This window comes from Miscanthus floridulus, chromosome 11 (assembly GCF_019320115.1).
Source record: "Miscanthus floridulus cultivar M001 chromosome 11, ASM1932011v1, whole genome shotgun sequence".
In the NCBI taxonomy this organism is placed as follows: domain Eukaryota; kingdom Viridiplantae; phylum Streptophyta; class Magnoliopsida; order Poales; family Poaceae; genus Miscanthus; species Miscanthus floridulus.
This window is the reverse complement of record NC_089590.1, coordinates 1,018,181-1,090,269: the sequence shown is the minus strand read 5'-3', so window position 1 is coordinate 1,090,269 and position 72,089 is coordinate 1,018,181. Positions and strand designations below refer to the sequence as shown.

The 72,089-nt window shown below is 42.2% G+C and overlaps 3 protein-coding genes and 1 long non-coding RNA gene across 4 annotated transcripts; 1 reads left to right on the top strand and 3 right to left on the bottom strand.

Annotated features, from left to right (window-relative positions):
• Positions 1–15,605: 15,605 nt before the first annotated feature.
• LOC136494136 (mitochondrial ATP-independent inner membrane protease subunit 2-like) lies at positions 15,606–24,116 on the top strand. The gene is made up of 5 exons (XM_066490290.1): positions 15,606–15,922; positions 16,387–16,562; positions 23,280–23,463; positions 23,675–23,781; positions 23,866–24,116. Exons 1-5 carry the CDS (start codon positions 15,851–15,853, stop codon positions 23,945–23,947), a joined length of 621 nt encoding a protein of 206 aa, XP_066346387.1. The 5' UTR covers positions 15,606–15,850; the 3' UTR covers positions 23,948–24,116.
• Positions 24,117–40,927: 16,811 nt separating this feature from the next.
• Positions 40,928–45,335, bottom strand: LOC136493040 (phosphoglycerate mutase-like protein 1). The gene is made up of 10 exons (XM_066489070.1): positions 45,116–45,335; positions 44,871–44,979; positions 44,678–44,785; positions 43,134–43,213; positions 42,481–42,643; positions 42,192–42,266; positions 41,973–42,061; positions 41,654–41,773; positions 41,470–41,514; positions 40,928–41,362 (listed from the first exon to the last, which is right to left on the bottom strand). Exons 2-10 carry the CDS (start codon positions 44,952–44,954, stop codon positions 41,230–41,232), a joined length of 897 nt encoding a protein of 298 aa, XP_066345167.1. The 5' UTR covers positions 44,955–44,979; positions 45,116–45,335; the 3' UTR covers positions 40,928–41,229.
• A 2,206-nt stretch (positions 45,336–47,541) lies between these two features.
• LOC136494799 (uncharacterized) lies at positions 47,542–48,552 on the bottom strand. Its single transcript, XR_010768701.1, has 3 exons — positions 48,432–48,552; positions 48,100–48,144; positions 47,542–47,974 (listed from the first exon to the last, which is right to left on the bottom strand). It is a non-coding gene; the product is annotated as an uncharacterized lncRNA (long non-coding RNA).
• A 15,364-nt stretch (positions 48,553–63,916) lies between these two features.
• On the bottom strand, positions 63,917–70,337 carry LOC136494125 (phosphoglycerate mutase-like protein 1). The gene is made up of 10 exons (XM_066490274.1): positions 70,156–70,337; positions 69,545–69,606; positions 69,320–69,427; positions 67,920–67,999; positions 66,428–66,590; positions 66,141–66,215; positions 65,940–66,028; positions 64,841–64,960; positions 64,597–64,641; positions 63,917–64,471 (listed from the first exon to the last, which is right to left on the bottom strand). The coding sequence occupies exons 1-10, from the start codon at positions 70,307–70,309 to the stop codon at positions 64,357–64,359; spliced, it is 1,011 nt and encodes a 336-aa protein (XP_066346371.1). The 5' UTR covers positions 70,310–70,337; the 3' UTR covers positions 63,917–64,356.
• Between the last annotated feature and the right edge of the window lie 1,752 nt (positions 70,338–72,089).

The window sequence follows — 72,089 nt, the reverse complement described above, 5'->3', positions numbered from 1 at the left end:
GAAGCACTATTGGAAGATGGATTCAACTTGCTACATCCTGCCGTACTCCACAATATCACAATCAGTTGTTCGCTTGAGGGCAGAATCATAGAGCTACAGCAGACAGATGTAGGAATAAGTCACATCAAGAGAAAAATGCTAGAGCAAGAAACCAAACATTTTAGATTGGACGAAAGAGGTGTATTATGGTTTGAGGACCGACTAGTGGTGCCAAAAGACCGTGAGCTAAGGAATCAAATCTTAGAAGAAGCTCACTCGTCCAAATTGTCTATCCACCCGGGTAGTAGTAAAATGTATCAAGATCTAAGAACCCGTTTTTGGTGGACTAAGATGAAGAAAGAGATCGCAGCCTATGTTGCAAGGTGTGACAACTGCAGTAGAGTGAAAGCCGTCCATATGAAAACCGCTGGATTACTTCAGCCACTGCCTATTCCAGGATGGAAATGGGAAGAGATCAGTATGGACTTTATTACAGGCCTTCCAACAATGCCACAAGGTCATGACTCCATCTGGGTCATTGTTGATCGTCTTACCAAGTCAGCACACTTTATACCCATGAACACGCGGTATATAGTTGGGAAATATGCTAAAATATATGTTGCCCAGATTGTGAGATTGCATGGAGTACCCAGGACCATAATCTCAGATAGAGGACCACAGTTCATAGCTCGTTTCTGGGAACACTTACACCAAGCTTTAGGAACCAAGCTAATCAGGAGTTCAGCTTATCATCCGCAAACTTCAGGGCAGACAGAGAGAGTAAACCAAATCCTAGAAGATTTACTTAGAGCTTGTGTTATATCTTCAAAAGGGTCATGGGAGAAATGGTTACCTTTAGCTGAATTCTCCTATAACAACAGTTATCAAGCGAGTATCAAGATGGCTCCATTTGAAGCCTTGTATGGCAGAAAGTGTAGAACTCCATTGAATTGGGTTGAGCCTGGTGAAAGGAGATATTTTGGTATTGATTTTATCAATGAAGCCGAAGAACAAGTACATATCATCCAACAACACATGAAGGCAGCTCAATCACGACAGAAGAGCTATGCCGATAGAAGAAGAAGACCACTAACTTTTGTAGTAGGTGACTATGTGTACTTGAGAGTATCACCCATGAAAGGTGTGAAGAGATTTGGGATGAAAAAGAAGCTTTCACCAAGATATGTAGGGCCATACAAAATTTTGGAACGAAAAGGAAATGTGGCATATAAGCTACAACTACCACCAAAGATGAGTGCAATCTTTGATGTGTTCCATGTTTCTCAGCTAAAGAAATGTCTTCGAGTACCGGAAGAAGCTATTGCACCCACCAACGTGCAACTTCAATCGGATTTGACTTATGAAGAAAAGCCAATTCGAGTATTAGAAGTGATGGAGAGAGTAACAAGGAGTAAGATCATTAAGTTTTATAAGGTGGTGTGGAACAATCATAGTGAACAAGATGCTACATGGGAAAGAGAAGATTATCTGCAAGAAGTTTATCCCGCCTTTTTCCAAGAATGGTAGGTCTTGCAAATCTCGGGACGAGATTTTTATAAGGGGGAGGGGCTGTAACACCTCGGGTGTAAGCCTTGCATAACTTGACTTGCATAACATGAGCATGAGCATCAAGCATTCATAAATCATCATTTACAATTGAAACATTTGATCGAAACATATGAAACATTGCTTGTTATCTCGTGTTTCTTAGAACATATGCATATGATCTTGTACAAATGAATGCAAGTGGGTAATGTTGGTCACTAAATCACCTTAGCTATACTTAGGTTAACAAAAAGAATCTTGTTCATGAAGGCCACATTTCATGATCCAGCACTTAAGTGATATTTCATGTGTTGACCTGAATGGCTATATGAGTGACTACTACATGAAATGCTTAAATGACCTTGCAAATTGTTTTAACATGCTTAGGATATCATTAGGAACAACTTTGGTATTTAGTGCTAGGGCTAGTTTGGTCATTTAGCCATGGTTTGTATATGTAGCATGTTTTCAAAGTGACATGTTTGACTAAAGTTGAACTAAGTGTTAGGGACCTTGCATGGAGGAGTTCACTAAAGCAATGTTGTAGTGTTTGACATAAGGAACAACTTTGATTTTTGGGCCTTTGACTGATTCAGCTCCTAACATGTATGAATTTGGGTTTCAAAAATCAGAGAAATCACAAATTCTACACTTAGCAAATTTTTGCTAAGTCGTGAGCACCGACAGCCTGACAAGCCAACTTGAGCACGATTTTCCTCCTTAACCGTTGCGAATTAGGTCTTGATCGTTTTATATGAATTACAAATGGTACTTAGAGCTACAACTTTGGTGTAGATTGTATGCACTAATACGTCACGGATTAGAAGATCAAGCTCCACGAAAGTACGTCGTCAGGCTCGGCCATCGCGTTTCTGACTAACTGAATCGCGACGTCAATGGCCGACTCGCTTCAGACATCACGCGCTGCGTGTCCCCGGCGACGGCCGCGCGTCGCCAGCGCTCTGTCCGCGCAGGCCACGCCGCGCCCGAGCGCGGCCTTAACGTCGCCAGCGCCCGCCCGAGCCATCCCGCGCTCCCATTTCGCTCCCGGCGCCTTTTCTTCCTCGCAGCAGCAGCCGCCGAGCTCTCGGAGCCCCGCCGTTGCCATAGCCGCGCGCAGTCCGCGCCTAGCCACTCCAGCACCACCACCATAGCTCCTCCGTCTCCCCAGCGACCCACTGCTCCCTCCCGTGCTCGCTGACCAAGCTTGGTAAGCCATCGCCGCGCGTTTAAGCTCGCCGGAGCTCCGCCGCAAGCCCCGTCACCGTGGCCGGAGCGCCACAGTCCACCTCTCCATGCGTTAGCTAGTGCGTCGAGTGCGTCTTAGGTAGTTTATGCTCGTCTGAGCCTTAGATCGGGCCACCGAGGTCGTCACTGGTGTTTTGCCATGGTCTAGCTCCGCCATTCCGCCATGGCCGCCGCCGATAGCTCTAGGGTCGACAATAGGTCCGGTCCTGCGGTTCAGTAGGTTCGCCGAGTCGTGTAGGTCATACCGTGATGACCTCACCGCCGGCGAAGCTCGCCGTCGATGAGCCGCAGCCGCGCAATGCCCAGCAGCACCGCTGCTCTGCTCCGTGTCACTGACGCGTGGGGTCCCCTGACCAGCGGGTCCCACCTGTCAGCGACAGCAGTAGTGAAGGCTAACTCATTTTGAATCCAGTTTTTGATGTGTTTTGTTATTTTTGTATCTTTAGTTTGGTAGCTCCTAAAATTGTGAAATAAATATGATTGTGTTGCTTAGGAAATGTAGTATTTAAGAAAAATATGTTCTTGGGTTCAGCAGTAGAAATTTTTGGGGATTTAAATTAGGAATTGAAATGTGCTTTTGAATGCATTCAAATTTGTTTATTTTATATCTAGAGTTCCTGTGCTCCGAAAATTATAAAATTTTTGTGGTAGGCTATTCTTGTTATACATGAGCTTAGATAAAAATTTGAGGACCAGTGCATGTGTAGATCTATAGTTATAGATTTTTCTTTTATAAATAGTTAATCCTTGCATGAATTTTTATAAATTAATTCTGAGTCCAAAATTCATGAAATTTGTTGGAGGTGATGCTAGTACCATATGGATGTAAGGAAAAATATGAAATCTGTTGCTTGACACTTTTCAATAGGATTTTCCATTTATGCTATTTCAAGCCTTGCTTCCTTATCATTTTTGTATAGGATGTTCTACTTAGCAAAATGACATGAAATTTTTATAGTAGTCCTTCGAGAGCATTAGTAAGACTCTGTAAATTTTTAAGAATTTATTAAGCACATTTGATATATATTTATTATTTAACCTAGATATCTAAATAAAATAATAAAGGCAATTTAATAAATAGTTTGGGCTTTGCCATTATATTATCTTAACTATATTTGGTATGCTTAAACTGTTGGTAGGTTCTAGGTTGTCAATTTGTGAATGATTACATGAAGTAGAGGTGTTATTACTTTATATTGCATGTTAAGTCATTTCTGGACTGATTCTAGAATATGATGAGTTGCATGTGGAAACTGAGGTAGACTGTAAAAATGGTTAATAACAAAGTTGTAGAGAATTTGATAAGCTTTCCAGAAAGTCTAGGATCACTGCTTTTGGATTGTAGAACTCCAGTTATGAGTGAAACAAGTAACTACTGTATGGCGTAGTCGATGCATTGTAGAAATAGTTAAGTAGTAATCGAGAAGAGATATGCACCTACTCAAACAACGCGATGCACTTGTTAACATTATGCATTCATAATACTCATATCATACTCATGCATCTAGGATCGGAGGAAGAGATCACGTTGCTGGAATTCGAAGAAGCAGAGGAAGGGAACCCGCAGGAGAATCCGCAAGCCCCCGCTCCCGAAGGCGTGGAGCAGAACCCTGAAGAGCTTCCGGAGTGCCCTAACCACCGCCCTACTTCCTTTCTACGAGGCAAGCCCCAGAGCATTATAAGTCTCCTAGTAATTTACAAATGTTTACTTACGTATTTATGATTGATGCATTAGGTTATAAGAGTTGAATGAAACCACTTGATGCATGTACATTCCTTGTCCAGATATTACACCTTTAGCCGGTATAGGTCTAGGATCGAATATATATGCTTAGCCATGCTTAGACCGGTAGAAGTCGGGTGATGTCCTGTCACCTACGAGATATAGGTGGATACCGGAGCACGGTTGGCTATATCTGCTATCGTGGAACAGAACCATGTGGTAAAAGTAAATTGAGACCGGACGGGAGGTCGATAGGGAAGCAACAAGGCATGGAGGTCTTGGGTGTGGACTTATCCCCGTCTATGTCGATTAAGGACCGTACCGTTGTTGGCGCTTCTGACAAGATTGAATGCATGCCTCTCACTTAGCTGGCCAGATAACTCATTCCGACTGCGAAGCCGAGTAATTCAGCTCAGGCCAGGAACCGTTCTGTTGTGCGCTCCTTCCGGGGAACGATCAGACTAAGCCCAAGGGCAGGCTTAGCCTGAGCATCCTGGCATCTGGTGTTCCAGATTGTGCGGTGCGGTACGGACCTGCAAAATGTGTACCTGAGGTGTACCAAAGGTGACCTAAGACTATCGTGGCTGATAGATCTGGGTTTGTGTTAGGAATAAATTCCCAGCTGGTTGAAATCGATTCGAATCGCCGTCTCTCCCGGATAGTGAGAAACTTGGCTAGTCCCAACATCGTAGCAACTATATTATGAAACATGATGGTTCAGATGAATATGGAACTACAATACCTGCTATGGTTACTATTGTATGAGTCTAAATAATATATCACATGTTTGGCATAGGATAGTTGCTAATCTAGAAATAGATAGTTACAATTAACTTGATAAAAGAATCATAACTATACAACGGTTAATTGCCTTTTTCGCAAAATGTTGTCAAGTTACGTCCACTTATATAGCCTTGCATAATCCTTGGAGTCATTTTATTTTTGGTTCATGACGGGTAAGTCTAGCTGAGTACCTTCTCGTACTCAGGGTTTATTTTCCCATTGTTGCAGATGGCACTGTGTACCATGGTTATTGCAAGAGTTGCTTCTATCCCGCTGTGGATGAGGAGTAAGCCTTGGACAGGCTTCTTTAGTAATTCCTATCTTTGCTTTTGTGGACCGTGATCTGGCTTGGCACTGTATCAAACTACGTTGGAAACTTATCTTCAAACTTATTTGCTTCTACTTTAATTATCAAACTCGGTTTGTAATAACTTTCTATTCGTACTCTGATGATGAAAAGTATCTGTGAACTTTATGTAATATGTGGCATGTATGTTGAATCCTGTACGATCTTGGTTGTTGTAAATCGTTTATCGAGACCCATCGCGGTACTCGACGGACTACCGGGTTTATATGGGTTCAAGTACGACAGTGCGACCGCTTGTGGATTGCCATTGTACTTGTACTCTTATAAATTGGTCGGTTCTGCGACACTCTCCCAAACTTCTAATCCGTGCATATGTGCAAGCTTTCAAATTCAAACTCTTAGCACATATGTAGGGAGAGCTAATACAACTATTTTGGGTTGATGAAACTTGTCCATAACCTTTACACATGGTAATATGCTTGGACAAGCAACATGAATCCAAAAAGATTTAATTGAATATCTTTATAAATAGATTGTCATCAATTATCACAAAGGGGGAGATTGAAAGCCCTAGTTTGGTTTTGGATAATTGATGAAACCTAGCACTAACCTTTGTCATGAGTTGTGATATGAGCTAGGTTGGTGCAATCCAAGTGTGGAGCATGGTGATGAAGTCCATGGAGATGGAGATGGATATATGTTGAAGATCAAGCTCAACATGGAAAAGAAGAAAGAGAAAAACAAAAAATAAGATGATCAAGGTGTAACACCCTCGGTGTTACACCCTAAACAAACCACTAAACCATGTTATGAGCATCATGTTTATGTGATAAAGTGTGTATATCAATTTCTTGTAACCTAAAATGACTAATAAAAATGTTAAATAAAAGTGGATTCAATAGCTCATGTATATCAAGTAGGGTTGAAAACTAATTTTTATTAAGCAAAAGTATTATAGAACATGTGTGTGACACCTAAATAAGGTTTAAAGTACAAACTTTGTAGATGACAATGCAAATCTTGCTATAGAAAAAGAGCATTGCTAGCTAGTATTTCTAATGGCCTAAAAATGGAACCTGAACCTGAATCCAGCTCAAGACTTAGAAGATCTTCAAGTTTGAAAATAGGGTGACGACGCTATATTGGTGAATTAATTCCATGAAATTTATCTAGGTAGTGGTGTCATGTTTTAGCTCATGCTAGTAGTCTGATATGCCTGCTTTAGCATAGTGAAGGTAGTTTGGCCTCAACTTCCATAGTCTGGTTGTTATTGATGCTTTAAAATTCATGCACATCACTTGCTCGGTCTGTGTGCACGGTCACCATGCGCCTGTGCTCGCCGTGGTCATCCCAGCTAGACCATGCATGTGGGGCCACATTGCTAGGCTAGGGTTACCTCAGCCGACCGTGGCTTGGCTGCAGCCTGGCCGCCACTGGCCACTGCTGCGCAGAGCCGCCACTGCTGCTCGCCTAGCTGTGCGGTACTGCTGGCTACCCCGCTACTCTTACCGCACTACTGCCCCTGCCCCTTGCTGTGGCACAGCTATTGCCGGTGTCGTCGCCTCGCCATCACATCTGCACCCCCTGCACCTCCGCGCCGTCACTGGCCTGGTTCGATGCCTGCCATAGCTATGCACACATGGCTAGGCTCGCCGTTGTTTTGCCATTTATGGCACTGTGGCTGCACGGGCCATGCTTGATCATGGATGCATGTGGTTGGTCCATAGTGTCTACGTGCATGTCTCCCCTATCGCGTTGGTCGTGCCCCACCAAGATGAGGTCGAGCTGAGCCCCACCTACCTCTATCTCTCTCTGCTTCCATGGCTGGCTGGGCCGTGCCATTAAATCCATCAGGGAGAGATCATCTTGAGCCAATTTGTCACATCACTGGCGTCACCATCAAGTTGCCTAGCCACCTGACCCCACCCCACCTTGGATCGAGCCTAGCCAAGCTTCAATTTTGGCGTTTCCTCGCCACCAGGCTGATAAGGCCGTGTGCGTCAAAAGCCGATGGTAGTTCCCCATTGAACCCCCCGTAGCCAATTTGTCTGCACCACTAGCCTCATCTAGACTCCCTCTCCACCCTGCGCGTGCCAGTAGAACCGCTACCGCCTCCCTGGCGTCGCTGATGTGGTTGTGTCTGCCATGGCTCATTATCAAGCTCGCTGTGCGCATGTGGCCAGCCCATCCCCGGCCTCCTTTGCTACAACCACCACACCGGTCGAGCTCATGGTAAGTCCCTAGTGCTCGCTTGCTAGTTGGTTAGGTACTTAGGTGCCCTGGTTTACCAGAACAGTCGCGCCACCATTGCGGATGGTCGCACGTCGCCACAGCTTGCTCCAGCGAGACCCGCCGCCCCATGTTACCGCTTAGCGTAGGCGTTTAGGCCATAGTTGGAGGTCAGCCCGACCGATGGGCCTGTGTGAGCCTCTGGTGGCCGACGTAGCCACCCAATGCCAATGCTCGTTGTGCCATCGTGCACGGGTTTGTCGTGTGTGTGTGGAGAAATTAGAGGAAGGCCAGGGGGTTAAGTGAAGAGGTTAGAGAGAGAAAGAATTAGTAAACGGATGATGATATAGTTTTGGAAAAGATCAGGGTCCCTTTTGCAAAAGAGCCACGCCCGCACGTGTTTCCTCTTGGGCCGCGTTGATGGGCCGGCCGACGTGCGCGGTCCACACGTTTGTGGACCGCAAGGTCGGTTTCATTTTTTTTCTTTTTCTTAGAAATAGGTAATAGCTTTCTATTTTAATTTCTGAGCTAGATTTGTATAATTAATATAAATTTATATAGGTATCCAAAAATTATGAAGCTAATTTTGTTATGTTCCTAAAATCATTGTCTACCTGATAGTATAGTTAGTTCATACATATCTGTGTGATACTAAATGCTATTAAATCATTTGAAAGTGCTTAGTATTATTAAGGTAATTATTGTAGGAATTTTTGTGGTAAATTGGTGATAGCTTTAATCCTAAATTTTTTATAGTAGCTTCATTGTATTATTATGTACTCACTATAATGTTTGTAGCCTTAGACTGGACTAAACATTAGGATAGTTAAATGTTCTATGTTTAAATATATATTAAATCTTTAATAGAAATAAAGGCATACCATTGAATTGCGAAATTAGGTGCTTGTTAGTTGAACTCAATATCTTGCTTGATGAAGATGATAGTTAGGTTAGTATCTTAGTCATTAGAGCTAGCTTAGTGGCTTAACATGTTTATTCTTATTTTAAGAGTTGTTGTTGCATAAATACTGAATTATTGCATCTTAATCATCGCATGCATATAGGGTGTGTTTGGTTCCATGGATATCCATGGATGGGGCATGGATATCCATGGATACAGGATGTTTGGTTGGATGGATAAGCTTAACCTGGATATCCACAATAGGGAATATTCTAGGTAGATGCTGGATATCATGGCCCTCAAAAATTTGGCGGATGAGGATATCCACATGTTGATTAGCGCATGTTTTGTGTGACAATTAGAGTAGTATAGTGCTAATTAACATATTTTAATTTTAATTAGTGATTATAATGACAAGATTAGTGTCGGTGTATATTTATTATGGTATAATTAGTTGTCATTATTTTTAAATAATAGATATAATTAGTCAAGTATTCTCATCCCATGCAATCTCATCCATCCAACCAAATAGAAAAATAGCTCGTCCTATCCATCCAACCAAACAGACAATATGGATATCCATATCCCAAAATCCATGGATAGCCATATCCCATCCACCCTTGTCCTCGAACCAAACACACCCATAGAGAACGAGTTGGGGGAGATCGTGATCACCGGTGAGCCTGAGTTCAAGGAGATCGTCGAGGAGTACGAGGAGGAGATTCTCGTGTAGGAGGAGGCCCCGGAGCCACCACTGACTGACTCAGCTGACACCACGCCTGCCCAAGGCAAGCTCCGGTGCATAACCCTTATTTTTGATAATCACCGTAAATATATGTGATGTACATTTATGTTATAGGAATTCTATGGAAATCACATGCACATATATATCCATCCTAAGAGTCCTACTAGTGTAGGTTCGAGTAGCTCCTATGCTTAGGTTGTTGGTAGCGTGAGTAACCTGCCGTTACTCACAATAGGTGATTATTATTACTTTTATAATAAAAATAATGAAGAGAAAATAGAGACCTGGTAGGGATATGGCATGGGTTATTGGTGGGTGTAACAAGTTGTGTCCCACGGCCATGGGCTTAGCTTGGTTACACTATTTTCTCTGTTCGTGTGGATGGTAGTCAGGTCACAGACTTATTATCCTAAGCATATACTTGCTTATGGTAGCGGAAAGGATCATTGTGCTCTTGTTGTGGGTTCTGGCTCTTTCCGGATCAACTGATTGGAGGCAAAGAAAGGTGGAGGTCTAAGCACCATGCTAAGACCGGGTCTTAAGTGTGGGGGCTTAGAGTCTAAATTTGGATGGGGACCTAGATCCCTCGACAGGAGTGGAGTGGGTTGGTTTCGTTTGTGTCTGGGGTACAAGCAAGGCGTGTGCTTCGGGGTACCCAGCTAGGATACATTGGTTCACGAATTGCCGTTTCTGTGAGACGGCATGACTTGGCTAGCACCGTAGTAAAAACTAGAAGATAAAAGATGGTGAAATGGTTCTGATTGCTCAACCCTTTCTGGAAATTAGAACATGTGCTTACCTAGAATGGTTAGCTAATTAAGTAACCATGACTGCTAATAAAACTTGACCCTAAGGACATACTTTTAGTAATGCTTTTTCGCAAACAAAAGAAAACAACAGACCATAGTTGGGAAACTATTCCCACTAATTGGGTAAGTCTTGCGAGTACATTATGTACTCAGGGTTTATTTTTCCCTATTACAGGTGTAGCTTGAGGAGTTAGCTCTTGTATGGAGGATTCTTCTGGTGGGCATAGATGGATCCGTGTATCATTTCCGCTAGATGATTATTACATTTTCGCTGTTTAATTATCGCACTCTAAACTTTGGTATTGTAATAAATAATTTTCAAGACTCTAGGTTGTATGAAATGGACTAAGTATTGTAAGCTCGTACTCATTATTGGATTCTGGATGTAAAACATGAATTGTTTCGAGTTCTCCCTTAGGGTGTGCTCGATGAAACTGTCCAGTATAGTCCACTTTTAGGGTGCTTAGTGTCTAGTGGAAGATAAGATCCTCCAAAAGTGTGTTATTCTAGACGGTTCTGCCATACAAGGCAAATGTATATGACATGTTTTTGCTTTGCACTCAAGACACCATAGAGGGTGTGAGTGACTTAGGATCGATAGCCGTACTATAAAGAGGGGAAATCTTTGGCTAAATGGTTTATCGAGTGCCACTAGGTGACATGGCTTTTGCATATGCATTTAGGAACCTAGTGTGCTAACTTTGACCATTGTAAAATGCTTTGAAAATGCGAACACACATGCACACAAGTTCTACACTTTGTGGTTAGCAAGTTGGAAGCAAGGACGAAGTGGTTGTGGACTTAGAAAAAGAAAAGGAGCTGGAAGTCCATGACAAGACGCTGGCCGCAGGGTGACCGGACTCTCCCCAATGTGTCCGGTCATTTATAGGTGGTGGCGCTGCTCTGGCCGAGAGTGAGAAGGATCGATCAGACGCTAGCTTCGGATCGTCCGGTCGCTTGTTGAGAGCAGGCGACGCAGCATGATCAGACACGCAGTGTCTGTGTCAGGTGCGTGCTGACGTATGCTGATGTTAGCCTTGGGTGAGCGTGCATTGGAGTGAGACACTGACTGGATGCTGGGGCGCATCATGTCGACCTTGACCTGACATGTCCGATCATGATTTTCACGCTCTGGGAGCTTACTGGAGCCAATCGGACTCTGACCACGTGGCGTCTTCAGCGAGTCCGGTCGTCACTTAACACACGGGCAACTAAGAGTTGACCGTTGAGATCAGATAGTTGAGGTTTGAATGTAGGGGACACGTGGCTGCATCTGAGCGATCGGACACTAGCGCGGTGCGTTCGGTCAACGCAATCGGCACATTCGGTCAGTGCGTAGAGGCACCCCTTTGAGCATAATGGCTCTATTTCATTTGGGGTGTCTATATATAGTGTTTGACTAGCTTGGGGATGTCTCTCTTGGCCATTTGACATTCTTGATATGCTTGTGAGCTGGGCATACTCCCTCCCACTCATCTCTCTTGCTTGATTGTGAATTCAAAGTGAGATTGAGTGATTCCAAGTGTATTTGCTTGAGTGATTGCATTTAGTGGCACTTAGGGATCATTGTGGCTGTGGATTTCTTGTTTCTCTTGGTGATTGCCACCACCTAGATGGCTTGGAGCAGCGGAGGAGCTTCAACACATGTTGGTGATTGTTTGTGGCCGCCTCCGGTGATTGTGAAGGGTCTTGCACCTTCCCCGATGAAGAGCCACAAGGTAGCTCTAGTAAATTGCCCGTGTCATTTAGTTACCTCACTTGTGGGTAGGTTCTTGCGGTGTCTAATTGTGTGAACAAGGTTGCAACACCTCTTAGCCACCAAACCACTAAGTGTTGGTCTACACAATGGGGACTAGCGTGCCGGCAAGCATGTGAACCTCGAAAGAAAAATTGGTTGTCACTTGCCCTTTGGTATTCTCCTGGCGATTGAATTGGTATTCATCTTGTGATTGGTTCACTCCTCAACACAGCAGTATAATCACCCTACTCACTTATTTACATTCCCACAAACTAGTGGTAGCAAGCTCTTTAGTGTAACTAGAATTGAGAGCTTGCTTTGTAGCTTAATATCATCTAGTGGAGCTCTTTAGTGTAGCAAATGTGAGAACTCTTAGTGAATAGCGACTTAGCTAATTGTGTGCCTAGTGATTATAGTAACTAGAATTTTTGGATAGGTGGTTTACAACCCTTGTAGAGCTAGAGCAAGTTTGCATTTCGCTATTTGTCATACTAATCAAATTACTCTAGTGATCTTGTAGATTTTTAAATAGACTATTCACCCCCCTCTAGCCATATTAGGACCTTTCATAGTGTTGTGTAGCCTAGGGTTTGAGCCCACTTTTGGAATTCTAGAGCTAGGTTTAGGAATTGATAAATCATGATTAAGGGAGATAAATTCAAGAAAAGGGATTAATGAACTTAACTCGATGAGTTAGTGATCTTAGGTCCCATGTTCAAGCTCGTAATCTTGGTCTTCTTGCATCCATGTGAGGGAGATAGATTTGGAGAGAGAAATTGAATTCCTTGCATTAAGCATACACATACGAATTAGAGGGGATTGGAGATAATCATGAGATTTGAAAGGACCTTGATGTTGCCTAGAGGGGGGTTGAATAGGCATTTCTAAAAATTAACAACAAACAAAGCTTCACAGCAGATTAGCAGAGTGCGAAACTTCCACGCTATTTCGTGAAACTTACACACAACATAGAGAAGCTCAAAATAATAATAAGTACACCTAGAGTTCTAGTCAAACCAAACTTGTAGAGGTGTTTGGAGATGTCCAGTAGCAAGTCCACAAAGTACCTACACTCACAAACACATACAATGAAGTAGAACGAGTGGAAAGCAAACATTGTGATTCAAATCACAAGAGGTAAGCTCACAACAACAAGAGGAAGACACAAGATTTACACCGAGGTTCATGGAGCCACCAAGGCATGCCTACGTCCTCATTGTTGAGGGAGCCATACAAAGGCTTGGAGTCTCTTTCAACTCCCAACTATTCTCAAGCGAACCACAAAGATAGAGCTTGAGGGTTTCCACTAGCTTCACAAAGAGCAATACAAACTTCTCGTGGCACACCACAAGCTCGGGAGCTTATTGGGCAACGCCTAGCCATCTAGGAGGATTCCCCTCCAAGAGTAACAAATGGTTCACGAAGTATGATGAATACCAACAAGTGCTCAAGGTTTGGCTTGCTCTTAAATGCTTTGTAACTCTTAATCTCTCACACCAACACTTAGTCACTCACTAAGCACTTCACTCTCACAAAGAGAGGGGATGGGAGAGCTTCACAAGGCTTTGGAATGTCTCTAGTATCACTTCAGAGCCAGCAGCTCAACCTAGGGCCGTGGGATGGGTACATGTACACCCACTCCCAAAACTAGCCATTATGACCCGCAGACTGTGGAACTTCTGCACTATGTGCGTAATCTCTGAGTCATGAAACCTCCGCATAAAAATGCAGAACATCCGCAACCTAAAAAAACAATACAGGTCACCTCACGAAAAATGCCATGACTTCTTACACCAAACTCCATTTCTGATGATCTTGGACTTTTCAGAAGGCTTGTTTCAAGGGCTATCTAACCCAACCAAGAAAAGCCCCAAGATCAATAGGTTCAAGTGTAGTGCAATTTTTTCTCTCATGTTAGCACTCGGGGTTCGATTAGTTTGAGCACTTAAGACTTGTTGAACTATTCATTTTGCGTCCCCCTTGATAGTATGGCATAGCTATACTCGAGATCAAGAAAATATGTCTATTTTAACCACTTGAGTCTTCAATGTCTTCGTATGTCGTATCTTCTCAATATCTCTTCATAAGGGTTGCAACCATCTTTGTCTCAATCCTTTGAGCAAATCAACCTTGAGCTTGTGACTTGAACCATTTCAACACTTGAGAGTTCCATTTATGGCTTCAAGTCACTTCCACTTATGATCCAACAATGATTTGATCCTTCATATAATATGACCCCTCGTAGCTCAATTAGTACCTCGATTCAATGCAAGTACTCTCTTCTTCACCCTAGCCATGGTTCCTCGGTCGCCAAGCCGTTGCTTGCCCTTTCCTTGCTATCTTCACCCTATCGAGCTATCCTCAAGTCATGGAATATTTTGAACAAACATTAAGAATTAATTGAAAATCCATCTCTTTTGATCACATATCTTGATCAACATCAATATAGTCAAGCCAATTCATGATTCCTTGTATCCTCTTTATTTTGTCTTGACACACTTCACTATCAACATACTTGACTTCCTTTAGCAAGCTTTGTATATGAGACCAATCCATATGCAATCACTCATGTTTCATCCTTCTTTTCATCTTGGCTTGCTATTTCTTCATAATGCCATTGTTGTTGATATCCATTCTTCATACTTCTAGCTCGATCAATATGAATGCATAGTGACTTTCTAAATCTTTGTCATCCATACAAGCAACCCATCAGTAAGACCATCTTGTATCTAGCATATACTAGACCATATTGTATCCAATATATACTATCTCCTTTGTTATTTGATCTTTGCTTGTCATTTCTTCACTTGTGCATTATTGACCTATTCTTCCATATTTGATCAAAGCCAATCAACTTATTAATCTCTTCTTGTTCATGCAAGGCAAGCCACCATTGAAACCAATCCAAAATCATCAACTCATGCCTCATTTTCCATTTGTCAAATATGCTTGCTTTTCACATAATGCTATGATACCCCATAACACAGAAGTCATTTCATTAACTCTATTTGCATTGTTGTCTTCTGCTTGAATTAGATTGTTCCCATAATTTTCTTAACACAACGATACACGACTTTGGCCTTCATTTGAATTCAATGTGTGGGTACCATCAGGTTTGCCTTCTTATTGAACATTTGATGCACTTCAAGGATACGATCTTCAAGTGTAAGCAATATACTCGATTCATGTCTAACCCTTAGCAAACTTGTTAGACCTTCGCGCGGGAAAGAGATGAGGCGAGGCCGGATGGGGTTGGTTTTCCTTTTTTATTTTTTTACCAATGCCGAACGCCACGTTAGCGCGGGAAAGAGATGAGGCGAGGCTGGTTGGGGCTATCGCGAGGTGAATCGAAGGGAGCCGGACAGACGGTATCACTTGGTATTTTTTTAGTTGGAGATAGAAGATAGAATAGAGAGAGAGAGATTTTCATTTTCATAGGAGGTCCAAACATAGTCTAAGTAATTTCATAGAGGCCTACTCTCACTCAAAAGTGAAAGAGGCCCAGGCCCAGCCCACGAATTGGTTAGGGGTTAGAGAAGCCCGCCTACTTCCCATCTGCGGATGGGGAAAAATCTCAGGGTCCCCCCCCCCCCCCCCCCCTAGGCCCCTCTGCCTGCGCGACGCGACGCGGCCGCCGCCGCTTCCATAGTTCCATTCCACCACCACCTCCGCCGCCGCCAGCGCCCCCTCTCCATCCTCTGACTGCGGACTGCGGGGAGCACCAGCCGCCGCCACCGAGCAGGAGGAACCCCCTCCCCCAAGCAGAGGGGTGGGGATCAGTGCGTTTGCTCCTGGAGGAGGGCGTGGAAGAGCTGGGCAGCCTACAATCAGGGGTTGGGGAGGATGGTTTCGCTGTCGACTTGGTTCCGCTATGCCGCGCACAAGTTCGAGTACTCCATCTCCCTCTCGTGGAAGGTACTGCACCTATCCATCCCCATCCCCATGTTTCTTCTAAATCCTACTCATCCACCCTCTCTCTGGATCCAAGCATCCTAGTAGCAGCACATCTTGCCCTGTAATTAATTGCCCCTATCTATCTTTGTGTCTGTACACTCGTTGATTCTACTACACTGCTCAATCCATTTGCCCTTGATCAGAACACTGATGTACACTTCAGCTTAGAGTTAACTATTTGAATAGGTTGACAGCAGCCACAACTAAGGAATAGTAGCATAACATGGACTTCATTCCCTTACATTTCTACTTTGATTTCATATCGTCTGCTCAGTGATAGGATGTCGATTGTACCCATTGATCAAGACCGCAAGCACAACATCACATTTTTTTTCTTCGTTTCGCATCGTCATTTTATAACATTTTTTTCTTTCAACTCTTTTCTTATTCATGCATTTCTCTTCTCTGTGTTTCTATCCAAGCAGAAATATAATGTGGGCCAGATCAACAGTACAGAGCTAACTGATGCGATATGGAAAAACTTCTTCCAAGGCAAGCTCACCTACACGCATTGGACCAAAGGGGGAGAAGCCATGGCTCCCATCGTATCTTCAACTGGAGGAACCCTCCTTGTCAGAAAGCTGGCAAATTTAAGCCCCACGTAAGCAATTAACTTCCTTTCTCCTCTGCTCTCTGTTAGCTGCACTCCTCTTTTTTGATGTTGCCAGTCACTAATATGCTATTCTTTAGTCAGCAATGTATTCCTGTGCCCAAGGTTTCTATCGTGGCTGAAAATTAAGTATCCTCACCCTACTTCAAAAGTTGAATAACAGGGAACACTTTAGATGACAATTTATAAAATACTAGTTCATTCGCAAAATTCAATTGAAATCTTGGAAGCACCATTTTTTAATATTTACTCCTATACTTTTTATTTACTTTCCCCTCTCACATTTTTATTTCTTACCTGGTCCTGTATAGCATATAAAATTCACTGAACTTGTCTGCGATACGTTGGAACTAGTAAAATTTGACAGTGTCTGTGCCTCAACTGCTAAGTATCCGAAGCCAAGGTTTTGCATGTGTGGGATGGAGACACGGATGACTTCCCGATTAGGATAGGATTACATCAAGGGCCAGCTTTGAGCCCTTATTTGTTTGCCTTAGTAATGGATGAGGTCACAAGGGACATACAAGGGGACATCCCTTGGTGTATGCTTTTCGCGGACGATGTAGTGCTAGTTGATGAAAGCCGAACAGGAGTGAATCAGAAACTGGAGTTATGGCGGGAGACTTTGGAGTCCAAAGGTTTTAGACTTAGTAGAACTAAAACTGAGTATATGAGATGTGACTTCGGCACTACTATTCGGGAGGAGGAAGATATTAGTTTGGAAGGTCAAGTAGTGCCTAGGAAGGATACCTTTCGATATTTAGGATCAATGTTACAGAGAGACGGGGATATTGATGAAGATGTTAGCCATAGAATCAAAGCAGGGTGGATGAAGTGGCGGCAAGCATCTGGTGTCCTATGTGACAAAAGGGTACCACAGAAGCTAAAATGCAAGTTTTATAGGACGACGATTAGACCTGCTATGTTGTATGGTGCAGAATGTTGGCCTATGAAAAGACGACATGTTCAACAGATAAGTGTCGCGGAAATGCGTATGTTGTGTTGGATTTGCGGTCATATAAGAAGGGATCGAGTTCGGAACGATGATATACGTGATAGATTAGGGGTAGCACCAATTGAAGAGAAGCTTGTCCAACACCGGTTGAGATGGTTTGGACATGTCCAACGGAGACCTCTAGAGGCACCGGTGCGTAGTGGAATCCTAGGCCAGGATAGTAACGTGAAGAGAGGCAGAGGAAGACCGAAGTTGACTTGGGTAGAGACAATAAAAGGAGACTTGAAAGGATGGAATATACCCAAAGACTTAGCCTTAGATAGGAGTGCTTGGAAGACAGCTATTCACGTGCCTGAACCTTGATTGCTTCTGCTGGGTTTCAACTCTAGCCTACCCCAACTTGTTTGGGACTTAAAGGCTTTGTTGTTGTTGTTGTAAAGTTATATTATATATTCTTGTACTGGGATGTTACCCGAGATTTTCAATGGTATTGCTCAGTGCTCACCTTTAGTGTGTACACACAACCAGGGTGACTTGATCTATATGATGTAGAGCTTCAAATACAGTAATTATGACGTGGGTGCTTGCCCGATCTTCTCGTCTTAGGATTGTGGAGATCACTTGATCCATAACCTGGCGAATCGAGGGCACGAACAGGCTACATCTGTCTGGACAACAATCTGTGATAAAAAGAATTCGTCCCAAGTATATGCTCAATCAATGTCTACTGAACCAGGCAAAGTAGACAAGCTGGTGCAATCACAAGGATGCCCAAGAACACAAGAGGTAGAGAGTTACTCCCAAATCCCGATTCTCAAGGGAGGCAACTATGGAAAAGAACAAGAGCGCTCGCCTTCTCTATTTTTCTGAACTTGATTCCTGTTAGGGTTTTAGGATAGTATCCTTCCTATTTGGGCTGGTTGGGTTCACTTAGCCCAGTCTTGTTTTGTGGGCCTGGTACAGCTTACACCAAAATATGCACAATTCTTTCTGCACAATCCAAATGAGGGTCAGTCTTGCACATTTGAATGTAGACTTGACAAAGTTTCCATCCATATACAATACTCATCTTGGAGCCTTGATTAGTACAGAATTCATCCTGAAGTTCATGGACAAAATGTGGGCACCAAACCATTGATTGCAACTTGTTCTGTACGTCTTTTGGCTTGACCTCCCTTTGCTTGTGCTCTATATTCGTACCTGAGAACATGCAATAGCAATGTATTTCCATCTGAGTAAACAATTTGCAGTAAGGGCATTCTTTTTTTTTTACACTCTGTTTTGTAGTTTCCTAGTTCGGGCTTGGGTCACTGTTCCCTCAAATGCTATCTTGTCTTGTTCAGCAAAGAATGCATGAACTAAGGATGTCTTGTTTTGCAAAGAATTAAATAATAGTAAACTAATATTGTCTTACCATGTCAATTTCTTCTTAATCTGTTTCCTACTGCAAAAACTATTATTAAACTAACCCAGGAACCGCTTAGCCAATGTTTAATTATATTGCACAGCATGGTACAGACTAAGCCTAAAACAGAAATAATCAAGTAAGCAGCGAAGTTTGTTAATATCCATCTCATTAACTAAGCTAGCTATATTGCACAGCTTGGTAAAGACTAAAGATGCTCCTAGGTACAATTCTTAATTAGATTCTTGTACCAGACCGCCCTTCAAACGAACCTGATCACAGTTCAACAATATGATTTTGAAATTTAGCCAACGTTTACAACAACAACAACAACAAAGCCTTTAAGTCCCAAACAAGTTGGGGTAGGCTAGAGTTGAAACCCAACAGAAGCAATCAAGGTTCAGGCACGTGAATAGCAGTCTTCCAAGCACTCCTATCTAAGGCTAAGTCTTTGGGTATATTCTATCCTTTCAAGTCTCCTTTTATTGCCTCTACCCAAGTCAACTTCGGTCTTCCTCTGCTTCTCTTCACGTTACTATCCTGACTTAGGATTCCACTACGCACTGGTGCATCTAGAGGTCTCCGTTGCACATGTCCAAACCATCTCAACCGGTGTTGGACAAGCTTTTCTTCAATTGGCGCTACCCCTAATCTCTCACGTATATCATCGTTCCGAACTCGATCCCTTCTTGTATGACCGCAAATCCAACGCAACATACGCATTTCCGCGACACTTAGCTGTTGAATATGTCGTCTTTTCGTAGGCCAACATTCTGCACCATACAACATAGCAGGTCTAATCGCCGTCCTATAAAACTTGTCTTTTAGCTTCTGTGGTACTCTTTTGTCACATAGGACACCAGACGCTTGCCGCCACTTCATCCACCCTGCTTTGATTCTATGGCTAACATCTTCATCAATATCCCCGTCCCTCTGTAGCATTGATTCTAAATATCGAAAGGTATCCTTCCTAGGCACGACTTGACCTTCCAAACTAACATCTTCCTCCTCCCGAGTAGTAGTGCCGAAGTCACATCTCATATACTCAGTTTTATTTCTACTAAGTCTAAAACCTTTGGACTCCAAAGTCTTCCGCCATAACTCCAGTTTCTGATTCACTCCTGTCCGGCTTTCATCAACTAGCACTACATCGTCCGCGAAAAGCATACACCAAGGGATGTCCCCTTGTATGTCCCTTGTGACCTCATCCATCATTAAAACAAACAAATAAGGGCTCAAAGCTGACCCTTGATGTAGTCCTATCCTAATCGGGAAGTCATCCGTGTCTCCATCACTTGTTCGAACTCTAGTCACAACATTGCTGTACATGTCCTTAATGAGCCCGACGTACTTCGTTGGGACTTTATGTTTGTCCAAAGCCCACCACATAACATTCCTTGGTATTTTATCATAAGCCTTCTCCAAGTCAATAAAAACCATGTGTAAGTCCTTCTTCTCCCTATACCGCTCCATAACTTGTCTTATTAAGAAAATGGCTTCCATGGTTGACCTTCCGGGCATGAAACCAAATTGGTTCATAGAGACCCGCGTTATTGCTCTCAAACGATGCTCGATAACTCTCTCCCATAGCTTCATAGTATGGCTCATCAACTTAATTTCCCGGTAATTTGTACAACTTTGAATATCCCTTTTATTCTTGTAGATCGGTACCAATATACTTCTCCTCCACTCATCAGGCATCTTGTTCGATCGAAAAATATGGTTGAACAGCTTGGTTAACCATACTACAGCTACGTCCCCGAGGCATCTCCACACCTCGATTGGGATACCATCCGGTCCCATCGTCTTACATCCTTTCATCCTTTTCAACGCCTCTCTGACCTCAGATTCTTGGATTCTCCGCACAAAGCGCCTATTGGTGTCATCAAAAGAGTCATCCAACTGAAAGGTTGTGTCCATATTCTCACCATTGAACAATTTGTCAAAATACTCTTGCCATCGATGTCGGATCTCATCCTCCTTTACCAAGAGATGCTCCCTTTCATCCTTAATGCACTTAACTTGGTTGAAGTCCCGTGTCTTTCTCTCACGAACCCTAGCCATCCTATAAATGTCCTTCTCTCCTTCCTTCGTACTCAAATGTTGGTAAAGATCCTCGTACGCTCTACCTTTTGCCACACTTACAGCTCGCTTTGCAGTCTTCTTTGCCACCTTGTACTTCTCTATGTTGTCCACACTCCTGTCATGGTACAAGCGTCTATAGCATTCTTTCTTCTCCTTAATAGCCCTTTGGACTTCCTCGTTCCACCACCAAGTATCTTTAGCCTCGCGTCCCCTTCCTTTGGTTACTCCACACACCTCTGAGGCTACCTTCCGAATGTTGGTTGCCATCTTGTCCCACATATTGTTTATGTCGCTTTCTTCCTTCCAAGAGTCCTCTTTGATAACCCTTTCCCTAAATACCTCTGACGTCTCCCCTTTCAGTTTCCACCACTTTGTTCTTTCAATCTTAGCTTGTTTATCCCTACGGGCACGCACCTGAAAACGAAAATCTGCCACCAAAAGCTTATGTTGAGAAACAACACACTCCCCTGGTATCACCTTGCAATCCAAGCATGCTCGTTTGTCCTTTCTTCTTGCGAGGACAAAGTCAATCTGGCTACAGTGTTGTCCGCTACTGAAGGTCATTAGATGAGATTCTCTCTTTCTAAAGAAAGTGTTGGCTATCATCAGGTCAAAAGCTACCGCAAAGTCCAGAACTTCCTCCCCCTCCTGATTCCTACTACCATACCCAAAACCTCCATGAATTGTCTTGAAACCTGTGCTTGTAGTACCTACATGCCCATTAAGATCTCCTCCTATAAAAAGCTTCTCACTACTAGGTATAGCTCTAACCAGGCCATCTAAGTCTTCCCAGAACTGTCTCTTAGCACTCTCGTCGAGGCCTACTTGGGGGGCATACGCACTAATTACGTTCAAGACCATATCACCAACGACAAGCTTGACTAAGATAATCCTATCTCCTTGCCTTCTCACTCCCACCACACCATTCTTGAGGCTCTTATCAATCAAAACTCCTACTCCATTTCTATTCGCGACTGTCCATGTGTACCAAAGCTTGAAACCTGTATTGTCCACCTCCTTCGCCTTCTGACCCTTCCATTTAGTCTCTTGAACGCATAATATATTTACACGCCTCCTAGTCGCGGTATCAACTAATTCTCTTAACTTACCTGTAAGTGATCCTATATTCCAACTACCTAAACGGATCCTAGTTGGTTCGACTAGCTTCCTTACCCTTCGCACCCGTCGACTCTGATGCGAAGACCCTTGCTCATTTTTTACTACACCCGGGCGCCGATGTAGCGCGCCACTAAGGAAACGACGACCCGATCCTTGGTTACTTGACACCATGCCCAGATCACGACACGACGCGTCACGGGGGTGACGACCCGGCCCTTGCCCATTTAACACCATACCCGGGTTCCGATATGGCGCGTCGCTAAGAGGGTTACGCCCCAACGATTTTCTTTCAGGTTTCATCTCCATTTAAGTGGCTAAGTTTTTACATTGGCTCGCCACGCCTAACACAACCCTACTCCTTTACCAGGGCTTGGGACCTGCTATGCTGGGACACCAAAGGCGCCCCATCATAGGCGGAGTTAAATTTAGCCAACGTTTGTGTTGAAAAATAGAAAAATGTCATGTTATTGGAAAAATAACTTTAAAAAGTACTTCTGTAAACAAAAAAAAAGGGTTTTATAAACAGTTACAAGTACTGGATTTTCTGTTATTCACTGCTTGGAGCTGTTGTGGAGTTGAGTAACAATGCAATAGATGGGTGATGGTTTTCTCACTGGTCCAGAAATGGGCTTTGGTGCAAATTTATGTAATGCCCACTTGCCCAGAGTACAATCTAGCTCAGGCCTAACACATACTTGATAAACCATGCATACACAAAAGCTCATTTGCATATTAGATAATCAATTAATGCAGTCAATGCATAATGGAATCCAATGGTACTACATTCCTTTCTTGCAATAGTCTTTAAGAACAGCTGTCAATCACAGTACATCTATTTGTATAAAACAACATTATTTTCAAACTGTTGACTATGTGAAGTTTAGTTGATTCTCAAGCTTCTGTCATGTATGTGCTGAACTTCCTGATACCTGATGTCCTGATACCTCCTTTTAAGTCAACTGTTGGATCTCATGGAATAGCTATTATTTTGCATTTTTGTAAAAACTCTATAAGGCCTCAACATGAAGGAAACCTGGTTGGCTGGTTTGTAAAGCCACTTCACCTGATAGCCAAAGGCCATTTGGCATCATCTATTGCTTGAGATGTTTTTAATAGTCTGCTGTGTATCAAATTATCTTCACAGACAAGTGTTTGTTGGGGATGTTGTCTTGTTAAAAGACCCAGAGAAATCTGATGATTTAATTATTCGACGACTGGCTGCCCTGGAAGGCTATGAGATGGTCTCTAATGATGAGAAGGATGAGCCGTTTGTACTTGAGAAAGACCAATGCTGGGTCCTGGCAGACAACCTAGCCCTCAAGCAAAAGGTATGTATGTATCTTATTGAGCTAATATAATAATGCTTGTAGCAGTAACATGTGTAATTATGCTAGTTGGTGTTGTACACAATTTTCTTGTGTAAAACGGAGATATTGTCACGTATTCTAGATGCACGACTTGTATTTTTGGTGACTAAGTGTATTGCAATTCAACAAAGGCCATTTTTGTAAAAGTTTTTCATGATTGGTTTGGCAACAGGAAGCTAGAGATAGCCGCTTGTTTGGACCTGTCCCAATGACTGACATCCTTGGCAGAGTGATATACTCTTTAAGAACGGCTGTTGATCACGGTCCAGTCGAGAACAGGTTTGTTCCTTTGCTATATCCACCTACATTTAATACCTACACCGTGCATGGGCTAAATGTTTGTTCCTACTGTCTGTGCAACAGCGGCATGGCCATGAAACAGGATGGCCCAGTACTGGCAGTGGAGCTTGATGTGGAAGAGATGGCAAAGAATAATAAGGCGTAGTAGATACTTGATGTTTTCGACATGCCGCGCTGTAACTCACCGTCATCTGTTGCTTCAAGTAGAACTGCATTGGAATGTTTTTTTTCACGGTTTGCCTGTGGAGCAGTCAATAATGGTCTTGACAAATAATCCAGAGGCTGCTGGATCGTGATCACTCACAGTTGTGTTAGTATCCAGTGCTATCCATTGTGTGTGATTGTAATGGCTGTGTTTAGGGTTTCTTTGTGTTCATGGAGCCACGGCCCACGGGTAAGCTGCTTTGCTGCGTCTTGTAGCATAGTTATTACTTGATAAACTGTCAAGATGTTTTAGGCCTGAAAGGAATGAGAACGCTAATACGGTAGTACCATCAATTTACCAATACCGATGTAGTAACAAATGGCAAGGAGTGCAGTCCCCTCTTGAGCTTCCTCGAGGGCGCATCGTTTCAGCGACATTGGAAGGCAGACCGAGTCCAGCTAAGCCAAACTATTTCAAATTTAAGGAAGATACAATTGTCTTATATGGGTTACAAAGCCAAACTATTTCAAATTTAAGGAAGATACAATTTATCTTATGGGCTACAAAGCCAAACTATTTCAAACTTGATTAATTGGAAATAGGTGTAGGCATTGGGCCAAATTCTTACTCCGGCCCAGGCACAGAGAGAGGAGAGCAACCGCTGCTGAGTGATCGATTTGGACTGGGCAGGGGAAGAGGTGTAGCTCACAGTCACACACAGCTCAGTTATAGATGGTCAACGGGCCGCATGGCCTGGCACAGCACGGGCCCAAAGAAATCCATATACATGGGCCAGGTATGGCACACTGTGCCACTGGCCTTCGGCCCAGACACAGCGCGTCGTGCCCTTCTTCATGCCGGGCCCGATAAGCACGACATGTCCCGTAGGCCGAGTCATTCCGCAGCCCGAGCAAGCGACTGACGCCGTGCGAGCTGGGCCAAGCCCAGCCCTGGTCATTGTGCTAGGCTGCTGGCTCGAGCACATCCACCACCGGGCTGTTCCGTGCTTGGGCCAGGCCAAAAAAGGCGGGCTTCGTACTGGGCTAGCAGGCTGCAGGCCTTTTGTACGTCTATATGGTGTTCTCGACGCTAGCTAGTGTGAATTTGAAGGATGTTATCATTTAACTTCAGTGCTATCCTCCCTCAAGAAAATGGAAAGTTCAGAGGATACAGGTGAAACAATGATAAGCCTCCAACGCGCTCGCGTCCCGGCGCCCCAGCAGCCACGCACCCGAGTGCCTCGGCGAACCCTCGCCAGGCCTCTGACAACTTGTTCTAATTCTTCCATCCCGTCTCAGTTCCTGCCCTCCATTTTACTTCTTTCGTTGATAGATGGCTGCTTTCTCCCCCATGCTTGATGATTGGTTGTGCATCCTGTCCAACTAATCTGAAGTTTCATGTATAGAAAAATTAGGTGGGAAAGAATCATTGTTGGTCGGTTTGTTCCCATGGGTTCTAGATTAACTAATAACAAGTACTAGTGCTCTCTTACTTACTTTATTAGCCTAGTGCGTTCATCTTATATAGGATATATGCATGCTTTTGGTCTTGCCTACCAATGTCACTAGTATGTACATTACGCCACTCTATTTCAGTGGTAATTTTCACTAATGTACCCTCACATGTGTAATTAGCCTAGGAATATGCCATTTTATGCATGAATTTTTTTTTACCTAACACTGACTTCACAAATACAGAGAGATAATGGCTCCAGGGTGTATCAATATCTTGATGCATCATGGGGGTGCTTTTTCAAAGCATGGTGAACTAACTTATGATGGAGGCGATATCACACTTTTTCCAAAAATTGAGATGGACAAAATGTCCTACTACCGTTTAGTGCAGCTGGCTAAAACTGTAGGATTCGAGGAAGGCGATACTCTCTACTATGCCATTCTTGGCCGTAGCCTTGATGACGCTGGTATGGACCACCTCAAAGATGATGCTTCTGTTTGTGACATGATGAAATATTCGAATCAGGCCAAGTTTCTAGAGGTTTACATTAAGTATAATGAAAATGTTGTTAGCGCCTATCCAGACAAGTCAACACTGACGAGGTATTATTTATGCTTCAGTGTACCTAATCTTGTCATGCATATTTTAATTAATTGTGGTTTGCACACTGTTTCATTATGTGTATATGTTTGCCGGTGGATGCCTTGTTTTGCTCCTATGTGTTTTAAGTGTAGCGAACCCAAACTTGAAGCTATTATTAATTTCAATTTTTTTTTCACAGAAATGGCTCGTCCTCTAGCAAAGAGAGACATCCTAGTCTTATGCCAACAAATGGGACGTCGTAGAATAAGGCTTCTGATGGCATTACATGTGCTAGTACTGCATTGCCTCCAATTGATTAGAAAGCGTCAGATTAGGCTAATTAGGGAACCTTGTAGGTTTGACCCAGAAAGTCGATCAAAGAATTTGAATGATATCATCTATGAAAGTGAAATCCTGTGTGTTGAGCAACTGCGGATGGATAGGCGGTGTTTTTGGACTTTGTGTAATTTGGTCACAGATATTGGGGGATTAAGGGATACTAGAAATGTCAAGGTGGACGAGATGGTTGCAATGTTTCTACATATACTAGCTTACGATGAGAAAAGTCGCTCCATGAGGACAGATTATCAACGGTCTCAAGAGACGATAAGTCGGCACTTCAATAATGTACTAGGAGCAGTGCTAAAGCTTTGGAGGGTGCTGCTTAAGAGCCCACAACCAATCACAAACAACTGTAAGGACGAAAGATGGAAATGGTTTAAAGTAAAACTAAATTAAATAATAAACAGTCCTATAATTTTTTTTCTAGATATTTGTTTTTGTTTTCATAGAATTGTTTAGGTGCTTTAGATGGTACATATATAAAAGTTAGAGTCCATGCAGTTGATAAACCAAGGTATCGATCCAGAAATAATGAAATTGCCACAAATGTTCTAGGTGCTTGTGCACCTGACATGCAATTTATATATGTATTAGCTGGATGGGAAGGGTCTGCTGCCGATGCAAGGGTTCTCCGAGATGCTTTGGCTAGGCCAAATGGTCTCAACGTTCCTCGTGGTGAGCAATATTAGTTAAGTACAGACTACTGTCCATATACACCTACTAAAGCTTAGAAAATAAATTGTGCTCTCTACAACGTAGGCTCCTATTATCTTGTGGATGCTGGGTACAAGAATTGTGATGGATTCCTCGCTCCATATAGAGGACAGCGTTACCACCTAAAAGAATGGAGCAACCCACCTACAAAAAAGGAGGAATTGTTTAATATGAGGCACTCTTCAGCAAGAAATGTGATAGAAAGAACCTTTGGTTTACTGAAGCTACGTTGGGGTATAATTAGAAATGGTTCTTATTACCCAATAGATACCCAAATTGGTATAATCCTAGCCTGTTGCTATCTGCACAATCTCATCCGACAACAAATGAGTGCTGATCCATTTGAGCCACAAGTTGATGCTTTCTTGGAGCATGAAGGCAACACCTTAGGTGTGATTGATCGTTCTGAATCATCAACTGAGTGGACGGAATTTAGAGATGTTTTAGCAAGTATGATGTGGGATGCATGGAAAGCAAAATGTCGCCGATTACTTGGCATTGTAATGCTTCGCATGGATTTTGTAGCTTACTCTATTGTTCTGTAATTTTGAACATTGTGAAAAATGGTGGTGTAGACTGAGCTTGATGCTTGGTTAATGAACTGATGACTATGGCTTGTGTATCGACACATCTCTTTTTTTAATGTTTTACTTAGTACCATGTGTCTGTATTCAATGCAATTTTCGTTTCATGCACCAATCATTTGTATACATATTCGGATTTTTTTGTATGAAATAGACATACAAGGGATGCAAAACTATAAAAGCTAAGTAAGAGGAGAGACAAGAGACAGTGGACTGCATAAGAGGAAAAGGTACTTATTAATGTATTGTATGAAATGAATGACTCTGGTTGGAAGGTGGACACAGGTTACAAGTCTGGATACCTTCAGTTTATTGAGAAAGAGCTCGCTACAAGACTCCCAAATGCTAATATCAAAGCTGATCCTCATGTTGCTTCTAAAGTGAAGACACTTAAGAAGCTATTGTCCTATATATTGGATATTCAACAATCTGGTAGTGGCTTTGGCTAGGATGATGAAAGAAAAATGGTTGTTGGAGACAAAGAGCAATTCATGGGTTGGGCAAAGGTATACAAGGACATGCACATGTACCATACTTTTTGTCTAATCACATTTATTTTTTGCTAATAGCATAATATGTATGCAGAGTCGCCCTAGAGCAGCAGCTTTATATGGGAAGTCCTTTGTGAATTTTGATAAGCTATTTGAGGTTTATGCTAGTGACTTAGCAAAAGGAGTGAAGGCCAAAGACCCTGGAGATCAGTTTGAAATGCACGAAGAACTATCCTCAGGAAATGTGACTGAAGCAACCCACCAGTTCAAAAATGCAGTTGACTCCCATTCACAATCATCATCCCATGGTAGCATCCCAGCAAGTGGAATTAAATCTGCAGCCTGCCGTAAGAGGGTATTTGTAGATGATGGCATGGTTGCATCGGAGTTCTCTAATATTTCTAAAGCACTCAATAGTCTTGTGCAAGTCGAAGCAGCCAATGCAGACGCTATGAATGCACTGCAGTGTGCATTCACCCAGGAACTTGAGGCTCAAAAGCGGACTGCTGAAAGGAGGGAGAAATTGTTCACCATGCTCACAAAGTTTACTGAGTTTACTTCAGATCAAATCGTGAAGGCTGCTCTAATGATTGGCCAGAATGAGGAAAGGCTGAATCTTTTCTTTACTACTCCAGATGAATTCAAACCTGAGTTTGTTTGGCAAGTCCTGAAAAAATCTAAAAAGAAACTATAATTTAGTCATGCATGTGGAGATCGTGTGCTCTCTTTTGTGTAGTATATAAGTAGCACGCTGAACTCCCAGTTAGTGGAAGTGGTCAACCATGGTTGACCAAAACTATGAACTTTCTTTTGGATGATGGTCATCTATATATTTTGATATGGGTAGTCAAAAATTCCAAGTGAGTTACAATCACTTGGAATCCAGTGGAGTAAATTTTGGTGCTGTGAAGTCAGAAGCAAAGGTGACTTCCTGTTACTAGGAGTCTTGCTGGAAGTTTGTATATTTTGTTAAGCTGTATACTTTGTTGCTAAAGTTAGAAGATGACTTCTAGAGACTTGGCATCATGGTGGAAATTTATTGGCACTAGAATATGTACAGATGGAGTGTATGCATGTACTATGCCTTAATGAATCGATGCTTCAAAAACTTGTTTTAGCCTTTGCGCTTTTATTTTGTGTACATGTCAAGCTATTGATCAGAAGTGAGCTATAGCTTTGTAATGGTTTATTTTTTGTCCTGAATAAGGGTATTATGGTCACTAAAATTTTTATTTCCATTCTCTATCCCACTCATGCCAAACAAGAGGATGGGTTTAAAGTCTTATATTTCTATCCCATACCCACCTCTTCCTAAACCTACCCATTTCCCTACCCCTAACCCAGGCTCCATGTCACACCCGATTTTAAGGATAAAATAGGATGCATAATCTTATGTGTGTCCAAAGATTAGTCACACACATAAGCCGACAAATTATAATAGTATCATCACAAGTGTTTATTACATCACGAATAATAAGACATAGTCTTCACATAAATGTAGCAAAAGTATAAAGAAAAATCTCTCGTGGAAGCTACATATCACAGGGATGTCAACTGGTTGACCACAAGTCTAGTAATCCTCAGGAAAATCTTTATTACCATAGCCATCTGTTACCCATCTGGGACTTTTATCCAAATAATGAAAATAAACAAGCGTAAGTACGTGTCGTACTCAACAAGTGTAACATGGGGTTCATGAGACTCAAAAAGGCTTGACACAGGTTTAACAACATTCAACTTTTAATTGTCATAATTTTAGCATAAGAGTAGCAACAAGTTGTTTTAATCCCAAAGTAAAACACATGATCAATGTAAACATGAATAATGAATAGCATAACTAGATAATTCTTAGTGATCATCTATTCCATAAGGGTCCAAGGCCGCTCGTGATCGTGAGCACGGCTGATATACTAGTTTTACACTCTGTAGAGGTTGTACACTTTCACTATGAGTCGTGATACCCATATGCCTGGGCTAATTACTCCCAAAACACTTTCAAGGTGAGCAAGCAGGGTTCACTATGAAGCCTTTTAAAGATTCGCCTAACAAGTTAGGGGCATTAGATTCACTCGGCAAACAGATATAGGAACCCCCTGTCAAATGACATATTTCCATCACGGCTATACACATAAGAGTAGAGGCTGTCCTATACTTTTGGCAAGCCATTCTTACGTCAATAAAGGTAACCACTAACAAGTTAGAAAAGGTCCTCACACTGAGCTAAAGTCAGAGCTATGTAGCCCTCATAGCTGTACTGTAAGTCCCGGATGTTCGCTTATAGATAAGTCCTTAGGGAGAGGAATCTGAAGCATTTAGAAAGTAGCTAAACACTTCAGCCCCCTATTTCCAAGTTGCTAAAAAGTCATGTTTTAATGTTTATTGCATATACCATTAGTCAAGTTATAAGATCATAGTTTTATTGAGCACTAGCAAAGCTACCCAATGCATATCCCATAGGAGACAAGGTATAAGTTCAATTCTAGGGAATCCCTATCAAGGTAACACATGCAACATGAATTAAATGTATTAAAGTTGATAGGAAACAAGGATAATCCCATGCTATATTTGCCTTGAACAAAGTGCTCCTGCTAATCCTGCTCGTCAAAGTAGTACTCTTGTTCACCCACGAATTGCTCACCGTCTATACTCGGTAATCACAGCAACATACAAGCATACAGAAGCAATCATGCATAGCAAACAAAAGCTATAGATTAGAACAATACATCAATCAACATAAAATCAAGATGAAAAGTTTGTAAAACGAATCTATGTCTCACTATGAACACACAGACGTGAAGATCACAAAAATCAGAGCTAAAAAGAAGAAGTTATGTATTAAACAAGATTTTCTTTATTAAAATAATGGATTAAATCTAACCTCGAATTTCAAAAATTGAAAACTTACTTAACAGCAATATGAATAGGTAGATTACTCAATTATGAACCTAACACAACTTAATCGGATCAAATCAGAGTTAAAACAAAGATTTTATGGCTAAAACAAGATTAGTGGCAAAACTGTAAATAGATGAAAGTCGATTTTAGAATTTAAATTAATAAAATTAGATTTTAAATCGAACCAGGGACAGCGTGCATGAAAATGAAGAAATACAAGGGCTCTTTAACAAAATTGCAGGGATGACGGGTTCTATTTAGATAAAACTGAGGGGCTCTTTAGCAAATATGACAGGCGAAGGGGTATCTTTGAATCTGGGCCGTCAGATCTTAAATAGAGGGTGGAGATCAGATCAGGAGGGGAAGAGAGAGAGTGCGATCACTAGAACAGTGCCGGGCACGGCGGACCTCCATGGACGACGGCAAAGAGCTCGCCGATGTTTATCGATTTTGACATTCCGAGCATCATCGAACACGGGAAAACACGAGAAGAGAGAGGGGATGACAGCGAACTCACCTAGGAGCTTTACGCGGACAAGGACGGGTCTGCAGTGGCGTGCGGCTCCACAGGGTGGACGGCAACGGCGGCGCTCTTAGGGTTGCAGCGGCTAGAGTAATGCGAGGGCGGCGGTTGGCGCTTTAGGGTTAGGTGAGGGCGGCGCAACGCAGGGGCACTATTTATGAGCGGGGCTAGCTTGCGGGTCACGCCAGGCATGGCATAGCGGAAGTGGAGACGAGCTTGGTGTCTGGCTTGAACACGAGCAAAAGGTAGGAGATGATGGCGTGGTTGACACGCTGGCCTGGCACATCAGCGAGAGGCGAGAGAGCGCAGGCGACACGGCTTGCGCTGGGCTAGGCCGGCTAGTGCGGGCCGTAGGAGAGAGAGCAGGCCACGTGGAGAAGAGGAGGAGCTAGGCTGAGTAGGGAAAATGGACGCGCAGGGAGCTGGGCCAAGCTAGGCTGTTCGAGCTGAAAGCAGAGAAGGGGGAAGAAAAATAATAAAACTCCTTTTCCATTTTCTTACACCTCATTTTAGATCCAATTCAAACTCAAATTCAATTCTTTTGCAAATTTTGATCAAACCAAAGCATCACAAATAAAATATGCAGCAGCATGTATGCACATACATGTATGTAGTCCTATATTTGATTTTATTTTTAATAAAGTTATTATTTTCCTAAATTTAAATGCTCACAAAAGGCATAATTAAATTATTTCTCCTATTTTAAAATTATGCAAATTTTAGGGCGTTATAATTCTACCCCCGTTAAAATGAATCTCGTCCTTGAGATTCAGACGATACTTACTCAAAAAGCTACGGGTATGTTTTCCTCAGATCCTCCTCCCTTTCCCAAGTAGCCTAATCTTCTGTATACCGATTCCACTGAACCTTACACATCTTTATGACTCTGCTCCTTGTAACCCTTTTTGCCGTCTCCAAAATCTTTACCAAAAATTCCTCATATGTAAGATCTTCCTTAACTGTAAGTTCCTCTAATGGTATCTACTCCTCAGGTACACACAGACACTTCTTTAATTGAGACACATGGAACACATCATGTACACCTGACAAACTCTTAGGCAATTTCAACTGATAAGCTACTTCATCACGTCTCTCTAAAATCTTGAAAGGCCCAATATACCTTGGTGCTAACTTTTCTTTCATGTTAAACCTTCTCACACCTCTCATAGGTGACACCTTCAGGTAAACATAATCTCCGACTTCGAAAACTAATTCTCTTCTTCGAGTGTCAGCATAACTCTTTTGCCGAGACTGTGCTATTCTCAAGTTATCCATAATCATCCTTACTTGCTCTTCTGCGTCTCTTAAAACATCCAGTCCAAACACTTGAGTTTCTCCCGTTTGATTCCAAAACAACGAGGTTCTACACTTTCGTCCATACAAAGCTTCAAAAGGTGCCATATTGAGACTCTTCTGATAATAGTTGTTATACGAGAACTCTGCATAAGGCAAACTCTTGTCCCAACTTGTACCATACTGCAATGCACAAGCTCTCAACATGTCTTCTTATATCTGATTAATCCTCTCAGTTTGTCTATCTATCTGAGGATGATATGCTGTACTAAAATTCAACTTTGTTCCCAATGAACTATGTACTTGCTGCCAAAAATGAGATATAAATTGAGTACACCGATCAGACACAATTTTCTTAGGAACTCCATGTAGACACACTATCCTCTCCATATATTAATTAGGCCAACTTCGGTCCTTTATAATGAGTCTTAACTGGTATAAAGTGAGCAACTTTAGTTAACCGATCCACTATCACCCATATTGAATCATAACTTCTCTTAGTGCGTGGTAATCCATCAATAAAATCCATTCCAACTTCCTCCCACTTCCACTTAGGTATCTTCATTGGTTGTAATAATCCTACAGGTCTTTGATGTTTAGCTTTGACTCTCTGACATGTATCACATAAAGCAATATATTCAGCCACATCTCTCTTAAGTCTATACCACCAATACTTCTCTTTCAGATCCAAGTACATCTTGGTACTTCCGGGATGAATAGAGTAAGTGGACTCTTGTGCCTCATGAAGAATTGCATCTCGTATATCCTTAACCTCTAGTACACATAGTCTTTTTCCAAACCACAAAGTTCCAGTATCATCTATACGGAAACCTGGTGCCTTGCCAATCACCATGTTCTCCGCTATCTCTTTCAACTTCGCATCCTATAACTGGCCATTGTGTATCTCTAGCTCTAGTGTGGGTTCTATCACCAACTCCACTGCATTAGTGACAAAGCCCAAGTTCAGTTGCTCAAATTCTGCACACAACTCTCTTGACATAGCTGCCACTTGCACCTCCTTGGCGTAACTCTTCCTGCTAAGAGCACCGGCAACAACATTCGCCTTTCCAGGATGATAGTGTACTTCCAAATCGTAATCCATAATCAACTCCAACCATCGACATTGTCTCATATTCAGATCCTTCTGAGTGAAAATGTACTTCAGAATCTTGTGATTAGTATAGATATCACTCTTATGTCTGATAAGATAGTGCCTCCATATTTTCAGAGCATGAACCACTGCTGCTAATTCCAAATTATGAGTAGGATAGTTTAGCTCATGCTTTCTCAACTGTCAGGATGCATAGGCCACTACTCTTCCTTCTTGCATCAGAACACATCCGAGACCTTGACGAGATGTATCATAATAGATAGATAAGTTCTTGCTCAAATCTGGCAAAACCAACACTGGGGCGGTAGTCAACCTCTTCTTCAATTCTTCAAAGTTAGCCTGGCACTTTTTTTACCACACAAACTTAACATTTTTCTCCAACAAAGCTGTCATAGGCTTGGCAAGTTTAGAAAAGCCCTCTATGAACCTCCTGTAGTATCCAGCCAATCCCAAGAAACTACAAATCTCTCTCACATTGGTTGGTGGTTTCCAATTTAACACATCTCTCACCTTGCTTGGATCTACTGCTATTCCACCATTAGAGACAACATGGCCTAAGAAAGAAACTTCCTTCAACCAAAACTCACACTTGCTTCGCTTAGCATACAACTTGTGTTCTCTGAGCTTTTGCAAGACCAACCTTAGATGTTCAGCGTGCTCTTCTTCTGTTTTGGAGAATACCAATATATCCTCGGTAAATACCACCACAAACTTATCCAAAAACTCCATGAACACCTTATTCATCCAGTACATAAAGTATGCAGGCACATTGGTCAAACCAAAGGACATAACAGTGTACTCATACAAACCATACCTCTTAGTAAAAGTTGTCTTGGGTATGTCAGTTGCGCGAATCTTTAACTGATGATAACCAGAACGAAGATCAATCTTAGAGAAAACACAAGCACCTCTCAACTGATCAAACAAGTCATCAATTCTAGGTAGTGGGTACTTGTTCTTGATAGTAACCTCATTTAGTGACTGATAATCAACACACATCCTCTGGGTACCATCCTCCTTGTCCACAAATATAACTGGTGCTCCCCAAGGTGACGAACTAGGACGAATGAAACCTTTCTCCTGTAACTACTTTTTTTGTTTCTTAAGTTCCTCTAGTTCATTAACCCCCATTCTATATGGATGCTTAGCTATAGGTGTAGTTCTAGGTAATAATTCAATAATAAACTCAATGTCACGGTCAGGTGGCATACCTAGCAAGTCATCGAGAAACACATCTAGAAACTCATCCACCACTGAGTCCTCCTTGTTGATGCTATCATCAAGCTGGTTCACTGTGGCTATCGGCTATGCTTGTACCACAACATCGACACTGATTCTATCCCCATTCGGTGCGGTCACAACAACTACCTTCTCTTGACACTGAATGACTGCCCGGTTTTGCTTCATCTAGTCCATACCTAGAATCACATCAATGCCAGATGTTCTCAACACAATGTGGCTCACTTTGAACTCTGCCCCCCTTAAGAATAGACTAGTTAGAAGACAATGATAAGAAGCTTGCATACTACCTCCTAGTGAGTTTACTAAAATGGGATTTTGCATGGCACATAAGGGTATGCTATGCGTTCTAACAAATGCTTGTGATATGAAAGAATGCGAAGCTCCAGAATAAAAAAGAACAGTGGCAGGAGTGAAATTGACATCGAACGTACCGAGCATGACTTCTGGTTCCGCAAGTGCCATCTCTATAGACACATGGTTCACCTTCCCCATGTTGGGTGCTGACTTTTGAGGCGTTCCCTTCGGATTGCTATGCTGGCCCTAGGGTGTTAGCTAATTCTGCTTCCTAGGGCAATGGTTAGCATAATGCCCAACTTCTCCACAATGATAGCATACGTTGGGGGTGCTAGGTGCACTGGTCTTCATGGGAGTATTGTTAGATGCTCCCTGTCATGGTGTCTGCTAGCCACTCTGCTGTTGAGGGCGTTAATTGCCATTTTGCTGCTGATACGGTGGATGTTGCTGGTTCAGGTTGCGCTGAGGGTACTGACTATGATTCCACTGGTTGGGTGGTCCCTGGTACCTCTGCTAGAAGCCTTGCTGAGGGTTGGTGCATGGACGAGTATTGCTTACAGAGGCCTGTCCTTGAAGCCTCCTCTTCTTAGCCTCCATCTCTTTGCGCTTATTGTCAATAACAATGACGTGATTCACCAGCGTCTAGAAATTAGGGTATGTATTGGACATAAGCTGGAGTTGTAGACCTTCATACAGACCCTTGAGAAAGCAGCGTTGCTTATTAGCATCATCAGCCATCTTATTTGGAGCATAAAATGATAACTGAGAAAATTTGTCATGATACTCAGCTACAGACATAGATCCCTGTTTCAGAGCTCTGAATTACTCCTATTTGAGCTCTATCAATCCTTCAGGTATATGGTAGGATCTAAAATTCTCTCTAAACTTCTACCAGGTGACAGGAGGAGCATTAGTGGGACGTCCATATTTGAATGACTCCCACCAGTCTTGAGCTTCTCCTTGGAGTTGTCCTAACGCGTACAACACCTTCTGCTGGTCGTCGCACTGCATTATGTTGAGTTGCTTTTCCACTGCACGAAGCCAATCATCTGCTTCTAGTGGATCAGTGGCATGAGAAAACACCGAGGGGCGGCCCTTCAAGAATTCACCACGCTTGTCACACGGTGCTCCACCAATTGGTTGATTCTGCTGATTCTGCACCATAGCTTGCATAAGCTGTGTTTGCACTGCCAGAAGCTGCTCAGTAGTAGGTGGCGGTGGTGGTGGTGGGTGTGGGGGAACACCTCCATGACCTCATCCTCTTCCTCTTCCATACATCTAACATCCAACACAAACATTCAAAATTCAGAGATTTCCAAGTTATAGACACTTATAGATATAAAATATATTCCAAAAATTTTCTTAACGAGTTCCAACATTAGCAACTCGGTAAAACAGTCATATATGGAGTTCTAGATATCCAAAAGAGACATGCATTACATGGTTGGAAATCTTAAGAAATTATATACAACTTTTATTCAAAATACATGCCCAGATTCTGTCGTTAGGTTACTCAAAAATAGGACACAACTAAAACTATACCAGACTCCAGACTACGCAGAAACTTCAACTTAAAACAGCTATATCTCTCAAACAAGATCAGGTATAGGGGTGATTCTAGAGGAATTAGAAAGATACTTAAGTCTAGTTGCTCCCATAAAAATCATAATGGTTGGTCATGTAGATTTAGATTGGCATTGAGATAAGGGCAGACTGCTCTAAAAACAGATATGAGAGAATAAGATGTACTGAACCCAACTATTTATTTATTGACTCATACCTTAATATTCTTAACTATGAAACTTGTGGACATGCCCATAAAGTTCCAGCACTCATTACAAAAATCCAACTCACACATAAACATAATAATAATCCAACTAGGCACGCCAAAGTTCACACCGCACTACTAGACTCGACTTGACTCAACTTGACCCGTGCTACTAACGTCTTATTACATAGAAAGGAACTCCAACACCTATGGGCAAAATTCATGGGGAAGCTCGTCATAGATCCTTGACAGGTTGAGGCACACCCTTTGCTCGTCTATCACTTGTTGGTATCTCTTAAGGGTCGCCTCCTATGCCTTCAACTCATCTTCCAGCCGTCGATTCTTGTCTACTAATTCATAGGCATAGTGCACCATCACTTGAGTAGTGGGACCCATGCCTTTAGGGTCCATTATTGCCCATCCCAAGTCAGGGTGTTGGCGAGGGAGGAAGTAATATTGATCTTCCTTCATATCATCAAAGCGATGATCATAGAGACCCATGTAGGCTACAGCGGCTGCATCTTCTATGCTATCTTCTATGATGGCACAGTGAGCGTGATGCACATAGTTCGAGTCCAACTGATATGCTTCCTTTTCTCTATCCCGGATGGAGATGCACACCTTGGTCTTCCAATAAGTGTTCTCTAGAGGGTGCGTATGCTCTTTGCAGACATACTCCATAGCTATGTCTCAATCAGCATAGTAGATCTGAAGAATCCCCATAAGTCGCTGGTGCGAGACGGAGGATTCACACCCCAACTTGTACCAGATCTTTGTAGTCCATCCCATGGCAGGGGTAGGCTGATCTTCTTGAATGGTGTCCTCCTCCTCCTCATCAGACAATACGATCTCCACTTCTTCGGATTCTTCTTCTTTGGGCTCTTCCTGGAATTGCTTAGGCGTAGGTGTAGGTGCTAGCGAGTCAACTTCTTGCTCCTGGGGTTCCTCCTCACGTGGCTCCATAGACTCGTACAAGCCATGAGGCGGGTAGTAGCCTCTGGTGCTGATGCGAGCGGTCTTATTGACATGAGGCATCTATAGAATTAGATTTAGTCATATTAGAAACAATAATTTTCATAACAGAGTGAGGCAAAAGAAGCATAAAATTTAGCAAATAACAAGGGTGAGATGGGAAGCATAAAATGAGTGAAGCAAAAGAAGCTAAAACGACCATTGCTAACTAGGCTTGCGTCCTACAGTCAACACGGCTCTGATACCAATCTGTCACACCCAATTTTAAGGATAAAATGGGATACATAATCTTATGTGCACCCAGAGATCAGTCACACACATAAGCCGACAAATTATAATAGTATCATCACAAGTGTTTATTACTTCACGAATAATAAGACAGTCTTCACATAAATATAGTGGAAGTACAAAGAAAAATCTCTCGTGGAAGCTCCATATCACAGGGACGTTAACTGGTTGACTACAAGTCTAGTAATCCTCAGGAAGGTCGTCGTTACCATAGCCATTTGTTACCCATCCAGGATTTTTATCCAAATAATGAAAACAAATAAGCGTAAGTACGTGTCATACTCAACAAGTGTAACATGGGGTTCATAAGGCTCAAAAAGACTTGACACATGTTTAACAACATTTAGCTTTTAATTGTCACAATTTTAGCATAAGAGTAGCAACAAGTTGTTTTAATCCCAAAGTAAAACGCATGATCAATGTAAATATGAATAATGAATAGCATAAACGGATACTTCTTAGTGATCATCTATTCCATAAGGGTCTAAGGCCACTCGTGACCGTGAGCACCACTGATATACCAGTTTTACACTCTGTAGAGGTTGTACACTTTCACTGTGTGTCGTGATACCCATATGTCCGGGTTAATTACTCCCAAAACACTTCTAAGGTGAGCAAACAGGGTTCACTATAAAGCCTTTCAAAGATTCATCTAACAAGTTAGGGCCATTAGATTCACTCGGCAATCAAATATATGAACCCCCCTGTCAAATGGCACATTTTCGTCATGGCTATACACATAAGAGTAGAGGTTGTCCTATACCCAATTCGGTAAGCCATTCTTACACCAATAAAGGTAACCACTAACAAGCTAGAAAAGGTCCTCATACTGAGCTAAAGCCAGAGCCATGTAGCCCTCATAGCTGTATTGTAAGTCTTGGATGTTTGCTCATAGATAAGTCCTTATAAAGAGGAATCTGAAGCATTTAGAAAGTAGCTAAACACTCTAGCCCCCCTGTTTCCAAGTTGCTAAAAAGTCATGTTTTAATGTTTATTGCATATACCATTAGTCAAGTTACAAGATCATGGTTTTATTGAGCACTAGCAAAGCTATCCAATGCATATCCCATAGGAGACAAGGTATAAGTTCAATTATAGGGAATCCCTATCAAGTTGACACATGCAATATGAATTAAATGTATTACAGTTGATAGAAAACAAGGATAATCCCATCCTATACTTGCCTTGAACAAAGTGCTCCTGCTGATCCTGCTCATCAAAGTAGTACTCTTGTTCATCCACGAATTGTTCACCGTCTATACTCGATAATCACAGCAACAGGCAAGCATCCAGAAGCAATCATGCATAGCAAACAAAAGCTATAGATTAGAACAATACACTAATCAATATAAAATCAAGATGAAAAGTTTGTAAAACGAATCTACGTCTCACTACGAACACATAGACGCGAAGATCACAAAAATCGGAGCTAAAACAAAGAAGTTATGTATTAAACAAGATTTCCTTTATTAAAATAATAGATTAAATCTAACCTCGAATTTCAAAAATTGAAAACTTACTTAACAATAATATGAACAGGTCGATTACTTAATTACGAACCTAACACAACTTGAACGGATTAAATCGGAGTTAATACAAAGATTTTAGGGTTAAAACAAGATTAGTGGCAAAACTATAAATAGATGAAACTCGACTTTAGAATTTAAATTAATAAAATTGAGGGGCTCTTTAGCAAATATGATAGGCGAAGGGGTATCTTTGAATTTGGGTCGTCGGATCTTAAACGGAGGGTGGAGATTAGATCGGGAGGGGAAGAGAGTGAGCGCGATCGCCAGAACATGGCCGGGCACGACGGACCTCCATGGACGACGGCGAAGAGGTCGCCGGCATTTGTCGATTTTGACATTCTGAGCATCATTGAACACGGGAAAAACACGAGAAGAGAGAGGGGATGACGATGAACTCACCTAGGAGCTTTACGCGGACGAGGGCGGGTCTGCGGCGGCGTGCGGCTCCACGGGGCGGACGGTGACGGCGGCGCTCTTAGGGTTGTGGCGTCTGGAGCAATTTGTGAGGGCGGCGGCTGGCGCTTTAGGGTTAGGTGAGGGCGGCGCAACATAGGGGCTCTATTTATGAGTGGGGCTGGCTTGCGGGTCACGCCAGGCACGGCGTAGCGGAGGCGGAGACGAGCTCGGCATCCAGCTCGGACACGAGCGGAAGGTAGGAGATGACGGCGCGGCTGACACGTGGGCCCGGCATGTCAGCGAGAGGCGAGAGAGCGCGGGCGGCGCGGCTTGTGCTGGGCTGGGCCGGCCAGTGCGGGCCGCGGGAGAGAGAGCCGGCCGCGCAGAGAAGAGGAAGAGCTGGGCCAAGCGGGGAAAACGGACGCACATGGAGCTGGGCCGAGCTAGGATGTTTGGGCAAAAAGCAGAGAAGGCGGAAGAAAAATAATAAAACTCATTTTCCATGTTCTTACACCTCATTTCAAATCCAATTCAATCTCAAATTCAATTCTTTTGCAAATTTTGATCAAATCAAAGCATCACAAAAAAAATATACAACAGCATTTATGCACATACATGTATGTAGTCCTATATTTGATTTTATTTTTAACAAAGTTATTATTTTCCTAAATGTAAATGCTCACAAAAGGCATAATTAAATCATTTATCTTATTTTAAAATTATGCAAATTTTAGGGTGTTACACTCCATCCAAACGCCACCTCAAGGAATCAGTGGTGAACACCAAACAAGCCTCTGGCAGGCTCAGGCTCTGTCTTGAGCTTCCTCAATGCAAGGTTGCTTCTTGTCAGCAGCGACGACATCATCGCTGGGCAGATCAAGTCCGGCTGGGATTTTGCCAGGGTAGTTATAATTGGGGCGATCTGAACCAAGCATACTGCATCATATATACAAGATCGAATAAAATCATTGTGAGTGCTCTTGCAAAGTGTTCTCATTTCGTTTTAGCGATTCTATATAAGGGTGCTTGCAGTGCATACTGACCTCCTGTCAACTAGAACCAAGGACCGGAGCTCGCAGTTTGCAAAGCTGCACATAAAACAACCAAGCCAAAGTCAGCAACACACATATATATATAAGCCTCTGATGTGTACCGGGCGGGTAATTCATTAAACGAAAAAGAAAAAACTGCTAGCAAAATAATAAGAAAAATATCAAAGACACTTACTACTTGCTCACTTCTTGTCTTACGGTTGGATGACACTCCTTGCTGTACATGCGTAAGGTATGGCATAATAAACCGCTATGGGTCACGACGGCTATCTCCCTCTCTTCTCTTGTCCATAACCTGCAAGTAATTTGCATGTGTTCAATTCCAGATCCTAAGAACAAGATGTTGATTGTGTGATTATTCATAATACCAAATTAATGAGAAGTTGTTTCTTAATGACGTTGGCAACCCTAGGCGCTCATAAAGTTGCATGGTGATATATATATTCACAGAAAAGAAATGAACTGAACTGATACTAGAGGGAAAAACGAATTACCAGTCGATGAACTTCATACCCCTTTCTGCGAGCGACTCAAAGGTCTCTCTGACATCTGGTACCCAGAGAACATCTTCATCATTCTCTATCTGTAAAACAAAAGGAGTGCATACATATATATCTTATTCTTATAGCAGTGAACCACTATAAGCTTGGAACACCACAGCGAATAAAGAAATCCACCAAACAGCTCATGGGCTATGAGTAAGGGATACTTGCCAGCGAAAAATCAATGGCAGGGAAGAGAGTACGGTACTCTGTTATGCTCCTCCTCTTGTCACAAGGATGGACGCCCTGCATTTAACGGTAATGATGATCAAACAGAATAAAATTGAATTACACAACTCTGTTACCAAAAACCCAATGCAACTGAGGCTGACACTGGATTATCATAACCTCATTCAGCAAGATGCATGCACGTAACAAGTATACCCTAACCTAGTTAATATCTGTTCATGTTTTACGAGTGTGTTCTTCAGAAAAAGAAAAAGAAAAAAGAAGTACGTACCAAGCGCTCCCTGCAGGCCTCAACAGCCAGAAATGGTGGGCAGTTCAGACTTGAAACAGCCGGGCGTCCACTGTCTGCAGCATTTTCCACCATCAGTGGAGGCACACCCGCACCGTTACTGTAGCTTTCACCACCAAAAACTCCTACTGCAGTCTGCATAGTCCTTTAGACCATAGTGAAATATAGTGAGGCCCCTTTAGTTATTCTGAAAGTGTATACTATGCCTCAACCGGGGGTGAATATAATTCATGTTGGGCTAGAGAGGGCACAAACACACGCAAGAATGCACTTGTAAATCTCATAATTTCACTCCAACATCTAGAACCAGAAATGCAGGGTTTTGAGTTAACAACAATAAGGGCCTGGACTTCTATGGAAAACCAGGACTTAGTACCTTAAGCTGAACATGCACAATTATATGCTGAAATTATCAAACTCGCTAAGCAAAAACTGACATATAGACAGAGGAAGGAAAATGAAATTTGGTTTGAATCGATCTAGTCTCCTTTTATAAGCTAGCTGATATTTTCCCCCTTTTTTTTAAGAAGTAATAAAAACATTTCCAACAGTGAAGAACACCTTTTCTTAAACATTAGGAAGGTTATTACAAGAGCATTGAGGACAACAAACGAAAAGGTCATGTAAAACTGTACCTCAATAAAGGAGAACAAATAACCAGCTCAATCTTTTCCACAAGTCCACATTTCTTCACATGCTCTCGTAGACGGTCAACCTATTATAAGTTTATTATTTAAGTAAAAAATCTTCCTAATGGAACATGGAAGTAGGAAACAAAAAACATGTAAAGAGATCTGGTGGTTGATATTTTGGTCAAAATTAATTACCTGCAGGCCAAGAAAATCAATTGATGTATATATAGAATTATGCTACACATCAATGGTTTGATATTTTTTTTTAGCGATCGTGCCCTATGACACGTTTTTCATCATCAATGGTTTGATTTGAATAGGGTATATATAATATTGGCTCACAGCTTATACTAGAATTAAATTAAATAGGAACTAAAAATTGGTTCACAACCACAGAAGCACACGTATATATTCTCTCTCTTTCTCTAACTTGTAAGAGCCCATCCCCTTCGACTATAAAAGGGGATGAGCTCTCTCCTAAAAAGGTATCTGGCTATTTCTGGCTCTCTGGCTCTCCTCAAAAAGAGAGAAGCTAGATGATTTGAGCACTCGAGGACCTAAGAACTCGAATAGCTCAATAGCTCTAGAGCTCTAAAGCTACACAGAGCATACGCTCTAATACTTAGCGCACGTTAAAACCCCCATCACTCTCGGCCCTTCGGTTCGGAGTTCGACCGGGCCTTTAACACCCTCTTCTTATTCCTACTCGTTTGTAACCCCACAGTAAACTTGAGCACATGGGCTCAGGAATAAAGTCTCCGATCGACTAAAACTGGACGTAGGGCACGTTGCATGAACCAGTATAAATCCTGTGTCATTGAGTGCTAGGCCATATCCGATCACAACGCACGGTAAAACTACAAATATTTACTTGTTGGTCATTTTTCGCACCGACAAATGGTTCGATTTGAATAGGGTATATATAATATTGGCTCACAGCTTATACTAGAATTAAATTAAATAGGAACTAAAAATTGGTTCACAACCACAGAAGCAATCATTAATTAATTTGTTGCTAGAATGTTGATGACTAAATTGAGGTATATTGATTGATTGATCGATCCAAAGATGGACAATGCCGTTCCAGTTTGATGGTGTCAGGGCAAGTGTGAATGGCAGCAATGCAAAATGGGGTCTCACAAAAAAAAAATCATGCATGTACACTTGTACAGCAAAAAATGGCCTGCACCGGCCTAAATAAATAAAATGAGTATAGACTGACATCTTGGCGCCTTGTTGGTGAGGTGACATACAAGAGGCATCTGTGCAGGTTTGAGGCACAGGTTTTGCACTGTAGCAAACTTTTGTACTTGCAGTTCATAGGGTTGTATTTTTACGGCACCTTTTTAAGGAGGGGAATAAAGTTTGTGCTTTAGCCGGAGTAGAGCATGTTGGGCAGGACGTACGACTCCTTGGATGGAGTCGGAAGGAGGAGCGTGGGAATTAACAATAATCAATCAATCATAATTCCGATAAGAAGCACTCAGCAGTATGGTCGCTGGCAACAGATTTGTGAATGAAGATAAGGAAGAGCAGAGCAGGATTACTTGGTTCCAGCCCAACGGAGTGACGCGCGCGTCGAAGAAATGTGGTTTCATGTAGGCGCTGTGATCCGTCTCGCCTTCCACGTTGTGGGCACCCTGCGCATGCCTCACCTGCATCCGTCATCATGTACAAGCCAAGTTTGGTGTGAGAGAAGGCGGAGGAGGAGGAAGAAGAAGGGTATGGAGTAGGAGGAACCAGGTGTATGGTTTTGCATCGGTGCAGAGGGTAGATGGCAGTGGCCGCGGCGGCGGCGGCGGCAGCACCAGCGCCGGGCTCCATTATATCAAATTCGATTCGATCGACCCTGAGAAGAAATAAAAACATGCATGGGAGCGAACGAGGTTAGATGAAGAGCAGATCAGGCAGTACAGTAGGTAGCTAGGACTGAAGAGAATTGATTGAGTCGGTTCATGAAATTCATGGAGTCAGAAAACACGCACCGATCGACGCAGGGTATGTATTAGCAGCGGCGGCGGCAAGGCGAGGAGGAGGAGGATTTTGGTTGCAGCGACGAGCGACGAGCGACGAGGGAGACCTACCCTGCCCGACCCCTGACGGCTGACGCTGCTGGGACTGGGAGGCATATGCTGGGATCAGAATGGGGATGGAACCGGGCCAAGGTGGTGGTATCTGGCGAAAATGCATGGTGGGGGGGGATCTGCATGCAACAAAGCCAAGATCCTGTTCGGCTGGCTGTATGCTGACGCTGGCTTGGCTCCCCGTTGAAGCGCTGTCCTGTCCTGTCCAGGACCGGACTCGTCAATCGTCAGAGACAAACAATAATAATAGAAGTACTAGTAGTACTCCGTAGTACAGTTGCTGCAATTACCATGCAATGCATCAAGTTCCGATACGGCACGGCACCCATCACCCAACCGCACGTGGTCTTCCTTCCATGACTCCATCATGTGCAAAAAGTGTGTGCATCCACGGACCTGCAATTGTGCCTAACTTATGTCTCCTCTAGTCCTAGAAAGAACAGTGCAATTCTAGAATGCACCTTTAGGCCTTGTGTGCAAGCACCCTTTTTTTTTCTAATACGGCACTATTACCAGCATAGTTGATGGAGATTGATTAATAAGTGACAAGTAATCATATAATACCTCCTAGATTTGTACGACTGTTTAATACAAAGTTATATTTCTATCCCCTAAAACTTCTTATTTTTGGTACAATGATCTAGTTTAGGAGGTCCTAAAACTTGACATGTAAACTGACATGACAGTTAATCATCATAATCTGACAAGTGACAGCATATATATATACAGTACATATATAGAATAATAATACTATAATCCTGCACTGCACCGCCGCTTGTCCGCTTCTTGGACAGGTTTATATTATATTTTTTACCCCAACTTGCGACAATGATGCCTAATTATGCTCACTGCGCCGGCCCAGCGCCCCAGCTGCAGTGACCCACACAACACGCCAAGCAATCTTGTTTGCTTCTGCCAGTAATCCTCAATTAGATTAACACATGCATGCATCCCCATCCCGAGTCATCATCACTACTCCCCATACCCCCCTTTTTAATAAAAAAAAATATCACATGTACAGTACAGGCTAGTATGTCCCAGACAAAAACTGTAATTTGTAGTTACAGTTTTCACATATTTTTAATATTATTATTCAACGCTTCAAATAAGAATTTATGACATTCTAGTATCAACTTCTTATAATGATATTATCTTCTTATGTATACTTACAAACCCAATCGCACGGTCCAAATCAGTCAAAAAAAAAAAAACTGCAGTGCTAGCGCTCGGACGCCCACACGCTGCACTCCGTTTCGCGCGCTCCACGCGGGCCCGCGCCGTTCGAGAGATAAGAGGGAAAGGGGGCGGCGTCTCCAATTCGGAAGGATCTGGTCGTGGCGTCGTATGGATGCCCTGCCTACGCCGGGAGGAGGACACACTGAGACAATGCAGCAAAAGGCGAAGAGAGATGCAACACCTGGTCTGTTTTTTTTAAACATCCAAATACAATAGTTACAACATACGTCGCGGGTGAAACACTTGAAACATTCTTCTAAAATACTTGAAAAAACACCGGAAAACACTTGAAAACCATTACAAACATACGCAACATCCAGATAAAACACATGCAACGTTTGTGCGAAACATATGTAACATCCAGATAAACACATTTACAACATGCATCCGAAAAACACAGACGAAACATTGGTAACAGACCTGTGCAACATACGTGTACAACCATTGCAACATATGCAACATCCCGATCTACTTTTACAACATCCATCTAAAACACTTGCAACATACCTCTGAAATATTTGAAACATTCGAAACATACACTTGCAACATGTGCTTTCAGCAAACACATGGCAGCCAGGCGAGCGGAGCACAACACATCGGGATCCTGACTGTGCGATCGCAGTGGAGGAGGATGGCAGCGGACGGGGCGGCTGTGCAGCCCCCGACCATAGGGCGCACGTGGTGGAGGCGACAACAGCTATTAGGTGGTGTGGCCTCACGCGACGAGCATGCCACGGCGGTGGAGAGGCCAGCGGAAGGCGTGGTAGAGAGGGAGGCCTGCAGGAGCCGCAGCAGAGCCCATCGCAGAGCGGAGTCACGGTGATGCGTGATTTTTTTTAATATGTAGTGACCGGAGGAGAGCGGAGGGAGCATATCTAGGAACGACAGCTTTTGGTCGTCGGGTCCACCTGCAGGGACATCCGGCGCGGCCGGAGTCTGACTCCCAGTATCAGTAAAAATAAGCAAGCAATAATACAACGAACCCCCATCCATCAAATTTAATCTGCACAAACCAAAACCATACATCGATCGGTTTATCACCATCCATCAGAAACCATAATAGCGTGGACAAGAGTAGAGCAACCCTTAGGTTTTATTCTAGACTCGAACAACTAGGAAACCAAGAGAAGTTTGCCATGTATCACCTGATGAATGTAGGTGATCCAGTTATTATTACCATAAATAGAATAGATGATCCTAGTCCACTATCCTGAATCTCAACATAGGCTGAGACAACAGAGCAGGCATGCTAATACATTGCCACGTAATTCATCTCGATTAATTAACAAAATGGTATGTGTAAGCCCTATCTGTAGATGCCCTTTCAGCCTGTCCTCTTCAAAGCAAGCTTCGTAAAGATCAGAATGGCTTGATACGAATCAAGTCATATCAATGCTTTTGAGGTTGCCTCAGTTCTTCTCAGCTTCCTCAAGGTGCTTCTTATCTGCAATATCACTAGGCAGATGTAGTCCGGCTGGAATCTTGCCAGGGTAGTTGAATCTTGGGGAATATGACCCGAGCATGCTGCATCGTGGAAAATATTATTATTAGGATAACAAAAGAAGGCCAAACTACATATATATTTGCAAAAATAATCACAAAACAAAAGCAGTGCATGCCATATCCACAAATGAGGTGCCAAAACTGACCTTCTGTCAACCAACACCATCGACCGTAGCTCGCAGTTTGCAAAGCTGCAGAACACCAACAGAAAGTTAGCCACACATCCTTCTACTACATCTAAGCATGGCTAAACATTTTAAGTTGTAGTGCAAGGATCACTACAGTGAGGCAGAGGAAAAAAACAGGGAACTAAAAAGGTTAACCTATTGGACTTATTAGAATGTACGACCAATTATACTAAATATGATGTGTAGTACTATATCTCTGTCGCTTTGAACATTGCCACTGGTGTGAATGTGTGATAGTTAGTTAGTTAACAGCTACCAAGGAAAAAAGAAGTCAATGTCAAGACACTTACTGCTTGCTAACTTCGTCTCTTATGGTTGGATGGCACTCCTTGCTGTACATGCTTAAGGTGTGAAACAAGAAACCACTGTGACTGACAATAGCTATCTCTTTCTCTTCTCTTGTCCACAACCTGAAAGTAACATCCAGATAAACACATTTGCAACATGCATCCGAAAAACATAGACGAAACATTGGTAACAGACATGTGCAACATACGTGTACAACCATTGCAACATATGCAACATCCTGATCTACTTTCACAACATCCATCTGAAACACTTGCAACATACCTCTGAAATATTTGAAACACTCGAAACATACGCTTGCAACATGCGCTTTTAGCAAACACATGGCAGCCAGGCGGGCAGAGCACAACACATCGGGATCCTGGCTGTGCGATCGTAGTGGAGGAGGATGGCAGCGGACGGGGCGGCTGTGCAACCCCCGACGATAGGGCGCACGTGGTGGAGGCGACAACAGCTGTTAGGTGGTGGGGCCTCACGCGGCGAGCATGTGAAAGGTCATAATATGGCTAGAGGGGGGTGAATTGCTTATTTAAAAATCTACAAATCAACTAGAGCAATTTGATTAGTATGACAAATAGCGTGATGCAAACTTGCTCTAGCTCTACAAGGGTTGCAAGCCACCTATCCAATAATTTTAGTTGCAATGATTACTTAGGCACCCAAACTTGCTATGTAACTACTCACTAAGAGCTCTCAATCTTGCTACTCTAAAGAGCTCAAATAGATGAATGTAAATAATAAAGCAAGCTCTCAATTCTAATTACACTAAAGAGCTTGTATCAACTAGTTTGCAAGAATATAAATAAGTGAGTAGGGTGATTATACCGCCGTGTAGGGGATGAACCAATCACAAGATGAAGATTAAACCAATCACCAGGAGAATGCCAAAGACAAGAGATAATCAATTTTCTCCCGAGGTTCACGTGTTTGTCAACACGCTACGTCCTCGTTGTGTCGACCAACACTTGGTGGTTCGACGGCTAAGAAGTGTTTCACAAACCTCGTCCACACGACAGGACACCGTAAGAACTGACCCATAAGTGAGGTAACTCAATGACACGAGCAATTTACTAGAGTTACCTTTCGGCAATCCGTCGAGGAAGGTACAACTCCCCTTACAATCACTGAAGGCGGCCACGAACAATCACCAACTCGTGCCGATCCTCCACCGCTGCACCAAGCCATCTAGGTGGTGGCAACCACCAAGAGTAACAAGCAAAATCTGCAGTGCAACACGAATATCAAGTGCCTCTAGATGCAATCACTCAAGCAATGCACTTGGATTCTCTCACAATCTCACAAAGATGATGGATCAATGATGGAGATGAGTGGGAGGGCTTTGGCTAAGCTCACAAGGTTGCTATATCAATGAAAAATGTGCAAGAAGTGGGGCTACAACCGGCCATGGGGCTTAAATAGAAGCCCCCATGGAATAGAGCCGTTATACCCCTTCACTGGGCAAAACGCGCTCTGACCGGACGCTCCGGTCATACTGACCGGACCCTGGACTCAGTGTCCGGTCCACTGATTTATGCCACGTGTCACTCTGAGTTAAAACTGAACCATTAGATCACAACGGCTAAGTGCTGACCGGACGCTCCGGCTAAACTGACCGGACGCTGGAGCCTCAGCGTCCGGTCGAGTACAGTAAGGGTCCAAATCCATTTTTCCTCGACCAGACGTGTTCAGTCCACCTTGACCGGACACAGCCTAGCGTCCGATGGTATACCCTAGCTACTGTATCGCCAAGTCAGCGCGATTGGACGCAGGCAGTCAGCGTCCGGTGCATTCAGATCCAGCGTCCGGTCACTTGATCGACGCTGGCATCTCCTCTGTCTTCTTCACCCTTGCTCAAATGTGCTAACCACCAAGTGTATCACCTTGTGCACATGTGTTAGCATATTTTTACAAATGTTTTCAAGGTTGTTAGCACTCCACTAGATCCTAAATGCATATGCAATGAATTAGAGCATCTAGTGGCACTTTGATAACCGTATTTCGATATGAGTTTCACTCCTCTTAATAGTATGGCTATCTATCCTAAATGTGATCACACTCACTAAGTGTCTTGATCACTAAAACAAAATGGCTCCTACATTTTATACGTTTGCCTTGAGCCTTTTGTTTTTCTCTTTCTTCTTTTCCAAGTTTAAGCATTTGACCATCACCATTGTCATGATCTTCGCCATTGCTTCATCACTTAGAGTAGTGCTACCTATCTCATAATTATCTTGATAAACTAGGTTAGCACTTAGGGTTTCATGAATTAACCAAAACCAAACTAGAGCTTTCAATCTCCCCCTTTTTGGTAATTGATGACAACCCTTATACAAAGATATTAATTAAAGTACATTTGAATCCATGTTGCTTGCCCAAGCATATTTACCATGTGTGAAGGATATGGGCAAGTTTCATGAACTCCATATGATAGCTATTGCTCCCCCTACATATGTGCTAAGAGTTTGGATTGAAGCTTGCACATATGCTTAGATAGGAAATATAGGAGTCAATTTCTACCAAATGATGCTAAGGTATAAGAGATGGACCTTTGAAGCGTGATACCAATCGGAGTGCACCATTATACCATCCTTAGCACCATTAGTAACTAGACATACACAAAAACTAGAATACCCCATGAGATCAATATTACAAATAAGGGTCTAGTTTCTATAGAATGAACATAGATCTAGTTACTTTAGCCTATGCATGCTAGTTTTTCATTTCAACATTTAAACCTACAACTAGCATACACCACACAAGCATGGATATTGAAATTAAAAATTTATGCCATGCAAGCAAACATATGTAATGCACATTCAAATTTACCATACAAGTTCATGAGCTTGCTCCCCCTATTTGTATGCTCAAAATTTTAATTGATCCCCTTCCTTTGTCATATTTTATCTCTCCCCTTTGTTTCACTATCTTTGTGCACTATTTCTCCCCCTTTGTCATCAATGACCACAAAGGCTTAAAGTATATATAGGGTAGGATTATTAATGTCAACAATTTACACAAAAGGTGACCTCAAATTATAAATATGTTGGGGTGAAACCATGTGAAATGAGGATCATTTTTCTAATTTGGTTCAATCTAGATTACTTGCAAAAGATGTTTAACTCGGTTTGATCCAAGGACAAGCTTCTTCACACCTCCAAATAAGGGTTATCTTGTACCATGTTGAGTTTAAACACTTTATAGCTCATTTTCTAAATCAAACACTAGGTTTACAAGCCCACAAACATGTCATATGCTATCACTAGATCATTTCAAACATATAAGCAATAGTGGTACCATATAAGCATCAAATTCATTTGATTTTCATGAATGAGCCTATTCAAATGTGAAATATGTCTAGATGCACTAATCATGTCTTTAGCAATGGATGGATGACATGTCAATCAACTTTACCTTGCTTGGCTCGAAGGAGAGGCATGTCATATAGTGGGGGTGCATCAACACATATTTGAGAAGTCAAGTATGTTCAATTCATTCCTTAGCTTGCAAAACCGCTTCTCATCAAGTGGCTTGGTGAAAATGTTGGCAAGTTGATCTTCGGTGCCCACACTCTCTATGCAAATGCCCCCTTTTTGTTGGTGATCTCTTATAAAGTGATGACGGACATCTATATGCTTTGTTCTTGAGTGTTGAACCGGGTTGTTGGTGAGCTTCACGGCACTTTCATTGTCACATAGCAATGACACTTGCTTGAACTTGATTCCAAAGTCATTCAAGGTAGCCTTCATCCAAAGTAATTGAGCACAACAACTACCGGCCGAAATGTACTCCGCTTCGGCGGTTGAAAGTGCTACACTATTTTGCTTCTTTGATGACCAAGATACAAGTGATCTTCCTAATGGTTGACATGTGCCCGATGTGCTCTTTCTCTCAACTTTGCATCCCACATAATCAGAATCCGAATATCCAATGAACTCAAATCTTGCTTCTTTGGGATACCATAATCCAACATGTTGTGTATGCTTCAAATACCTCAATATTCTCTTCTCTTGGTGAGGCTTGAAATCTAGCACACATGCATACACTAAACATCACATCCGGCCTTGATGCGGTCACATAGAGTAGACTTCCAATCATAGACCGATACATCTTTTGATCCACCATGTTGACACTAGCATCACTATCTAAGCTTCCACTTGTCCCCATTGATGTACTAATAGCTTTACTCTCATCCATTTCAAACTTCTTGAGCATGTCCTTGATATACTTGCCTTGACTCACAAATATGCCATTCTTCATTTGCTTGATTTGAAGACCAAGGAAGTAACTAAGTTCTCCAATCATAGACATCTCAAACTCACTTGCCATCATCTTGCCAAACTCCTCACAAAATTCTTGATTTGGTGATCCAAAGATGATATCATCAACATAGATTTGTATTACAAATAAGTCATTTCCAAGCTTCTTGGTGAAGAGAGTGGTGTCAACCTTTCCTATCTCGAATCCCTTAGAGAGTAGGAAATCCCTCAATCTCTCATACCATGCTCTAGGTGCTTGTTTCAATCCATACAAAGCCTTTCTCAACTTGAACACATGGTTGGGTTTCTTTTCATCTTCAAAACCAGGAGGTTGCTCAACATACACAAGCTCATTGATGTACCCATTTAGAAATGTACTTTTCACATCCATTTGGTACAACTTGATGTTGTGGGCACAAGCATAAGCTAGCAAGATCCTAATTGCTTCCAATCTTGCAACCAGGGCATATGTTTCTCCAAAGTCAAGACTTTCAATTTGAGTGTAACCTTGAGCCACTAATCTTGCTTTGTTCCTTATTACTATCCCATCTTGATCTTGCTTGTTCCGAAAGACCCACTTGGTTCCAATCATATTATGATCCTTAGGCCTCTCAACTAACTCTCATACTTGATTTCTTGTGAAGTTGTTTAGCTCTTCATGCATAGTATTGATCCAATCAACATCCCTCAAAGCTTCATCTATCTTCTTAGGTTCAATGGATGACACAAATGAGAAATGCTCACAAAATGAAGCCAATCTTGATCTTATTTGCACACCTCTTGAAATATCACCAATGATAGTATCTAATGGATGATCTCTTGCAACATTGGTTGGTTGAAGCACTTGTACTTGATTGCTAGCATTTGATTGATCACTTGGTTGAGATGATGAACTAGCCATTTGTTGATCTTGCACATTGCCATTACTAGTGCTTGCTTAGATTTGATCATGAGAACCACTAGCTTGCACATTTGAGTTAGAGAGCACTTGATTCTTATCATCTTCAATATCAATTACCTCTCTAGGCCTTAACTCACCAATGTCCATGTTCTTCATTGCAATGACCAATTGAGTGCCTCTTACATCATCTAGATTCTCATCTTCCTCTTGGGAACCATTTGTTTCATCAAACTCCACATCATGAACCTCCTCAAGAGTGCCACTAGACAAATTCCAAACTCTATAAGCTTTGCTAGTAGTGGAGTAACCAAGCAAGAAACCTTCATCACATTTCTTTTCAAACTTGCTCAATCTAGTGCCTTTCTTCAATATATAGCATTTACAACCAAAGACCCAAAAGTATGCTATGTTGGGCTTTCTTCCATTCAAAAGCTCATAGGGTGTCTTCTTCATCATGGGGTGACAATAGAGTCGGTTGCTATAATAGCAAGCCGTGTTGATTGCTTCGGCCCAAAATGAATGACTCACATTGTACTCACTCAACATTGATCTTGCCATATCAATCAAGGTTCTATTCTTTCTTTCAACTAGCCCATTTAATTGAGGAGTATACTTGGCCGAGAATTGATGTCTAATTCTAAATTCATCACATAACTCATCAATTCTAGTGTTCTTGAACTCACTACCATTGTCACTTCTAACTTTCTTGATGGTTGTTTCAAACTCATTATGAATACCCTTGACAAAAGATTTGAATGTTGCAAACACATCACTCTTGTCACCAAGAAAGAATACCCATGTGTATCTAGTGAAATCATCCACAATCACAAATCCATATTTATTTTCTCCAATGCTAGTGTATGTGGTTGGTCCAAACAAGTCCATGTGCATCAACTCAAATGCCTTGGATGTACTCAACATGCTCTTCTTAGGATGTGTATTACCAACTTGCTTTTTGGCTTGACATGCACTACATAGCTTATCCTTCTCAAATGTGACATCTTTCAAGCCTCTAACTAAGTCATGCTTAATCAATTTATTCAATTGTTTCATTCCATTATGACCAAGCCTTCTATGCCATAACCAACCCATGCTAGACTTAGTGATCAAACATATTGACAATTGAGCTTCTCTAGCATTGAAATCAACTAAGTATAGATTCTCATATCTAAATCCTTTGAATATCAAGTTAGAGCCATCTACACTTATGATCTCTATATCATCCACACCAAATATGCACTTGAAACCAAGATCACATAATTGAGCTACCGACAATAGATTGAAGTTCAAGCTCTCTACTAGTAGCACATTAGAAATGCTCAAATCATTGGATATTGCAATCTTACCAAGCCCTTTAACCTTGCCTTTGCCATTATCACCAAATGTGATACTATCAATCCCATTGCTCTTGCTTTCATTGATTGAATTGAACATTCTTGGATCACCGATCATGTGTTGTGTGCACCCACTATCAAGCACCCAATGCTTTCCTCTGGCTTTATAATTTACTTACAAAAGAAGATCAATTCTTTTTAGGTACCCAAACTTGCTTGGGTCCTTGTAGGTTAGTCACCAAAGTCTTTGGTACCCAAATGACCTTCTTTGGGCCCACAATTGGTGTACCAATGAACTTAGCCTTTACACATTGGAACCCTTATAAAGCATATAACAAGAATCAAATTTGATTAAGGATACATTAGGTAGCTTGTTCTTGTTAGTCTTGCAATTTTGCTCTATGTGCCCAACTTGCTTGCATCTATTGCAAAACCGACCATTACCCTTCACAAAGCTAGCTTTGGGAGTGACAAAGGCCACCTTGCCCTTCTTGGGGATATAGCCTAATCCCTCTTTGTTGAGAGAAAATCTTTAGCTACCCAAGCACTTTAGCAAGTGGGCTTCTCCACCATAGGCATTGCCTAAGGCACGAGTGAGCTCATCTATCTCCTTCTTGAGGTTATCATTTTCCACCATTAGTGATGTATCATTCATAGGTGGAGTAGTAATGATTGTGCTACAAGAAGTGTTAGTAGGAGCAACAATAATGGGTTTATGAAAAGATTCATCAATAAGATCATATGTTAGTCCCACATCACATGTAATTATCACTTGTTCCTTCTTGACCTCCTCCTTCTTGACTTGCTCAATGAGAGAGGAGTGAGCTTTTTCAAGCTTAGAGTGAGTTTTGCCAAGCTTCTCATGGGCTTCCATTAGCCTCTCATGAGTGGCATTTAGCTCATCAAAGGATTGCTCAAGAGATTTTAATTTCTTGCGCAATTCTTTACACTCATTTCTCTTCATCTCATTGCAAGCATGCACTTGCTCACACATGTCCATGAGCTCCTCCTTGGAGTACTCCTCATCATCATCATCATCATCACTTCTACAAGCATCACTTTCACATTTATCATCATACATCATATTTTACCTTGGTAGGTTTTGCCATGAGGCATGTCGATGGAGTGTCGAAGATGGAGGGCTTGTTGTTGATGGCGATGCTTGCTAGTGCTCTCTTGATAGATTTCTTGTCATCATCACTAGAGCTATCACTATCCAAAGAGCCATTGTAACACCCCAGGTGTTTGTCACTAGTTAAGCCATGGGTTTAAGCTCAACCATGACATGTTAAGTGGTGTTGGAGATGTCAAGGTCAAACCTATGGAAATAAGCCCCAACCTAAACTCGGATATTGCACCCTTGCTTTACATATAGGCCCTTTTAAAGATATATGCTTGGCTGGTGTTATTGGAATATCTTCATGTGTCTCTCATCAATATCCATCTATATGGATCACTGGAAAAGTTTCATGAAGTTTGGAATCAAAAAGTCACATAAAATGATAAGTTATATCCTTATTGGAATGACTTTACTAAGTGCTTGAATTGCACTATTAAGTGAATAGAAATGTAGGTCATCAACTAAACCTTGCAACCTTACCCAAATGACTCTAATTGAAATCTACAACAAAAGTCGTGAAGGGTTCATGTTGAGCAGAAGTCAAGAAAATGCCTCAATCGGTCAATAACTCTAATTTAAACTTTACAGTGATGATACTTTGACCTATGTTGACCAACCACTTACAGTGCTTGCATGGAGTTGCACCTTAAATAAAAGTTGAAGATTGAGTAGAGTAGAACAAACTTTGTTTTTGGAACAAGAGTCAGATCAACTTGGAACTAAGTCAAACAGAGGCTCGAAAATTGAATCAGCGGCTGTTTTCAGACTTAGAATTTTTCTAAGTCTGGAATTCATCGTCGTCGCCATTGGCGTCTCGCGTTCTCCAAAATTCGTTAAGCAACTTGAGTAGGTACCAAAATAAAAGTTGGAGATATTCCATTAGAGAAGAGCATGTAAAAAGTTGGGTCAAGTTTGATCATGTTTTGACCAACAAATTGGAGTCCTAACCGAGCAAGGCTTAATCCTTATTAAGTTGTTGACAGTGGCATTTTAGGAGCTAATTATCCGCTAATCTACTACCCTAATGACCTTGGTAACTAAATGAAATATGTAGAGCAGGCCAAGGTGAGCAAACTTTATTTTTGGCCCAATGTCCAATTCGAACCCGAGCCGGCCCAAATCGGCTCCCCACCTTGCCTACACTAATGCCGGCCACGTGTTTGACGAAATGGCGTCGTGGCCGCCATGCACCGGAACGCGCCCGACATGGCTGACGTGCGTCCAACCTCCATGCCATGCGCCGCCCCTCACCCTGCTGCTCCAAAATGAGCGCCTATGTGTCTCCTTGCCTCCCTCACTCGCTTCCACCCACCCTGGCGCTCTTCCTCCATGCGCACGCACGCCAGAGCATGGCTGCCATGGATGCCGCCGCAGAGCTCGCTGCCGCCGGCACTGCTGCGGTCCCTTGGCCTCGCGATGCATGCCCAGCTACACACTCGTTGCTGTCCACCGCCCTCTCCTTAGCCTTGCGAGCCCCTCCCCGGCCCTTCTTCGCCGTCGAAGCGCCGTCGCCGCCGGAGCAGCCACCGACGCTCTGCCTGCTCACGTGGCCGGGCCAACTCAGGCCGAGCCGAGCTGTCCCCTGGGTGCGCGCGGCCCTGCTGATGCTCCACCACCACTCCACCGCCGCCGACGAGCCTCCTTCGGCCGGCAACAGCAAGTCCAGCATGCTCCTCTGCTGTTAATTCCGACCAGGGGCCTCGGGCTCAAATTTGACAAAGTGGAAGGGTCTAACTGCGAAGTCTGTGACTCAAATGAATAGTGCCGATAAGGACCTATTTGCAGTAAATTTGCTGAATCTTTGGAAATTCATAGGAAATTCGTAAAATAGCAAATGAGAACTTTTTGGAATCCTTATGAAATTCTCTATGCATTAGATCTATAATATGGCATATTTTAGTTTCAATATTTTGCGGTAAAAATAGATTTGTGTAGTAAGGTTGTAATGCTAGTTGAATTTGTTATTTTCCATAACTGCAGATCTAGGGCTCCAAATGAAGTGAAATTTTTGTGGCATGTTACTCATGTGATGTTTGATGTGTGGTAAAAATTTTATGAGTATTGGATGAAGTATGAGTGAGTTATTGGTTTATCTTGCTCTCACATGATTTCTTGCTTTAGCAACTTGTCTTTTTCATAGAGGTTGCTATACATATTCAAATGGAGTGAAATTTGTACAGTAGACTATTGAGAGGATATGTGAGCCACTGTAATTTTTGTAGAATTTATTGTATACTTTTGGTATATGTTCATTAAGTCACCTTGTTATCTAAAATAAATTAAGAAATGCATTAAAAGAATTTATTTGGTCATGGACACTAGGTTTTCTAGTGTTCTTTAGTCATGTGTGAAATGTTGGTAAAGTTGGTTTTGCCCAATTATGAATTTGCAACATAAGTTAATGATTATGTTCTTGCCGATGTGGTTTATGGACAGATCTAGGAACTTAGCAAAGTTCTTCATGATAAGGTGCTTTGTTATGAAACTTGTTTATACAAAAGTTGTAGATAATTTATGTGTCTAGCTGCTGTTAAAATTTGGTATCATTTGGCTATGTAGTGTTTGAGTTACAACTGTTTAAAGTTAGAATACAGGATTTGTTGCTCTCTGTTTTATATGAACTAGTTTCTATAAAGGTATAATTTCGACCTACTTAAATTGGGAATCATGCTGTGATGGTTATAGATGAAATGTAGATAATTTCATAAGGTTTCCAAAATGTCTTCTTGCAAGTCATTTGGATTTGTGTAACTCCAGTTATAGCTAAATCTTGTAGCTGTTGTTTGCATGTCCAGAAATTAGCAGATTCCAATTATAGTGTTTGCTTGTATATTGTTAAGTGTGACTTATGCCTTGAATGATGACTGAGTTAGAGCACCTGAGATCTTGGGAAACTTGTGTCATGCTTGGTGTTGTCGTCTTCTTTGCCATCTTAGCATGATAGATTGTGTGATGTTTAAGTTAAGCATGGCAAAGTACTTAAGTGTGTTAGTGTAAACTATGCTTGTCTTGCTTGCTATTTTGTGATGCGTCTCATGTACTATTCTTCATATTTATGCACTTGCATATTGCATCTTATCTAGGTACGCTAGATGCACCACGTGAAGGATGGGATGTTGGAGCCAAACCCAAAGACAGCGTTTGATGGATCTATCCCGAAGATGGAAGGACTAAGCAAGTGCTAGGACCTGAGATATCACTAGGACGGTGCAACCTAACTGAACTGACTTGTGTCGGATCCCAGGCAAGCCCCGGAGCATATTAAGCCTCCTAATTTCTGAAATGCAGTTAAAGTATTATTGTTACATATATATATTGTTGCATTAAGTTTAGGTGTTGGATGCAAACACTTGCTGCATTGGTTATCCAATCCTTGTCTAGATATTGATACCCTGAATCCTATGTAGCTCAGGCTCGTGTAGTGCTTAGCCCTGCTTAAACGCGGTAGAAGTTAGGTGATTTCCTGTCACCTGCGAGATATAGGGATATACATATGGCACGGTTGGCTATATTTGCTATCGTAGAAAAGAACCTGTCTTAATTTGAAATGAAGACCGGGCGGAGGCTTGCCGATTGGTAGTGACTCCGTCTGTGTTGATTAAGGACCGAATCTTGGAGCCTTTCCTGTTCATGTTGAACGCATGCCTCTCTCTTAGTTGGCCAGGTCTGGAGACCGACCACGAAGCCGAGTAGCTCACCTCAGGTCGGGAGTCGATAAGTATAAAGTGCGCCTCGGAAGGGAGCCGTAGGCGTGAGTCCAAGGGCAGGTGATTTAAAAGTCCTGATCGTCCTGGCAGAAGGGTAGTCCCTGAGAGTGCTGGCGCTGATCGAACCCACGAATTTGGTTCCTGAGTTATACCAAAGGTGACCCACGGCTACCCTTGCAAAGTATGCCAGGGTGAGAGTTAGGAATACCCCCTCAGCTGAGTTGTAATTCGATTTGAGTCGCCGTCTCTCCCGGTTAGTGAGAACTTGATGGGCTTATCTCCAAAGTAGATACACTCAATAACATAATGGTTCAGAAATGATGATATGATGATGACAGCCTTATGATACCTGCTATGGTTAATATTGTTTGCTCCTAATAAGTGAGTGCTCTAGTACATGTGCAAATCTAGTGGACAGGTAAATGATGATAAACTCGATGCTAAGTTAAATTGGTCACTATATTCATAAGCTCTTTTATGCAACTGTGCAAGCTAGCCCACCTCATAAGCCTTGCATGACCCTTGGTGTCATTTGTTTTGGTTTTCGACGGGTAAGTCTGGCTGAGTACATTCGAGTACTCAGGGTTTATCCCACCATGTTGCAGGTGGAGTTCTCGGCCTGTGAAGATGGTGGCTAACCTCCGGTGGCTCGATGATTCTATAGTTACTTCTCATCTATATGCTTTTGTTGGATGATGTCACTTATGCTAGCAATGTAATTTGAAAGCTATGTTGTTTTCACTAAGCGGTTTTAAAACCCAAACTTATACTTTTAATTGTGAACCCATTTGTAATATTATTTCCGCTGCAACCCTGTGTATGTGATGTGTATTTGCTTAATCACACGATCTTGGTTGTGATGTTGATTTACCGAGGTCTTTCGGGACACTCGGCGGACTACCGGGTTTATATGAGTGAAAGTATGCGCGTGTCAACGTGTTAGCGGAGACAGTCATACTTGATCTTGTATAAATTGGGCAGTTCTGTTACAGCCATCACTATCCCATGTGACCACATAGCCTCCACCCTTCTTCTTTTGAAAGGTCATTCTCTTCTCCTTCTTCTCCTTCTTTTCTTTCTTATCCTCCTTGTGCTTCTTCTTCTCATCCTCATCATTGTCACTATTATATGGACAATTTGCTACTATATGATCGGGGCTTTTGCAATTATAGTATCTTCTCACATACTCTTTCTTCTTGGTGTGATCTCTTCTCTTTCTTGCACCATAGCCCTTCTTCTTCATGAATTTTCCCATCTTGCGCACAAAGAGAGCCATAGCTTCATCATCAATATCACTAAGATCATCATCATCACTTGATTCTTTCTTGGACTTGCCCTTGTTCTTTGATGATGATGAGCTAGCCTTGAATGCTATGCTTTTCTTCTTCTTGTCTTCTTCTTCCTTCTTGTCATCCTTGTCATCCCCTTCTCTTTCCACACGATATGTCTCTTGTGTCATGACATCACCTAGTACTTAGTTAGGGGTAATATCCTTCAATCATCCTCTTATGATGAGCAATCTCAACATCTCAAATCTTGGAGGTAAACACATCAAGAATCGATGGGAGATATCATCATCCTTGATCTTTTCTCCCAAAGCCTTCAAGTCATTGACAATTACTTGTAGTCGATGGAACATCTCTAGAATGCTCTCATCATCCTTCATCTTGAAACTTGTCAACTTGTCCTTGAGGATGTACAACTTGGCACTCTTCATCGCCGGTGTGCCCTCATAGGTTTCCTCCAATCTCTTCCACACCTCATTTGCTCTTTCACAATCCTTGATTTGCTCAAATATCTTGGAATCAATGGCATTGTATATGGTGTTGAGAACCATTGTATTGCATTGCTTGTTGATCTTATCTTGGTTGGTTGGATCATCGGGATCAATGATAGCATAGTCATTCTCGGTCACTTCCCATACTTGATCATTGATTGAACCAAGATACATCCTCATCTTTCTCTTCTAATAATCATAGCATGTGCCATCAAAGAACGGTGGTTTGCCCCCACATGGTTGAACACAACTTGAGCCATAATTTGACACCAAGGTTGTTAAGCCTTCAATCAAATGGTGACCACGGCTCTGATATCACTTGAAAGGTCCTAATATGGCTAGAGGGGGGTGAATAGCCTATTTAAAAATCTACAAATCAACTAGAGCAATTTGATTAGTATGACAAATAGCGTGATGCAAACTTACTCTAGCTCTACAAGGGTTGCAAGCCACCTATCCAACAATTTTAGTTGCAATGATTACTTAGGCACCCAAACTTGCTATGTAACTACTCACTAAGAGCTCTCAATCTTGCTACTCTAAAGAGCTCAAATAGATGAATGTAAATAATAAAGCAAGCTCTCAATTCTAATTACACTAAAGAGCTTGTATCAACTAGTTTACAAGAATGTAAATAAGTGAGTAAGGTGATTATACTGCCGTGTAGGGGATGAACCAATCACAAGATGAAGATTAAGCCAATCACTGGGAGAATGCCAAAGACAAGAGACAATCAATTTTCTCCCGAGGTTCACGTGTTTGCCAACACGCTACGTCCCTGTTGTGTCGACCAACACTTGGTGGTTCGGCGGCTAAGAGGTATTTCACAAACCTCGTCCACACGATAGGACACCGCAAGAACTGACCCATAAGTGAGGTAACTCAATGACACTAGCAATTTACTAAAGTTACCTTTCGGCACTCCGCCGGGGAAGGTACAACTTCTCTTACAATCACCGAAGGCGGCCACGAACAATCACCAACTCGTACCGATCCTCCACCGCTGCACCAAGCCGTCTAGGTGGTGGCAACCACCAAGAGTAACAAGCAAAATCCGTAGCGCAACACGAATACCAAGTGCCTCTAGATGCAATCACTCAAGCAATGCACTTGGATTCTCTCCCAATCTCACAAAGATGATGGATCAATGATGGAGATGAGTGGGAGGGCTTTGGCTAAGCTCACAAGGTTGCTATGTCAATGAAAAATATGCAAGAAGTGGAGCTACAACCGGCCATGGGGCTTAAATAGAAGCCCCCATGGAATAGAGCCATTATACCCCTTCACTGGGCAAAACGCGCTCTGACCGGATGCTCCGGTCATACTGATCGGACCCTAGACTCAGCGTCCGGTCCACTGATTTATGCCACGTGTCACTCTGAGTTAAAACTGAACCGTCAGATCACAACGGCTAAGTGCTGACCGGACGCTCCGGCTAAACTGACCGGACGCTAGAGCCTCAGCGTCCGGTCGAGTACAGTAAGGGTCCAAATCCGTTTTTCCTCGACCGGACGCGTCCGGTCCACCTTGACCGGACACAGCCCAGCGTCCGGTGGTATACCCTAGCTACTGTACCGCCAAGTCAACGCGACCGGACGCAGGCAGTCAGCGTCCGGTGCATTCAGATCCAGCGTCCGGTCACTTGATCGACGCTGGCATCTCCCCTGTCTTCTTCACTCTTGCTCAAATGTGCTAACCACCAAGTGTATCACCTTGTGCACATGTGTTAGCATATTTTTACAAATGTTTTCAAGGGTGTTAGCACTCCACTAGATCCTAAATACATATGCAATGAATTAGAGCATCTAGTGACACTTTGATAACCGCATTTCGATACGAGTTTCACTCCTCTTAATAGTACGGCTATCTATCCTAAATGTGATCACACTCACTAAGTGTCTTGATCACTAAAACAAAATGGCTCCTATATTTTATACCTTTGCCTTGAGCCTTTTGTTTTTCTCTTTCTTCTTTTCCAAATTTAAGCATTTGACCATCACCATGCCATCACTATTGTCACGATCTTCGCCATTGCTTCATCACTTGAAGTAGTGCTACCTATCTCATAATCATCTTGATAAACTAGGTTAGCACTTAGGGTTTCATCAATTAACTAAAACCAAACTAGAGCTTTCAGCATGCCACGACGGTGCGGGCGCGGCGGCGGTAGAGAGAGAGGCCTGCAGGAGCCGCGGCAGAGGCCATCGCAGAGCGGAGTCGCGGTGATGCGTGATTTTTTTTTAATCTGTAGTGACCAGAGGAGAGCGGAGAGAGCATATATAGGAACGGCAGCTTTTGGTCATCGGGTCCACCTGCAGGGACATCCGGCGCGGCCAGAGTCTGACTCCCAGTATCAGTAAAAATAAGCAAGCAATAATACAACGAACCCCCATCCATCAAATTTAATCTGCACAAACCAAAACCATACATCGATCGGTTTTATCACCATCCATCAGAAACCATAATAGCGTGGACAAGAGTAGAGCAACCCTTAGGTTTTATTCTAGACTCGAACAACTAGGAAACCAAGAGAAGTTTGCCATGTATCACCTGATGAATGTAGGTGATCCAGTTATTATTACCATAAATAGAATAGATGATCCTAGTCCACTATCCTGAATCTCAACATAGGCTGAGACAACAGAGCAGGCATGCTAATACATTGCCACGTAATTCATCTCGATTAATTAACAAAATGGTATGTGTAAGCCCTATCTGTAGATGCCCTTTCAGCCTGTCCTCTTCAAAGCAAGCTTCGTAAAGGTCAGAATGGCTTGATACGAATCAAGTCATATCAATGCTTTTGAGGTTGCCTCAGTTCTTCTCAGCTTCCTCAAGGTGCTTCTTATCTGCAATATCACTAGGCAGATGTAGTCCGGCTGGAATCTTGCCAGGGTAGTTGAATCTTGGGGAATATGACCCGAGCATGCTGCATCGTGGAAAATATTATTATTAGGATAACAAAAGAAGGCCAAACTACATATATATTTGCAAAAATAATCACAAAACAAAAGCAGTGCATGCCATATCCACAAATGAGGTGCCAAAACTGACCTTCTGTCAACCAACACCATCGACCGTAGCTCGCAGTTTGCAAAGCTGCAGAACACCAACTGAAAGTTAGCCACACATCCTTCTACATCTAAGCATGGCTAAACATTTTAAGTTGTAGTGCAAGGATCACTACAGTTAGGCAGAGGAAAAAAACAGGGAACTAAAAAGGCTAACCTATTGGACATATTAGAATGTACGACCAATTATACTAAATATGATGTGTAGTCAATGTCAAGACACTTACTGCTTGCTCACTTCGTCTCTTATGGTTGGATGGCACTCCTTGCTGTACATGCTTAAGGTGTGAAACAAGAAACCACTGTGACTGACAATAGCTATCTCTTTCTCTTCTCTTGTCCACAACCTGAAAGTATGTTCAAACAATGGGCAAATGAATCCAGCTATAATGATAGAGTAACTAGTGCACTCATGGACCAAGCTAAACTGCCTTTACAGGGGCCTACATGCAAAAGGTTCTGCTGTTTCCTGCATTAGAGCCTTTCTAGCACGGCCCCGTTCGGCCGGCAGAATTTTAGCTGAAACTGGCTGAAAAACACTGTTCTGACTGAATTGTTGCGAGAGAAAAACACTGTTCCGATTGAAAAAAGTATTCAACTCTGTGAAAGTTCATCGGTACATGGAAACTAGCACAAAATAATTAGTACAAAGCATAGTGGAAGCAGCCTCAAGCAGCGGTATATCCACTCCAATAAATTCAACACTCAGCATGACTCACATCAGTCTTAATAGTGTAAACATTGTCTGATTTACGAGATAGGCATAAACTTATATGAAGATGCCAGGCCGTAACTTGAAAGCCAACATGAACAAAAAATCTTTCCATGAAAAGAAAATGATTTGACTTATTCCTAACCAAGATGTTCATGACCAAAATGCTAAGCATGCCATCACTGAATGCCACTAGAGTGAACAAATTGTTTCTTTGATGTTTTTTTCCCATCACGGTTCACGGACGAACCAAATTTCATTACTGATAAGCAACAAAATTACAGAGGTTTCATGCCATACGACAAGTTTGAGACCCAAAAACCAACTATTGCCTGCCAAACTGAGCACACAGGGCTCAGACAGAGGCAACCGAAACAGCAGACACCTACACTACACATCCAGAATGAAAAGTCAAGGTTCAAGGTCAAGGTATAACAATGCTACAACTAATACCACATCAACTTATACGTGCAAAAAATAAGTGTATATTCATAGAAAAGCGTAAAGAAATTGTTTCTTTGATGTTACATACAAAACACAAGTAACATCAGACAGCTTGTTTCATGGTCATATATTCATAGAAAAGCTTAATTGATCTTAGAAAAGAAATTTACCAGTCCAAGAACTTCATACCCCTCAATGCGACAGCCTCATTTGTTTCTCTCACATCTGGTTCCCAAAGAACATCTTCATCATTCTCTATCTGTAAATAAAGCAAATACATATCTGAATGATAAACTATTGGAAGTTGGAAACAACAGAAGAAATGCAATGCCCAAGAAATGGCACATGAATGGACAATAGGAGAGACTTGCCAACGAAAAATCAATGGCAGGAAAAAGAGTCCGGTATTCCGTTATACTCCTCCTCTGGTCACAGGGATGGACACCCTGATTTAACAGAAATCAAACAAAACATGAAATGGTAAAATAGTATATCGAAAAAGATCATAAATTCATTACTAAAGTGAAGAAACTAACGGGAACAAATCAAAGCATTTATGTTGTCAGAAACCAATGTAGATGAATTGCTAACTACAAGTGTACAACAACATCATAACCAGGTCTGTTCACATGTGTTCTTAACAAAGCAAAGCAAATACCAAGTGCTCTCTGCAGGCTTCAACTGCAATAAATGGGGGGCAGTTCAAACTTGAAACTGCCGGACGTCCACTATGTCTGGCATTTTCAACCATTAGTGGAGGTGAATTTACACCATCAGTATACTTTTCACCACCAAAGACCCCAACTGCAGTTTGCATAGTCCTGTCAGATTCAAGTGAAATATGATGAAGGTCATCCAGTAGTTCATACAACATCAATATAACCTCACAGCATATATGCCCCCAATCAGAGTTCTGATTACTGAAAATATATAATTGATAGCAGATTGAGTAAGTATTCACAGAAGCTAAAAGACAAGTTTTATAGGACGGCGATTAGACACGCTATGTTGTATGGTGCAGAATGTTGGCCTACGAAAAGACGACATGTTCAACAGATAAATGTCGCGGAAATGCGTATGTTGCGTTGGATTTGCGGTCATACAAGAAGGGATCGAGTTCGGAACGATGATATACGTGATAGATTAGGGGTAGCACCAATTGAAGAAAAGCTTATCCAACACCGGTTGAGATGGTTTGGACATGTCCAACGGAGACCTCCAGAGGCACCGGTGCGTAGTGGAATCCTAAGCCAGGATAGTAACGTGAAGAGAGGCAGAGGAAGGCCGAAGTTGACTTGGGTAGAGGCAATAAAAGGAGACTTGAAAATATGGAATATACCCAAAGACTTAGCCTTAGATAAGAGTGCTTGGAAAACAGCTATTCACGTGCCTGAACCTTGATTGCTTCTGCTAGGTTTCAACTCTAGCCTACCCCAACTTGTTTGGGACTTAAATGCTTTGTTGTTGTTGTTGTTGTTGTAGTTGTTCTGTAGTAGTCGAGCACGCAAACCATGCAGCAGGGTTATACTGAAATGTTGCTTAATGTGTAGACATTCCATATGCAAATATAATAATCAAACTACTGAAATTGTTTTCATAGTTTCAGTTCATAAATAAACAAATGAAATCCCAAACGCTATGTTTACTCTATACAAAATCCAACCTTGTACAGAAGAATGAAGAATGCAAGTCCAAATCAAAGAAGTTTACTTAGCCATCAGTCCTGATGCGGCACAACACAGTTTTCACTATCCGAAAAGAGCCAAGCATAAATTGCACTTCTACTTAAAGTCATGTATTTGTATGCATTACTAATGCCAATTGTGTGTAGCTTATTGTACAACAGTTTATTTCACTGTGGAAACCACGGACATACAAGTCAAAGAGGCCCTATGGCCCACAGTATATGGACAGATCTAAAGACCATCCAAATACCATATTCAGTTCAAGAAAGAGGAAAATATCTTAGCAAGAAAAACCTAGTCAATTGTTTTAAGCAGAGCTACAAGTTATCTTAGAAGCTGACAAAATGCTTTCCCAAAAGTTAGCAATGCCAAAACTAAAGAGAACTATTTCTCAAATACTAGGAAGACTACCAGAGGATCTATAACAGTAAAAGCGCACAGAAATATATTAAGACCAGACTATACCTCAGTAAAGGGGAAGAAATAACCAATTCAATCTTCTCTGCAAGCCCACTTTTCTTCACATGCTCCCGCAGACCATCGACCTACAAATTGGAGGTAAGTCAACAATTCATGAATCTTGAAAATGTCATATGGAAACAATTGCGTGATGGCTCCTCAGCTAACGTACAGAATTAGACATGAAACTTGGAATGTAACATCAAAATCGTCTTGAAAATCATGAAACACCATCAGCTACAAAAGTTTCACTAGAAGCATCTCAATTCATCAACGCACAAGACCTTGCTCTTGGGAGTGTAAAAAAGATGTTATTATTGGAGACTGATGAAGGGGACATAAATTCCATCAGAGCTTGGTGCCAATAGCACAGGCATTAGAAATGCCTTATGTTGGTGCCAGCATACAGTTCATGGCATACAGGAGGTAATCTCTCCATCCTTTGGCCAAGGAAATTAATAGAGAAGACAGCCAAGCATGATGGAAAACTTTAAACATAAATATACATATTTAATATTCGTATGGCAATGTGTAACTTCGACAGCTGCATTTTTCTCAAACGATCGTCTCATCGGACCATCCCCTTCCTTTTTCTTTTCCGCTATTGTGAATCTGTGTTTTCTCAAAGTAGAGATGGGGCGCAATGGGAGTTGCCATTGAAAACCTTAATGTCGTAGGATCTACTGCCATCAACTACTATTATACTATACAAGAATTTTCACCTTGTTGAAGATCTGGTGGTGCTACCTGAAGATTTAAATGGATAGGCATCGATGTTAAGAAGAACCAATGCCTTATGTATGTGTATTGGATCCGCTCTTCTGATAGCATTAACACATGAATGAGATTCTATTCCTCTTCCTTATTCTTCAAAAATAGAACCTCCCCCCCCCCCCCCCCCCCCCAACCCAACACACACACACACACCTGTCTTAAGACTATGAAGCCTTCTATCCAAATGCAGGTTTGTAAAAGAAGAGACATGATTAATAATGACAAATGGCATATCGTATATGAAGTGAGGTGAAAGTAAGTTGAAAATCAGTAAGCATCGAGATATGATGGTACTTTTATATTTTTTCCACTTGAATTATTTCCATGGTTAATCTATTTTGTCATGAATGGGTAATCTTTTGTGTGCTGTTTTGAAAAGGATACCATACAGAATAATTCCATGGCTCATTCTACATTTATTACTGCTTAGTGAACATTTGTTACTGGAATAAACATATGCAATTTGGACCTACCTTGTTAGGTTTAGGCCGAAGTAAAATTTGTTAGTAGAAGCACAACTCCATTCGTGAAACTTCTTTTGTTAGTAGAAATTAAGACCCTATGAGCAGTTACTATTTCAGCACCTGAGAATTAGTTACTTCATTCATGGAAAAGAAAGAGCAGAATCCTACTTGGTTCCAACCCAAAGCAGTGAGCTGAGCATCGAACAGGTCATGCGACATGTACGCGCTCAAGTCCTTCTCGCCTGCAACATTGTGAATGCCCTGGGCATGCCTGACCTGCACATTTGAACGAGCAGTCATACATACATACCCAGCATTTTTTTCCCCAGTTGTTGTATCCCCTCCCTTCCCTGTTCTGCAATTCAGTAGTATGGATGAGAAAGTAGGAAGTACCAGGTAAATGGTTTTGCAGCGGTGCAGAGGGTACAGGGCAGTGCTGGCGCCGAGTTCCATTCCTGCACATGGATTTGACATGAGAGGAGCGTGAGGCAGAGAAGAGTGATGGATTAGTGGTAGATAACCAACCCCCAAGTAGGATATGGAAGATTAATAAATAAATGGAGAGAAGAGAAAGGGATGTGTAGTACTAGATCCCAACAAGGGGCGAATGAGAGGACGACGAATCCTATCATCATCAACATCATCAGTGACATCACTGCTAAAAAACTGTGGAGTAGGGTGAGAAGATGTGGATGCCGTTGCCCGTTGCTGCGGGAAAGACGAGGGTCCCGGCCGGAGAAAAGGCGAGAAAGGGAACGGCGGTAACGGGGACGACTGATGCCGCCTGCAGATCGCAATGCTACCTAGACTAACGGGATCCAGGGTGGGATCCGTTCCATCATCCCAAGGAGGAAACGAACTGGATCCAGTGATGTAGCGGCCGGATTGTTCTCGCTATATATGAAATGAAACACGTCTCCTCCTCCCCTACTGGTATAGTTGATTCGAAGAGGAGAGGAAGAGGGGGATCGGAGGGAGGCGGGAGGCGGGAGGGCGGGCGTTACCTGAGGATGCGCAGCGAAGCGGAGGAGCGAGACGGGATTTTGCGCCGCGGCCGGGAGGAAGCCCGACCTGGACCCTGACAGAGGAGGAAGACGGGGGAGCTCCTGCTGCTGCTGGGCCTGGGACGGTGGTGGAGCAGAGGACACGGCTGCTCATGCTGCCTGCCGTAGATCATCTCATCTCATCCATCGGTGGATTTTTTTTTATTATCGTTATCTTCGCTCGAGCTGCTGTTTAGCCATACAAGAATATTTTTCTTCCGATATTTCGGCATAAGCCAAATTTTAACATAATCAAAAAGAGTACTTAACTTACTGTCCTTCTATATACTCGGCTTATAAGCCATATTTTTTTTCGGCCAACAAATACTATTTTTCTTTCCCAACAAATCAGTTATCGCATATATTCTTACTCCACGAGAACGGAGCACGTGCCCTGTCCACACAGAATCAGAATGGGACTGTGTGTGAAAAAAATAAAATGCCCGGCAACGGGAAGGGAAGCAGAGCACGGAGCTCCTCTTCTCCCCTCAAATCAAATCAAAATGGGTAAAGAAATGTGTGCCGTCACATTCATCCCGCTTCATCGTTTGCCAAGTCCTTTTTGGCTGCCTCCACGTCCGTGTTTATGCCATCTGATTCGTATGAGCATGTCTGTACAGCGCGACACATGTATTCATACTATCATCAACGTGGACTAATCATGACGTGACTACGAGAGCATGTATACTTACTTACAAATAAACACAAAAAGAGACCATATAATGTTCAAATAATATCAAGCTTAGCACCATAGGATACATCATGAATTTTAGGGAGAAAAAAAAAATTGAAGTCGATCTTACATTTTTTTTGAGCTAAGCAGATTTAAAATTGATGTTATAAAATTAGATAAGATTTTGGGCATAAACTTTTTCAAGAAAGAGTATTTGAATATTTTCCTAATAAATATTTCAATGTTTTTTTAGAAAGCCTATTATACTCACTGGATTATTAATATAATTCGATTTATATCTCTCATGGCCGACAACTATTGAAACCGTTTAGGGAGCAATTTTGAACGGTTTCAAAAGCAGAAGAATGTAAGAAATGTAGTTTTTCGAGTGAGGATGGTAAATCAAACTTTTAAACAAGTTTGGGAGCTCAAAACAAGTTTTTTGAAAGCCAAAAACATAAACTCTTAAAGATGATTGGCTGACCCAGCGAAACACTCAAAATAAACAGCTTCGTATAGCTGGATTTCGGCTACCTAGGACCTTGGCTGGGCCCAAATCAAAGCCAGCAAACACAACCTAAAGGCCTGTTGGGTTCCAAATAAGTCACCTACTTATAAGTTAAAAAATGAAATAAGTGATTTATTTTGCCAAACACCACCAACTTATAAGTCACCCCTGCTTATAAGTTTTAAGTTGGTTCACCCCTGCTTAAAACTTATAAGTCACCCTTTTCTGTGTGGGACCCACACCTTTAATGAACTTATAAATCATCTACGACCAAACAAGCATGATTTATAAGTCACTAGTTTTCAGTCACCTGACTTATGAAAACCAAACAGGGCCTAAGCTTCTTGATGAGGCAATAAAACGCAAGCAATAAAAGATCCAGTGGATGATCGTCGCCATACCTCTTTAAACTGGATCCACCATAGCTCTGAAATACTCCCTCAATTTAAAGTTTTGATTAATTTCTATATTAGTTTGTTTTGTACACAAGCCTCTTATTTAATTAATTAAAAAAATGTAAGTATGATGTCTCCAAACCACTGTACAGCCTTTAAACATAGCTTTTTTTTAGTAAAGTGAATATATTAATATCTCAGCTTCTGTATCGATCAATGTTGTTCCTTATTACAAACAGGAATAAAACGGTCCAGAGAATCTCAAATACATAGTTTTGCGTCATATTGGAAAACAACACCAAAACCCGCTACTGAAAAG

Bases quoted from the DNA above. Each gene is read 5' to 3' on its own strand.
- LOC136494125 (XM_066490274.1), bottom strand. From the start codon at position 70,309: ATGAGCAGCCGTGTCCTCTGCTCCACCACCGTCCCAGGCCCAGCAGCA. The intron at 66,591-67,919 runs GTATAGTCTGGT...TGAATCTGACAG, and splicing joins ATTTCTTCCCCTTTACTGAG to GACTATGCAAACTGCAGTTG. The intron at 66,216-66,427 runs GTATTTGCTTTG...CTGTTAAATCAG, and splicing joins AAGCCTGCAGAGAGCACTTG to GGTGTCCATCCCTGTGACCA.
- LOC136494136 (XM_066490290.1), top strand. From the start codon at position 15,851: ATGGTTTCGCTGTCGACTTGGTTCCGCTATGCCGCGCACAAGTTCGAG. The intron at 15,923-16,386 runs GTACTGCACCTA...CTATCCAAGCAG, and splicing joins CCATCTCCCTCTCGTGGAAG to AAATATAATGTGGGCCAGAT. The intron at 23,782-23,865 runs GTTTGTTCCTTT...TCTGTGCAACAG, and splicing joins CACGGTCCAGTCGAGAACAG to CGGCATGGCCATGAAACAGG.
- LOC136493040 (XM_066489070.1), bottom strand. From the start codon at position 44,954: ATGGAGCCCGGCGCTGGTGCTGCCGCCGCCGCCGCCGCGGCCACTGCC. The intron at 42,062-42,191 runs GCAAGTATCCCT...TTTGTTTTACAG, and splicing joins CTGCCATTGATTTTTCGCTG to ATAGAGAATGATGAAGATGT. The intron at 41,363-41,469 runs GTCAGTATGCAC...TATATGATGCAG, and splicing joins TTGGTTCTAGTTGACAGGAG to TATGCTTGGTTCAGATCGCC.